Below are 72,089 nucleotides of genomic sequence, written 5' to 3' on the forward strand. Positions count from 1 at the left end.
TCGGGTCTTGAAGTATCCATCCATCTCTTTGTGCCTCGGTGAAGCTTTCCAAAAGATGTCATGGCGCTTCCCCATGCATCCCGGGTCATCCACTGGCTTCTCCATGGTGCCCATCTGAACCATCCTTCACCCAGAGGTATATTTCATCATGAGGTCTTGAAAATCTTGAAGTATTCAGGTCTTGATTATTAAGTTCTGACAACACTCATGAAAAACACTCAACAAAACCCCGTCTACCAGAAGCATAGCAAAATAACGTCCCGACCAAAGTAACAAGGGTTTATGGGTGCCTATCACAAGATACTACTCAAGAACCAAATTTGCAAGTACCTACTTTGCATGCAATGGGTGGAGAGGGTTGAACTAATGCAATAAAGCCATAGATAAAATATGATCAATGTGAACTTTCCTGGCGAGGTTGGTGAAGATAAATATCGCTCACAGGAAATAACTTGATAGAACTATTCGTCACTCTCCGATGAAATCTATATAATCAAACACAGTATTCACATAAAAAATCATACTAGCAATCATCCTAACAATCAATAACAAACGATAATTAAAATTTATGCAATAAAATCAATAATAAAGATAAAATAAGAATCCAAAAGAAACTAAAAAGAAAAATTATGGAGTGTTCTACTACAACAACACAAAATAGTTTTTGTCCTAATGAAACTTAACAACAATGAAAACACTAAAATTGTAAAATAACAGAAACAAAAATATAAAACAACTAAGATAACAAAAATTATTATTCATAAATCTTATTACCAAAAGGAACTAATTGAAAAGCTTTTGTTAAACTCTTCTTATGAACTAAACAAGGTTAACTTGAATCAAATCAAAAACAATTTCAACTTTAATACAAATTGTTTCTAATCTAAACTAAGGTTAACAGAGAAGTAAAACTTACAAGACAATATTATTCGAAAGTATTTTCAAATAGGAAATCAAACTAGCAATGAAATCAATTTGCAAGTTATTATAGAACTAGAATTGATTTCATGCTATCAAATAACAATAAATAAAATAAAATGTGTTGTTGTTGAAAAGCTACTGTTAAATAACATAAAACAAAATATAACTTGTCACAAGTACAAAAGAAAACAAATTAAAACAATTAAAACAAAAGAAATAGAAATAAACCTAAAAAGAACTAAAACAACTAATGTTTTGATTGAAACCATAATTTAAAATTTTCTCAAAATTTCCAAATTCTACATACTAACAAATAAAGTCACTAGTGACCAGAAGCAAAAGAAGAATCAATCAAAAATATATCATAAAACTCAAGATATGATCAGATGAGTGATTTAAACAAAATTAAACAAATACAAAATTAAATTACTCAAATTTGAAATCCAAGTGCACCATCAGGAACTTCATAAAATTATGGAACTACATCAAGAAGAATCACTCAATTTGGATAAGTAGACTAATAGATATAATTTTTCTAAGATTGCTATTTTTCTAAAAAACTGAAATATGAGATTTCGTATATCTCACCGGAGTAGTCGCCCGAGTTGGAGAAGATGATGTAGATGAGCTCGGATCGGGCGATGGGGTGGTCCCTTGCGATGGGAGAGCCAAGGACGGGGAATAACAGGTCACTTCAACCTCCACGAGTGTGGCACCTCGATTCAACGAATCGGATTACCAGTGTTTCCAACCCAGAGATCAAGTCTTCTGGAAACACTCAACAACTTGGAATAGAACTGAACTGACTTTATTGATGGCATAAGGTTACAAATACATATATTACAGTGATAGCGAGGCCAAAGGCACCCATGGTTCGGCATCCGTATCTACATTATTTATGGAACAAACTCGGGCCTCAGAACTACTAAGTACTTCTACAGCGTAGCGGAACATAGCGGCAACTCCATACATAGGGACACTTTGTGGACACATCCTAGTACGAACCATCAGGACATTCGTCCTCGGCTTCTCCTGCATCTGATATGATACGCCAGGTGAGTACTTGGAATGTACTCGCAAGCTCATAATAACCAAGTAATGCAGAAAACAATGGCAATAAATTATAAATAATACCACTAGGCTTTTCCGGTCATCAACTTACTCATGTCCGGGGTTGTCTCACAACCATCGGGATGCCTATCAAGCATCTCCATTCAGTTGAAGGGTTCTTCCATCATTACTAACATCAACATGGTTGACCATCTACTGAGGTCTGGTCGGGCTGTCCATTACCGTGGACTCGGCTTTTCGAATACGTTTTACACTATGCAGAGGTTGCACACTTTACCCACACTATGGAGTACTAGCCTTGTGATCCCATTCGGGTGGACCAGCATTACTCCAACGAAACTTGTGTGACCCGTGACTCTTTCATCGTACCACTAGCGATCATCCTCCCTTCTAGAGTCCTGCCCTGGGTGGCGTTGTGTCCTCATGACACCTGCCACCGTCGTGGCCAAAATGAAATGTCCCACCTAGGGACGGACCCAACTCATCTTAACTGGCTCACAGGGTTATCACCGCCTACCAGGCCAAGGTAGCACGCGTGCATAACCCTCCCTCTCTGGGGGTATCAGTGAAATATCACGCGGACAGCCCAAGTCACGGCCTTCCCATACCGGCAAGATGTGGTTGTACGATTATGCCCGGACAGGTGACTCATGATCAACCACTAAGCCATGATACACATAGAGATTTGTAACAGTAAGCACATATTTCTATATGATTGTTTATTAGACAGTTATTTTCTAGCAAGTTAAGTAATTATAATGCATGAAAATGTAGGTTATGCTATGCAAAACTACTCACATGGATATGATGGCTTGCCTTGATCAGTGGGGTTGTTCAAACACTCCTGGTCTTCAAAGTTTCCCTCTGAAAATATATTTGAAATAGCAAAAGAAAAATAAAAGTCATTCAATACCTTTTTATTAACCAGAAATTCTATGATTGTGGGAAAAATGTCAAACTTCCCAAAAAATAAAGGGGATAAGTACCAACTCAATGGAAAAAGAATCAAGTGATTTGGACTTATAAGTAAAAAGATACAAATGGTCAAAGTTTCTGGTCAAATCTAAATAAAAGAAAAAGGAAAAGAACCTGACAGGGGCCAAGTCGAAGGCTTAAAGTGGAGGGGCGCCTCCACTTACTGCTTCGGCCGCGGGCCTCGGTCACTGGCAGGTGGGGCCGGCTACTTCAAAACAGAGAGAGGGGGAAGGAGACAAGGACGCGGCGGCTCCCTGACGATGGTCGACGGTGCTAGAGACGGCGACGAGGCTTGGGACTAGGGGGAATGGAACGAGGGGTCTACGACGAGCACGCACGTACCCGCAGATCGGCGAGAGGTGGACAAATGGCTTTGTCCCCTTCTTCTCCGACGGCGGTGGCTTCGGGTGGTCGTCGGAGACGGCAATACACGCGAGGATTGGCTCGGGCGAGGGGGCGAGGAGCACCAGGGGGAAACCGTGAGCTCGATGGAGGGGTGTGGGGGGCTCTGGAGAGGGTGGTTGGCGCTAGCGACGGTGGGGCTGCAAGCGGAGGAACTCCAGCGATGATTCGAGGCCGGAGGGCCTCTTGGCCTTCGCTCACTCAATGGGGGCCGATTAGAGGCTGCAGGAGGGGGGATGAAGAGCTCGAATATGTCGGGGCGCCCTTTAAATAGGCCGGCGACGAGCACGGCCGATCTCTCCCGAAGCGGCGAGGATAAGCTCGACCACTGGCGCAGGGGGGTGAGGTGGCCGTTGCTGTGTGACCTGAGGTGACGGAGGAGGGCAAAGGGTCAACGGGACATCTCCTGCGCCATTAATGGCACGCGGACGCCCACATTGGGCAGAGCCGGCTATTTGGTCCATGGAGGGGCTTGGCAGGGAGCAGCGGCGACCCTCTCCGGCGACCCAGGGCCTTCCGGAGGTGCCACGCGGCTGCCAGGGACGCCCTTGACGCTAAGGACACGGAGGGGCAACGATGGTCGGCCGCCACAGGGGCTGCATAGCGCGCGCTGTGGCATGCCAGTGTCGTGGTCACCACGGTTACTGCTGCCACAGAGCCTCGCAAGCCTGGGAACCTTGTCTAGGGTGTTGACCTTACTCTCTCCAGTCCCTCCCTATCATCAGATCGACCAGTCATTCACTCCGGCGAACTGTGGCATCAACAACATATTCTGCCAGCAAACTAGGGGAGGATCTAGAGCTCAAATGGGTTAAGATTAGGGCAAACTAGCATGTCTAGGTTAACCAGCATAGGAAAGACAACAGACTGGCAAAGTTGGACAGGGTTTGAAGATCAAATGGATATGGTTCCTTTGTAAATCACCTTTCTGGTCCAGAACACAAATGTGTTCATGGCACTCTCATCCCAGCCCTGTTAATGGTGAAACTTGGTGAAGGAGTGTCATTTAGTAGTGCACTCATGTCCAAAAATTTGCAAGTCATTTGCGCAACTCTAGCTAGCACTTCCTTCACAAAGGTTCATTTTTAACAGAAATTTAGCAGTCTTACTGCTCAAAAAATTTATTAGACCATTAGATGTTTTTACATATTTGAACTAGTTATGATCCCTTGGAGCTAAGGAAATTTATTGGGAATTTTCTAAAATAGGAAAAATAGGGTTGCTTCACAAAGTGATAGTTCTGGTCAGAAAAAAATAATTTTTCTAGCCAAAATTTTATATTGGGCAATGAAATATTTTTGAAGATTTTGAAATCATATGATACTGAGAACATGTGGAAAAAATTTTGGGGTTAATAGCTTATTCTAACTATAGGTTGCTTCACAACCCATTGTGATGCCATAATTCCCTTTAATAGAAAAATAATTATTTAAAAGAATTGAATATTGCAAATTATTCCAAGAAAGGTCTTGGTAAGAAACAAAAGGTTTTGGGTTGCTTGAGACAAGAAATCAGAGAGTCACAATCCAACTTGCTTGAGAAAAATTGAAAATCCACCAAATGGCAAGTGAAACTCCATAAATATTTAAAAAGGAAAATGTTGAAAAAAAAATCAGGCTGTTACAAACCTACCCCCCTTAGGATGAATCTCGTCCTCGAGATTCGGTTTCTCACGGAACAAGTATGGATATGCGGATCTCAAGAAATCTTCTCTCTCCCATGTAGCTTCTTCCTCAGTATGGTGTTCCCATAGCACCTTATAAAACTTAAGCACCTTACTCCTAGTAGTTCTTTCCATCTCATCCAAGATTCTGACGGGTTTATCCTCATAGGTCAGATCCTTAGCCAATTCTAGCTCACTCATATCTTCCTGCTTAATTGGTGGTGCAATGCACTTTCTTAGTTGTGAGATATGGAAGACATCGTGCACATCTGAGAATTCGGGCGGTAGTTCTAACTGATAGGCGAATCTGCCTCTTATTGAGATCACTGGAAAGGGGCCAATATACCTCGGTGCGAGTTTTCCCCATGTGTGAAACCTTTTCACTCCTCTCATAGGGGTTACTCGGAAGTAAGCTTATTCTCCTGGTTCAAAGGTTACTTCCCGGTGCTTTGGATCATAATAGCTTTTCTGACGGGACTTGGCTGCCTGAAGGTGTTCCTGAATATCCTTGACATGTTTCTCTACCTCCAGCATCAAGTCTGTTCCAAAAATACAACTATCTCCGGTTTGGGACCACTTCAAAGGGGTACGGCACTTCCTTTCGTATAAGGCTTCGATTGGTGACATCTTCAGACTCGTGTGATAGTCGTTGTTGTAAGAGAATTGTGCATAGGGTAGGCTTTCTTCCCATTTGGTTCCATGTGTGAGAGCACATGACTGAAGCATGTCCTCTATTATTTGATTCACTCTTTTTGTTTGCCCATCCGTCTGAGGGTGGTATGATGTGTTGTGTTTTAGCATGGTTCCCAAGGCTTGGTGTAATCGTAGCCAGAATGCTGAGGTGAACAGAGAGCCTCTATCTGAGGTGATCGACTTGGGTACTCCATGTAGGCTTACAATCCGGGACATGTATAACTCTGCCAGTTGGTGGGCATTGAAAGTAGTCTTTACCGGGATGAAATGGGGTACTTTAGTGAGCATATCGACAATGACCCAGATAGCATCATTGCCCCTTGTCAACTTGGGGAGTCCTACAATGAAGTCCATGCATATGTCGTCCCACTTCCATTGGGGAACCGGTAAAGGTTGTAGTAACCCGGCGGGCTTTTGATGTTCCGCCTTAACCTTGTTGCATGTATCACAGCAGGCGACATAATATGATATATCCCTTCGCATCCCTGACCACCGAAATGTCTTTCTCCAATCTTGGTACATCTTTGTACCTCGTGGATGAATAGAATATGCGGAATCGTGCGCTTCTCTGAGTATTTGTTGTCTCGGGCTGTTTTGGTCGGGGACGCATATCCGTTTTTTGAACCATAAAATGCCTTGGTCATCCATTCGGAAGGATTTGTCCTTCCCTTTTGGTAGTGACTCTTTTATCTTCTTGATTCCCTCGTATGATCCTTGAGCTCTCTTGATTTCTTCTGTGAGAGTGGGGGTAATTTCCAGGGTCTCTGGGGTAATTGGACCGCATAGTATCATGTTGAGACTAACGAATTATTCTTGCAGTCTTGGATGCATACTTCCCAATAATGCATTTACCGTGGTTGGCCTTCGACTGAGCGCGTCTGCAACCACATTGGCTTTTCCCTGATGATAGTTGATCCCAAGGTCATAGTCCTTGACTACTTCAAGCCATCGTCATTGCCTGCGATTCAGGTCTGGCTGGGTGAAAATAAGTGTTGTGGTCCATATATATCTCACATCATTGGCCAATAAGGTAATGCCTCCAAATCTTTAAGGCATGAACTACGGCTGCTAGCTCCAAGTCATGCGTGGGGTAGTTCTCCTCATGTGGCCATAGCTGTCGGGATGCGTATGCTACAACATTTCCTTCCTGCATTAGCACACAGCCAATTCCTCGTCGGGAAGCATCACAATAAATGTCAAAACTCTTGTGAATATTCGGAAGGATTAAGACAGGTGTTGTCGTTAGCCTTGTTTTTAATTCCAGGAAACTACTTTCGCATGCTGTCGTCCAGACAAATTTCTCATTTTTCTTGAGCAATTCCATCAGTGGTTTGGCTATCTTGGAGAAGCCTTCTATGAAACGTCGGTAGTAGCTTGCCAATCCCAGAAAGCTACGAATTTGGGTGACCGAGACTGGTGTTCTCCAGTTTAGTACCGATGCTACCTTACTGGGGTCGACGACCACACCTTGTTCTGATAGGATGTGTCCCAAAAATCCTACTTCCTTCAGCCAGAACTCGCATTTACTGAATTTAGCATATAGTTGACGGGATCTCAGTCGTCCTAAAGCAGCACAGAGGTGACGCTTGTGGTTCTCTTCATCCTTAGAATATATCAGGATATCATCAATGAACACTACCACAAATTTGTCCAGGAAATCCATGAAAACCTTGTTCATCATGCTCATGAAATAGGATGGAGGATTCGTCAATCCAAATGACATGACCGTAAACTCATACAGGCCATATCGGATGGTGAACGATGTCTTAGGTATATATTCTTTTCTGATTTTTAACTGATGATACCCAGTCCTTAGGTCAATTTTGGAGAATACTCGTGCTCCACTTAATTGGTCGAATAAGTCATCAATGTGTGGTAGTGGGTACTTATTTTTAATAGTGACCTCATTTAGTTGACGATAGTCTATGCACATTCGCAAACTTCGGTCCTTCTTCTTGACAAACAGTACTGGTGATCCCCATGGTGAGATGCTTTGGCGAATGTATCCTTTTTGTAGTAATTCGTCCAAGTGTTTCTTTAGCTCTGCCAATTCTGGTCCTCACATACGATAGTATTTCTTGTAAATTGGGGCAGTACCGGGAACTAATTCGATTGCGAACTCCAACTCCCGGTCAGGTGGCATTCCTGGCAATTCCTCGGGGAACACATCTAGAAATTCGCATACCACCAGAATCAAGTTCATATCTATGACCTCTGCTTGGTATGCCATTCTGTTCCTTGACTTCATGTTGTTGGCAAGAAACTGGACGGTTTGACCGGCCAGATTAACCAGTGTCACAGTTCTGGTGGCACAATTGATACACACTTGATTGGGTGTCAACCAGTCCATCCCTAGTATTACGTCTAATCCCGAGGATTCGATGGCAATTAGTGCAGCTCGAAAGGTAGCTCCTTGTATCCGTATTTCTAGATCCCGGTATACGAGATTTGTTCTGAGCATAGAGCCAGGGGATTGTACCACCATGATTTTATCCAACAACGAAGGGGAAAATTGGTGTATGGCGGCAAAATTCCTCGAAATAAATGAGTGGGAAGCCCGTGAATCAAATAAAACTATTGCTGGTATGTTGTTAACACGGAACATACCAATAACGACTTCTGGAGCTTCGCACGCTTCTTCGGCGGAGATATGGTAGACGCGTCCTTGATTAAACTTAGGGTTAGGGCGGCGTCCAATAGTGTTGACCTGCGGTTTGATGTCAGAGGATGGTTTTCCGCTATTGGTGGGGCACTGCTTTGCATAGTGTCCACTTTGGCCGCAAGTGAAACAGGTGTTGTTGCGGCGGCAATCCTCTAGCACTGGTTGTTTGCCGAAGGCCTTGTTCTGGCTCACTGTTTTGTTGGTATTGTTACTGTTGTTCCAAGTGGACTTGTAGACAGTGGTGTTTGGTTGCCAGGTACGTGGCTTCTGTGCAATCTGCTCCTTGTTGTCCTTCTTGGGTTGAACCTTCCTCTTGCGGTCATCGTATCCAGTCTTAAGCTCTCGTTCGGCTATGAAGGCTTTGTTTACCAGCGTCAGGAAGTTTGGAAAGTCCAGCATACAAAGCTGACAACAGAGGGTATGGTTTAGACCGCCTAGGAAGCGATCAATCTTCCTTTCCTGAGTTGATACATCATGAGTAGAATATCGTGCCAGATTTTTAAACTTGTTCAGATACTCGGCTATAGTCATGCCTCCTTGTGTAAGAGCAAGGAATTCTCTTTGCTTCACTTTCATAATACATGTAGGAATATGATATTTGCGGAATGCTTCCTTGAATCTTTCCCATGTAATCTCTTCTCCACAGGGCCATGTTGCCTTGGTATTATCCCACCATATAGCTGTTGGCCCTTCTAGGTAGTGAGTGGCAAAAGGAACCTTGTATGCTTCCTCACACCGAGCTATGTCTAGCTTCTTCTCCATAGTCCTTAACCAGTCGTCGGCTTCAATTGGATCCACAGCTTGGCCAAAACTGGGAGGCTTAGTACGTTGAAAATCTGACAACTTGGATCGTGCCCCGTTGTTGTTATTCTGGCCTACCATAGCCTACATGCTTCTCAGGAATTCCATGAGGTCCTGATTCCTCTTTTCCTCAAACATCCTCATGATCTACTCAGTATTTGGTGCCTGGGTGGTGGAGGTGGTAGGTCTTCTGGTGGTTTACTTGCCTATCTGGCGGATCGACGGATAGGAGTTCCATCTCCGCCTTGACTACAACTTCCTTTCATCCTAAATTATTGTTCCCATTTCAAGGTACCGAATCGGTGAGCAACATCCATAAGGAAAAAAGCATGGTCATAAACACCAAAACAAATCATGTAAAAGACGAATAAGAAAATAACATAATTATACAATATGACTCAACATTATTCATGGCAAGCTAATAGGGGTAAATATCATGGCTAGACTGCTCATACGGGAGTTGACATATGCAAACATGCATGCTTCAACAACTCAAACCTCGACTCTAGTGGCGCGGATGGAACCAACACTGGAAGTCCTCTGACTCCTCCTCGTCTGATCCTGAGTCAAAGTCTGAACTGATGATGTTGACCTCAGTCTCCCGAGCAAAGACCATGCAGCGACGCTGACGAGACGGTCCTGCTTCTGAAGGAGCACGTCGCCTCAGCATCAGAGCAGAAGGAGTGGCAAGGAGTGAGGCACACTCAGAAGGAGTCTCACGACGCCTGCCAGATGAAGTTCCTGGCAGTGTTGAAGAACTAACTGGGATCTCAAATCCAGGTGGTGGTGGAACTAATGGTGCATATGAGGATGGAACAGAAGAATGGGGTGGGGGTGGTACTGTAGTTGCAATAACAAGTGTCGCCCGAAGACGGGATAGCTCCTCAACGAGGGATACAATTGTACGATAGTTGGCCCTCACATAGCGAGACAGCACAGCGGTTGCACAGTCACATGCCGGGTCTACAGGAGCAAAAATGACTCGCCCTGTCGAAGGCGATAAGGTGGGGTAGTGGAAGAAACCTAGATGAGTCTGCATCTCAACCTCGTGGTGGCGCAAGTCGGTGAGAGCCTCCACTACAGCAAACTGGATTGCCATCTCTGGAGTAGAAGCCGTTCCGCTCTTAGTAGAGCAAGAGTAGCTGCAAATCTCCAAGCTGGCAACCATTTAAGCCTGAGCATGGAACTCGTACACGGACTCGGCAAGCTGCTCCCGAAACACCTGGTACACTGGTTCCTCGCCATGCGGGTACAGTCGAAACGAGACGTTCCGAAGCAGTGATGGGAAGGAGGATGGTGTAGGCTCATACGGGAAATGATACGGAACTGGTGCCATCTACACTCACAAAGCCAAAGGTTAGTAAAATAATGAGTCATGATATATGGCATGCAACAATCAAATGCAAAATTCAAAAGGAAACAAGCAAATGCATACTCATGACCCTATACTACTTGTTGTGCTAACGTGGCTATTAGGGTGTCCTACAGTCAGCATGGCTCTGATACCAAGCGTTGTGGCCCCCCAATTCAACGAATCGGATTATGAGTGTTTCCAACCCAGAGATCGTGTATTCTGGAAACACTCAACAACTTGGAACAGAACTGAACTGACTTTATTGATGGCATAAGGTTACAAATACATATATTACAGTGATAGTGAGGCCAAAGGCACCCACGGTGCAGCATCCGTATCTACATTATTTATGGAACAAAGTGGGGCCTCGGAACTACTAAGTACTTCTACAGTGTAGCAGAACATAGCGGCAACTCCATACACAGGGACACTGTTGTGGACACATCCTAGTATGAACCATCAGGACATTCGTCCTCGGCTTCTCCTGCATCTGATATGATACGCCAGGTGAGTACTTGAAATGTACTCGCAAGCTCATAATAACCAAGTAATGCAGCAAACAATGGCAATAAATTATGAATAATACCTCTAGGCTTTTCCGGTCATCTACTTACTCATGTCCGGGGTTGTCTCACAACCACCGGGATGCCTATCAAGCATCTCCATTCAGTTGAAGGGTTCTTCCATCATTACTAACATCAACATGGTTGACCATCTACTCAGATCTGGTCGGGTTGTCCATTACCGTGGACTCATCTATTCGAATACGTTTTACACTCTGCAGAGGTTGCACACTTTACCCACACTATGGAGTACTAGCCTCGTGATCCCATTCGGGTGGACCAGCATTACTCCAACGAAACTTGCTTGACCCGTGACTCTTTCATCGTACCACCGGCGATCATCCTCCCTTCCGGAGTCCTGCCCTGGGTGGGCATGTGTCCCCATGACACCTGCCACCGTCGTGGACAAAATGAACTGTTCCACCTAGGGACGGGCCCAACTCAACATAACTGGGCTCACAGGGTTATCACCGCCTACATAGCCAAGGTAGCACGCGTGCATAACCCTCCCTCTCTGGGGGTATCGGTGAAATATCACGCGGACACCCAAAGTCATGGCCTTCCCATACCAGCAAGATGTGGTTGTACGATTATGCCCGGACAGGTGACTCATGATCAACCACTAAGCCATGATACACATAGACATTTCTAACAGTAAGCACATATTTCTATATGATTGTTTATTAGACGGTTATTTTCTAGCAAGTTAAGTAATTGTAATGCATGAGGATGTAGGTTATGCTATGCAAAACTACATCACATGGATACGATGGCTTGCCTTGATCAGTGGGGTCGTTCAAACTATCCTGGTCTTCAAAGTTTCCCTCTGAAAATATATTTGAAATAGCAAAAGAAAAAGAAAAGTCATTCAATACCTTTTTATTAACCAGAAATTCTATTAGTGTGGGAAAAATATCAAACTTTACTAGAAAATAAAGGGGATCAGTACCAACTCAATGCAAAAAAGAATCAAGTGATTTGGACTTATAAATGAAAAGATACAAATGGTAAAAGTTGCTGGTCAAATCTGAAATAAAAGAAAAAGGAAAAGAACCTGACAGGGGCCACGTCGAAGGTGTAAAGTGGAGGGGCGCCTCCACTTACCGCTTCGACCGCGGGCCTTGGTCACTGGCAGGTATGGACGGCTACTTAAAAACAGAGAGAGGGGGAGGGAGACAGGAACGCGGCGGCTCCCCGGCGATGGTCGTCGGTGCTACAGACGGCGACGAGGCTTGGGACTAGGGGGAATGGAACGAGGGGTCTACGACGAGCACGCACGTACCCGTAGATCGGCGAGAGGTGGACAAATGGCGTTGTCCCCTTCTTCTCCGGTAGCGGCGGCTTCGGGTGGTCGTCGAAGACGGCAATGCACGCGGGGATTGGCTCAGGGAGGGGTCGAGGAGCACTAGGGGGAAACCCTGAGCTTGATGGAGGGGTGCAGGGGGCTTCGGAGAGGGTGGTTGGCGCTGGCGATGGTGGGGCTGCAAGCGGAGGAACTCCTACGATGATTCGAGGCCGGAGGGCCTCTTGGCCTCGGCTCACTCAATGGGGGCCGATTGGAGGCTGCAGGAGGGGATGGAGAGCTCGAAGGTGTCGGGGCGCCCTTTAAATAGGTCGGCGACGAGCACGGCCGATCTCTCCCGAAGCGGCGAGGATAAGCTCGGCCACTAGCGCAGGGGGGTGAGGTAGCCGTTGTTGTGTGACATGAGGTGACGGAGGAGGGCAGAGGGTCGACGGGACGTCTCCTGCGCCATTAATGGCGCGCGGACGCCCACAGTGGCCGAAGCCGACTGTTCGGTCCGTGGAGGGGCTTGGCAGGGAGCGGTGGCGACCCTCTCCGGCAACCCAGGGCCTTCCGGAGGTGCCACGCGGCTGCCAGGAACGCCCTCGACGCTAAGGACACGGATGGGCAGCAATGGACGGCTCGAGTGGCTCGGTCGCCATAGGGGCTGCACAGCGCGCGCGCTGTGGCATGCGAGTGTCGTGGTCACCACGGTTCTTGCTGCCATAGAGCCTCACAAGCCTGGGAACTTTGTCCAGCTTGTCGACCTTACTCTCTCCAGTCGCTCCCTATCATCAGATCGACCAGTCATTCACTCCTGCAAAGTGTGGCATCGACAACAGATTCTACCAGGAAACTAGGGAAGGATCTAGAGCTCAAATGGGTTAAGATTAGGGCATACTAGCATGTCTAGGTTAACCAGCATAGGAAAGACTACAGACTGGCAAAGTTGGGCAGGGTTTGAAGATCAAATGGATAGGGTTCCTTTGTAAATCACCTTTCTGGTCCATAACACAAATGAACTCATGGCACTCTCATGCCAGCCCTGTTAATGGTGAAACTTGGTGAAGGAGTGTCATTTAGTAGTGCACTCATGTCCAAAAATTTGCAAGTCATTTGTGCAACTCTAGCTAGAACTTCCATCACAAAGGTACATTTTTAACAGAAACTTAGCACAGTCTTACTGCTCAAAATTTGTACTAGACCATCAGATGTTTTTACATATTTGAACTAGTTATGATCCCTTGGAGCTAAGGAAATTTATTGGGAATTTTCTAAAACAGGAAAAATAGGGTTGCTTCAGAGTGATAATTCTGGTGAGAAGAGAAATAATTTTTCTAGCCAAAATTTTATATTGGGCAATGAAATATTTTTGAATATTTTGAAATCATATGATTCTGAGAACATGTGGAAAAAGTTTTGGGGTCAATAGCTTATTCCAACTATAGGTTGCTTCACAACCCATTGTGATGCCATAATTCCCCAAAATAGAAAAAGAATTATTTAAAAGATTTGAATATTGCAAATTATTCCAAGAAAGGTCTTGGCAAGAAATAAAAGGTTTTGGGTTGCTTGAGACAAGAAATCAGAGACTCACAATCCAACTTGCTTGAGAAAATTTGAAAATCCACCAAATGGCAAGTGAAACTCCATAAATATTTAAAAAGGAAAAGGTTGAAAAAAATCAGGGTGTTACAAGGAGGCTCTTTGAGTGGCGGTTCGAGGCGTGGTCGACGTGGAAAGGCCGCCGGAGTTGACGAACTCCGGCGAGCTATTGCTCTGGATAGGGAGGATGGTTTGGTCTCCCGAGGGGAAAAATTGGTCGAGGTGAATGAGGGGGGCTCGAGGGGGCTTTATATAGGGGCAAGGAGGGTCAAGGGTGCGTCATGGCCGGATTTTTCGCGACAGCGATCTCGGCCATTAAGGCGTCTTAATGATGGGGAGGAGCGGGAAAGGAAGGCTCTGGAGGGGAGGAAGCTTCCGCGGGACGAGAGGAAGTAAGGGGGGCACCAGGGTGCGGGGATCACGAACTGGTCTTCCAGCAACGATCTAGAGCAGTTGAACGAGAGGTGGAAGACGACCTATGCAAGGAGGCCCATGCTCTAGTGGGTTCTGAAGTTCTTTTTTAACAAAGAAAGAAAAGGAATAAATGAAAATAAAAATGAATGGTTTAGCAAACATATTATATAGAAACCTTTTCAGAAGAAAATATCCTAAATCATGAACACATTTTGATGTCCAAAAAAATAATTTAAAAAAATATTTTTGAAAATTCCAAAAATTAGTTTGAATTGGATTTTAAATGTTTTTCAAAATAAGTTTCTATTGGTATCATAATTCATTTTCCATATTTTCTTTACGATATTTGCAGGAGTCATATTTCCTTCCCTCTCTATTTAATTTGAATAAATGGAAATGAATTTGAAAATCAAAATGGAAACTTTCCAAATATGAATTCAAATGGTAAGTGAGAAATGGTTTTACATAACTCCCCACTCTATTTCGTACTTTTAAGAAGTCATATTATCTTCTCTCATGAAAATCCTTGAGTGGGATGAAGTTTTTTGTTTTTTGAATTATTCTCAAATGAAATTCAAATTGTCATCAATGGAAGAATTGGGAAGTCCTTTTATTCCCTCTCATTAAGTTTTTCAAAAGATCCAAATTCCACTCAATTTCAAACAATCAAACAAACACACAGTCAAACATCACAACTATTTATTTAGTTTAACATTCTAAAATTTTGGATGTTACAAACCTACCACACTTGAAATGAATCTTGTCCTCGAGATTCGAAGGGGCTAGAAAGAAAAGGTTAGAGTTTGGGGGACTTCTAGCAAATCCATTGTCTTGCAAAGTGGGGTGCTACCACACTTAAAGTGAGAGTTACCGGTCCCTCAAATTTTTAACAATCCTCTGGGGTCTTGGCGTCTGGCTCTTCACATTATTCATACTAACTCTTTGGTGATGCTCTTCCGTTATATTCATAACGTTTACCTCAAAATCTGGTGTTCTTTCGTTGATATAAGCTTCTTCCGTCAGTGGGTCTTGTTAACTGACAAGTCTCGTGATCATTCTAAATAACCTATCGATGATTCTCATGGTGGTCTACCATTTGTGGTTATCCTGCAGTGAGAAGGGTCTTGGCTTCATCCTCACCGTAAAAATTTCTACGCTTGGCAGCAGCTGCCATGTACAAGGGGTCTTCATCATACCATTCTATGGCTTAAACAAAGGTTTCAACGATCACAGTCACTTTCTTATGGGTAAGTCACTCGTATTTACCATTCCAAATAACAAGAGCGAATGTAAGAGTAAGTCGTCATGGTGATCAATCCATTCCGCACCCAAATAATTACTCTGTATAAGGTTTAGCGAACCTCGTATTCTAACACTTGGGCGTACTCACAAGCATTGTAGAATTTCTCTTGTACATGAACGAAGTTCGTACGAATCCATGGGTTCTACAAGCTGAACAAAACATCTATCGTGTTCTTCACCACTCTCAGGTTTTCGTATGCTCCTAAGAAAACGTTTGCTCACCCGTCATAGATTATTCCTTCATGCTCTTGGGGCAATCTTCATGAAAATTTTGAGATGCATCCTTGGTACAGGTTGTATTCGTTGAATACGTTTTCCCTTCCATTGGTCTGTTTACCATTAAAAGTGTTGGTTCATCGTATTAAATATCTTCTAAAAATTTCAATTCCAAGGTACATTATTTCAACTATTGTCATCCCCGTAGTTTGATATGATCCAACATTTCCTTCAACTCTATTCAGTGGATTTGGCTCCTTGGTATGCATGGTACATTCTAATTCCTTGGATCATATTGGTTTACCAATTACTACCACACTTAAAATAAAATATACTCATGCCTGCATAGACCATATTTTCTCATATCCTCAAAAATAGTTAGAGACCTTTGTTCATAGAGAAACAATTCATACAATTCAACATAGGAAATCATGACACAATAAATTCCATTGATCCATGAAGTTATTACAATCTCAGAGACTTTCGTTACAAAATTTAACTCCATAATCTCATCAAAACAAGAGTGCTTCATCTTACACTTATTGCCATTGTCAAAACTTAACTACTCCATTTTAGCTTTCTTCTCATGTGGACATTTACTAGCATAATGTCCTGCTTCCTTGCAATGAAAGAAAATGACTTCGGATAAGTTTCGGGGCTTCTTGATGATGGTGTTGGCTCCTTGGGTTCTTGGTTCCTTCCCTAGGCATATATCCGCATAGTGACCTAATTCCTTACACTTGAAACATGTGATATAACTTAGGTCCTTCTGTGCAGGGACTTGTCTCTTCCTGATACACTTTCTCTTCTTCTTCCCTAACTCCAGTGTATAACTTATAGATTCTATTTTCTCAGGATCATACTCAAACTCCACTTTCTGGAATTCTTCCAGAATTTCCTTCAAGCAATCCTGGGAGATATGTCCTTCTTCTCCACATGAATAACATGACTTGGTGTAATTCTCCATTGAGGTATAGCCAAATGGTACGTGTTCTGCCATCACTAGTACTTGCATACCTATCACATGGTCTTCTAAATTTTCCATGAGGGCCTCCTTCTGCTGCTTGATAACCTGTTGCACCATGGGGTAAATATGGCACTAAGCTGGGTAGTGGGTGGTTCCTTCACACAAGAAACAAGTCACCTCACTACTTGGGCATTCCTGAGCGGGGTGATTTTTCTTCACAATGAGGGCATCCATCCGTGTGTTCTTCCTGAGTGTGTCCTATCTCTCCACATATCTTGCAAAGTAGAGAACTTCTTCACACCATTGCAACGCGACTTCTGGGTGTTGGTGATTGTTGGAAATATTCCCTAGAGGCAATGATAAAATATTTATTATTATATTTCCTGTTTCAAGATAATCGTTTATTATCCATGCTATAATTGTATTGAATGAAAGCATAGATGCATGTGTGGATATATAGACAAAACAATGTCCCTAGTAAGCCTCTAGTTGACTAGTCAGTTGATCAAGGATGGTTAAGGTTTTCTGACCATATGCAAGTGTTGTCACTTGATGACTGGATCACATCATTAGGAGAATGATGTGATGGACAAGATCCAAACTATAAACGTAGCATGTGATAATGTCATTTTGTTGCCATTGTTTTCTGCGTGTCAAGTATTCATTTCTATGACCATGAGATCATGTAACTCACTGACACCAGAGGAATACTTGTGTGTATAAAACGTTGTAACGTTACTGGGTGACAATAAAGGTGCTCTACAGGTATCTCCGAAGGTGTCCGTTGAGTTAGCATGGATCAAGACTAGGATTTGTCACTCCATGTAACGGAGAGGTATCTCGGGGCCCACTCGGTAATACAACATCACATATAAGCCTTGCAAGCTATGTGACTAAAGTGTTTGTCACGGGATCTTGTATTATGGAACGAGTAAAGAGACTTGCCGGTAACGAGATTGAAATAGGTATAGAGATACCGACGATCAAATCTCGGGCAAGTAACATACCGAAGGACAAAGGGAATGGTATACGGGATTATATGAATCCTTGGCACATAGGTTCAACCAATAAGATCTTTGTAGAATATGTAGGATCCAATATGGACATCCAGGTCCCATTGTTGGATATTGACCGGGGAGTGTCTCAGGTCATGTCTGCATAGTTCTCGAACTCGCAGGGTCTGCACACTTAAGGTTCGGTGACGTTTCGCTATAGTTGAGTTATAGGTGTTGGTGACCGAAGGTTTGTTTGGAGTCCCGGATGAGATCATGGACGTCACGAGGGTTTCCAGAATGGTCGGAAACGAAGATTGATATATAGGATTGTTTCATTTGGCCTCCGGAAAGATTTCGGGCATTACTAGTAGTGTACCGGTAGTGACAAATGGGTTCTGGGTTTTTACCGGGAGGGGCCCACCCACCTGGCAGTGAACCTAATAGCTCAAGGGTGGCGCACCAGCCCTTAGTGGTCTGGTGAGGCCAGCCCAAGTGGGCTATTTCGGCCAAGAGGAAAAATCAAGGAGAAAGAAAAAAAGAGGAGGTGGGAAGGAAGGAAGGGACTCCTCCCTCGAAACCGACTTGGAGGAGGATCCCTCCTCCCTTAGGCCGGCACCCCAAGGGCAAGCCCCACCCCTTGGCTCCTCCTATATATACTTGAAGTTTCGGGTTTTTGAGACACAACTTTACCACGTGCAACCCTAAACCTCTACTTCATAGTTCTTCCTCTAGATCAGTTTTCTGCGGAGCTCGGGCGGAGCCCTGCAGAAATAGATCAGCACCATCACCGGCGCGCCGTCACGCTGCCGGAGAACTGATCTACTTCCCGGTCATCGAGCTGTACGTGTGTTGAACGCGGAGGTGTTGTCGGTTCAGCGCTAGATCGGAACGAATCGTGGGACGACGGTGATTTGAATCACGAAGCTGTTCCACTACATCAACCGCGTTTATTAACGCTTCCCGCTTAGTGATCTACAAGGGTATGTGGATCCGATCTACCTCTCGTAGATGAACATCACCATGATAGGTCTTCGTGTGCGTAGGAAAATTTTTGTTTCCCATGCAACGATCCCGAACAGTGACATCATGAGCTAGGTTCATGTGTAGATGTAATCTCGAGTAGAACACAAAAGTTTTTGTGGGCGTTGATGTTCGATTTGCTGCCCTCAATAGTCTTTTCTCGATTCGGCGGTATTGTTGGATTGAAGCGACCCGAACCAACCTTACTCGTACACTTACGAGAGACTAGTTTCATCGACTAACATGCAACTTGTTGCATAAAGATGACTAGCGGCTGTCTGTTTCTTCAACTTTAATTGAATTGGATTTGACCGAGGCGGTCCTTGGAGAAAGGTTATATAGCAATTTTTACATCACCGTTGTGGTTTTGCGTAAGTAAGATGCGATCATACTAGATACCCATAGCAGCCACGTAAAACATGCAACAACAAATTAGAGGACGTCTAACTTGTTTTTGGAGGGTATGCATGTGATGTGATATGGCCAAAGACATGATGTGATAGGATGTATGAGATGTTCATGTTGTAATAGTTAAATATCGACTTGCACGTCGATGCTACGGCAACCAGCAGGAGCCATGGGGTTGTCTTTAAACTAACGTTTGTGTTTGCAGATGCGTTTACTATATTGCTAGGTTGAAGCTTTAGTAGTAATAGCATAGATAGCATGACAACCTCGATGGCGGTACGATGATGGAGATCATGGTGTGGCGCCGGTGACGGTGAAGATCATGCTGGTGCTTTGGTGATGGAGATAAAGAAGCACAAGATCATGGCCATATCATGTCACTTATGAATTGTATGTGATGTTAATCCTTTTATGCACCTTATCTTTCTTAGAACGACGGTAGCATTATAAGGTGACCCCTCACTAAATTGGGTTCGCCCCGACTATGCACCGTTGCGACAGTTCGTCGTTTCGAGACACCACGTGATTATCGGGTGTGATACACTCCACGTTCGCATACAACGGGTGCAAAACAGTTGCACACGCGGAACACTCTCGTTAAACTTGACGAGCCTAGCATGTGCAGACATGGCCTCGGAACAGAAGAGACCGAAAGGTCGAGCATGAATAGTATAGTTGATATGATTAGCATACAGATGTTTACCACTGAAACTATACTCAACTCACGTGATGATCGGACTTGAGTTAGTGAATTTGGATCATGCCACACTCAAGTAACTAGAGGGATGTCTATTTGAGTGGGAGTTTATTAGTAATTTGATTCGCTGAACTCTAATTGTCTTGAACATAGTCTAAGTCCACTTTGCAATATTTTATGTTGTATATCAATGGCTCACGCAGTAGCAACCCTGAATTTCAATATGTTCCTAGAGAAAGCTAAGCTGAAAGATGATGGTAGCAACTTTGTAGACTCAGCTCGTAATCTAAGGCTCATCCTACAAGCTGGGAAAAATAATTATGTCCTTAATGCAGCGCTAGGAGATGAACCACCCGCTACGTATGATCAAGATGTTTTGAACGCTTGGCAAGCACGTAAGGAGGACTACTCAGTAGTTAAATGTGCAGCCTTATATGGCTTAGAACCGGGACTTCAACGATGCTTTGAATGTCATGGAGCATATGAGATGTTCCAAGAGTTGAAGTTTATCTTTCAGAAGAATGCTCAGATCGAGAGGTATGAGACCTCCGATAAATTTTATGCTTGCAAGATGGAGGAGAATTCGTCTATCAGTGAGCATGTGCTCAAAATGTCTGGGTACTCAAACTGTCTACCTAAGCTGGGGATTGAAGTCCCGCAAGAGGCTATCACTGATAGAATTCTTCAAACACTGCCACCTAGCTACAAGAGCTTTGTGTTGAACTATAACATCCAAGGGATGAATAAGTCACCCGGCGAGTTATTCGCGATGCTGAAATTCGCAGAGTCAGAACTCCGGAAAGAACATCGAGTGTTGATGGTGAATAAGACCACTGGTTTCAAGAAAAGCGGCAAAGGAAAGCAGGGTAACTCCAAGAAGAGCGGCAAAGTTATTTCTCCTCCGACGAAGAAACCCAAGGCTGGACCTAAGCCGGAAACTGAGTGCTATTATTGCAAGGGGATAGGTCACTAGAAGCGCAACTGCCCCAAGTATTTGGCTGATAAGAAGGCGGCCAACGCCCAACCAGGTATATGTGATATACATGGTATTGATGTGTACCTAACCAACTCTCGTAGTAGTGCCTGGGTATTTGATACCGGTTATGTTGCTCATATTTGCAACTCAAAGCAGGAACTGTGGAATAAACGAAGGCTGGCGAAGGATGAAGTGATGATGCACGTGGGAAATGGTTCCAAGGTTGATGCAATCGCCGTCGACACGGTCTCACTTCAGTTAGCATCAGGATTAGTTATGAACTTAAATAATTGTTATTTAGTGCCTGCGTTAAGCATGAACATTATATCTGGATCTTGTTTATTGCGAGACGGTTACTCATTTATGTCAGAGAATAATGGTTGTTCTAATTTTATGAGTAATATCTTGTATGGTCATGCACCCAATGTGAGGGGTTTGTTCATATTGAATCTTGATTGTGATGACACACATATCCATAACATTGAGACCAAAAGATGTAGAGTTAACAATGATAGCGCTACCTTTTTGTAGCACTGCCTCTTAGGCCATATTGGTGTAAAGCGCATGAAGAAACTCCATGCTGATGGACTTTTGGAGTCATTTGATTTCGAATTACTTGACATGTGCAAACCATGCCTCATGGGCAAGATGACTAAGACTCCGTTCTCCGGAACAATGGAGCGTGCAAGTGACTTGTTGGAGATCATACATACTGATGTGTGCGGTCCAATGAGTGTGAAGGCGCGCGGCGGATATTGTTATTTTCTCACCTTCACTGATGATTTGAGTAGGTATGGATATATCTACTTGATGAAGCACAAGGCTGAAACGTTTGAAAAGTTCAAGCAATTTCAGAGTGAAGTTGAAAATCATCGTAACAAGAATATCAAGTTCCTACGATCTGATCGAGGGGGCGAATATCTGAGTTTCGAGTTTGGTGCTCACTTAAGACAATGTGGAATCGTTTCACAGTTGACACCGCGTGGAACACCACAGCGTAATGGTGAGTCCAAACGTTGTAATCGTACTTTGTTAGATATGGTGTGATCTATGATGTCTCTTACCGATTTTCCATTATCGTTTTGGGGTTATGCATTAGAGACAGCTGCATTCACTTTAAATAGGGCACCATCAAAATCCGTTGAGACGACACCATATGAGCTATGGCATGGCAACATGCCAAAGTTGTCGTTTCTTAAAGTTTGGGGATGCGATGCTTATGTCAAAAAGCTTCAGCCTGAAAATCTGGAACCCAAAGCGGAAAAGTGCGTCTTCATAGGTTACCCAAAAGACACAGTTGGGTACACCTTCTATCTCAGATCCGAGGGCAAAGTGTTTGTTGCTAAGAACAGAGCTTTTCTTGAGCAGGAGTTTCTCTTGAAAGAATTGAGTGGGACGAAGATAGAACTTGATGAGGTTTTGGAACCTCTAATCCCTCTAGATAGTGGCGCGGGGCACAGGGAAATCTCTGTCGAGGCAACACCGATTGGGGAGGAAGCTAATGACGATGATCATGAGGCTTCGAATCAAGTTACTATCGGACCACGCAGGTCGACAAGATCACGTACTGCTCCTGGATGGTACGGGAATCATGTCTTATCTATCATGTTGTTAGACAACAATGAGCCTGCGAATTATGAAGAAGCAATGGTGGGCCAGGATTCCAACAAATGGTTAGAGGCCATGAAGTCCGAGATAGGATCTATGTATGAAAACAAAGTGTGCACTTTGGAAGTATTACCTGAAGGTCGCAAGGCTATTCAGAACAAATGGATCTTTAAGAAGAAGACGGACGCGGACGGTATTATGAACGTTTATAAAGCTCGACTTGTGGCAAAGGGTTTTTCACAAGTTCAAGGAGTTGACTATGATGAGACATTCTCACCGGTAGCAATAGCTGCATTTCCGATTATGAAATCTGGCAGATGGATGTCAAAACGGCGTTCCTTAATGGTTTTCTTAAGGAAGAGTTGTATATGATGCAATCCGAAGGTTTTGTCGATCCCAAGAATGCTAACAAAGTATGCAAGCTCCAGCGACCCATTTATGGACTCGTGCAAGCATCTCGGAGTTGGAATAAGCGCTTTGATGACGTGATCAAGGTGTTTGGGTTTATACGGGTTATTGGTGAATCTTGTATATACAAGAAAGTGAGTGGGACCTGTGTAGCGTTTCTAATATTATATGTGGATGACATATTGCTGATTGGAAACAATGTGGAGTTTTTAGAGAGCGTAAAGGATTACTTGAACAAATGTTTTTCAATGAAAGACCTAGGAGAAGCTGCTTACATATTAGGCATTAAGAACTATAGGGATAGATCGAGGCGCCTAAGAGGACTTTCACAAAGCACATACCTTGATAAAGTTTTGAAGAAGTTCAAAATGGAGCAGTCCCAGAAGGGGTTCTTGCCAGTGTTACAAGGTATAAAGTTGAGTAAGACTCAGTGTCTAGTAACTGTGGAAGATAGAGAAAAGATGAGTACCGTCCCCTATGCTTCAACCATAGGGTGTATCATGTATGCAATGCGCTGCACAAGACCAGACGTCAGCCTGGCCATAGGTATGGAAGGCAGATTTCAAAGTGATCCACGAGTGGAACACTGGGCGGCGGTCAAGAATATTCTGAAGTACCTGAAAAGGACTAAGGAAATGTTTCTCGTTTATGGAGGTGTCGAAGAGCTCATCATAAAGGGTTACATCGATGCAAGCTTTGACACTGGTCCGGATGGCTCTAAGTCTCAAACCTGATATGTATTTATTCTTAATGGGGGTGCGGTAAGCTGGTGCAGTTCCAAGCGAAGCGTCGTAGCAGATTCTACATCTGAAGTGGAGTACATGGTGCCTCGGAAGCGGTTAAGGAGGGTGTCTGGATGAAGCGGTTAAGGAGGGTATCAACATGTGCTCTGATACCATATCTGTAGTGGCCTGACTCAAAACGAGTCAAGCCTCTGTGTGTTCTTTGCCATCCCTGGATCAATATGTTGGCACACACAGTACATCAATGTATATATCAAAGTGCAATCACATGTAAATAACGTAAAACTGATATATACCTCAAAATCTCAGTGGAAACAGTCAAAGGGAGTAGAGTCCCAATAAACACCAATGGCAGGTTGAGTGCAGACCGTAACACTGAATCATACTCTTATTCATCGTAGAAAGTATCTGCAATATAAGATGTTGCAACCGTGTAGGTCAGCATATTGAATATGCCGGCAAATCACAAAGGGGAGGGGTGAAATTATCATTTATACTATATGCATATATGGTAGGTGGGGGTGTAGCTTATGTTTTGCGTAAAGCAAATTTTTCCTACAACAAGAGAGAGAGAAAAGCAAAATTTACTACATTGTTGGTTGTTAATGAGAAGGTTCCACCAACCATTTCTCATACCCAAGTTATCAATAACACCCAAATCATTAAATTATTGGTGTTGAGAATTCCTCATAGTTTCAGTTCCTTTGGCTCAAGTTGTCCATGACCGTGGACACAGCTAATCGATTAGGTTTGAGTACTCTGCAGAGTTTTGCACACGTTCCCCACAAGATTTGATCGCCTTCGTTGAAGTCCTCGCACTTCAGGGTGTTTGAGAACTGGATGATCAAAACATGCTCTTCCAAAGGGTTCCTCTGAGACACCGTCGGCTCTCATCCAATCCTACCGTTCTTCTACATCTCGTAGCACCGCCCGTCCAGAGTCACCACGATATCCAACCAAGCTAGAGCCCATGTTGACTTGTGGCTGCGCAGGTAAGCCTCGGTTCTTGAAATATCCATCCATCTCTTTGTGCCTGGGTGAAGCTTTCCGCAAGATGTCATGGCGCTTCCCCATGCATCTCAGGTCATCCACCCGCTTCTCCAGGGTGCCCATCTGAACCATCCTTCACCCAGAGGTATATTGCATCATGAGGTCTTAAAAGTCTGGAAGCATTCAAGTCTTGATTATTAAGTTCTCACAACACTCATGATAAACACTCAACCAAACCCCGTCTACTAGAAACATAGCAAAATAACGTCCTGGTCAAAGTAACAAGGGTTTATGGGTGCCTATCACAAGATACTACTAAAGAACCAAATTTGCAAGTACCTACTTTGCATGCAATGGGTGGAGAGGGTTGAACTAATGCAATAAAACCATAGGTAAAATATGATCAATGTGAACTTACCTGGCGAGGTTGATGAAAATAAATATCGCTCATAGGAAATAACTTGATAAAACTGTTCATCACTCTCTGATGAAATCTATATAATCAAACATAGTATTCACATAAGCAATCATCCTAACAATCAATAACAAACAACAATTAAAATTGATGTAATAAAATCAATAAGAAAGATCAAATAAGAATCCAAAAGAAACTTCAAATAAAAATTATGGAGTGTTCTACTACAACAACACAAAATAGTTTTTGTCCTAATGAAACTTAACAGCAATGAAAACACTAAAATTGTAAAATAACTGGAACAAAAATATAAAAAAACTAAGATAACAAAAAGTATTATTCATAAATCTTATTACCTAAAGGAACTAATTGAAAAGCTTTTGTTAAACTCTTCTTATGAACTAAACAAGGTTAACTTGAATCAAATCAAAAACAATTTTAACTTTAAAACAGATTATTTCTGATCTAAACTAAGGTTAACACAGAAGTAAAACTTACAAGACAATATTATTTGAAAGTATTTTCAAATAGGAAATCAAACTAGCAGTGAAATCAATTTGCAAGTTATTATAGAACTAGAATATATTTCATGCTATCAAATAACAATAAATAAAATAAAATTTTGTTGTTGCTGAATAGCTACTGTTAAATAACATAACACAAAATATAAATTGTCACAAGTACAAAAGAAAACAAATTAAACACAATTAAAACAAAAGAAATAGCAATAAACCTAAAAATAACTAAAACAGATTAAGTTTTGATAGAAACCCTAATTTAAAATATTATCAAAATTCCCAAATTATACATAGTGATAAATAAAGTCACTAGTGACCACAAGCAAAAAAGAATCAATCAAAAATATGCCATAAAACTCAAGATATTGTCCAATTAGTGATTTAAACAAAATTAAACAAATACAGAATTAAAGTATTCAAATTTGAAATCCAAGTGCACCATCAAAATCTTCATAAAATTCTTAAACTACAACAAAAGGAATCACTCAATTTGGAAAAGTAGACTAATAGATATAATTTTTCTAAGATTACTATTTTTCTGAAAAAACTGAAATACGAGATTTCGTGGATCTCACCGGAGTAGTCGTCGGAGTTGGAGAAGATGATGTAGATGAGCGCGGATCCGGCAATGGTGTGGTCCCTTGCGATGGGAGAGTCAGGGACGGGGAATAAGAGGTCACTTCAACCTCGAGGAGGCTGTCTGAGTTGTTGTTCGAGCCGTGGTCGACGTGGAAAGGCCGCCGGAGTTGACGAACTCCGACGAGCTATTGCTCTAGATAGGGAGGATGGTTTGCTCTCCCGAGGGGAAAATTGGTCGAGGGGGATGAGGGGGGCCTCGAGGGGGCTTTATATAGGGGCAAGGAGGGTCGAGGGTGCGGCAACAAGGACGTGCCATTTCGGTCATGGACGGATTTTTCGCAACGGCGATCTTCGCCATTAAGGCATCTTAATGATGGGGAGGAGCGGGAAAGGAAGGCTTTGTAAGGGAGGAAGCTTCCGCGGGGACGAGAGGAAGGAAGGGGGCGCCGGGGCGCGGGGATCGCGAAAGTGGTCTTCCACCAACGATCTGGAGCAGTTGAACGAGAGGTGGAAGACGACTTGTGTAGGGAGGCCCAGGCTCTAGTGGGCTATGAAGTTTTCTTCTAACAAAGAAAGAAAAGGAATAAACAAAAATAAAAATGAATGTTTTAGAAAACATATTATATAGAAGCCTTTTCATAATAATATATCCTAAATCATGAACATATTTTGATGTCCAAAAAAATAATTCAAAAAAATATTTTTGAAAATTCCAAAAATGACTTTGAATTGGATTTTAAATATTTTTCAAAATAAGTTTCTATTGGATTCATAATTCATTTTCCATAATTTCTTTATGATATTTCAAGGAGGCATATTTCCTTCCCTCCCTATTTTATTTGAATAAATGGAAATGAATTTGACACTCAAAATGGAAACTTTCCAAATATGAATTCAACTGGTAAGTGAGAAATGGTTTTACATAACTCCCCACTCTATCTTATACTTTTAAGAAGTCATATTATCTTCTCTCGTGAAAATCCTTGAGTGGCATGAAGTTTTTTGTTTTTTGAATTATTGTCAAATGAAATTCAAATTGTCATCAACGGAAGAATTGGGAAAGTCCTTTTATTCCTTATCATTAAGTTTTTCAAAAGTTCCAAATTCCACTCAATTACAAACAATCAAAGAGTCAAACATCAAAACTATTTATTTAGTTTAACATTCCAAAATTTGGGATGTTACAAATAGATTTATTAAGTGCCACATAAAAGTTTCAAAATTAAAGGAACTAAATTTTATATATCAATTATAATTCCATTTCAAATAATTGTTTAATTAATTCAAAAGTCCATTACAAAAAAATTATGTGTTTTCAAAATATTGGTTAGCAATTTTACCTCATCCCAATATTTTCATAGAATAGTTGGAACATTTTCTTCGATCCATTTGAAGCCGTTTTTATATTGCCTTTTGACAAAAATTTGAATTGTGAGGCTTGATCACTTCCTCATTTCAATTTAACAAAAAAAAGAAACAAAAATGCATGCATGAATGTTTTGCAAGCAAGGGTAACTAGAGCTGTGACAGGGAAGGTCACGACGATGATTTCTGCAACGGCGAGGGGAGCTAACGGCGGGAACAGGCTTGGGAGGGTGCCATCGTTCTGCTCGAGGTCGAAGGGAGGACAGACGTACACGCGTCAGCAACTCGTTGTGGTTCCAAAGAGAGAGAGAGAGAGAGTTAGGTCGGAGCAGCTCCTCACCAAGAGAATCGACGGCGGCCTGAAGCGGCGGTGCAGAGCTCGATTCCATTCACAGAGAGGGGGAAATGGATGCGGAGTGGTGCAGGGGAAATTGGGGCTGTGAGAGAGCGGAGGGGAAGGAGAAAGAGGCACGGGGGCCTTTATATAGAGGTGGACACGGTGCACTGAAGGCTTCGTGCACCGGCGAGCTCGGGGTCGAGGCCAGGGGCACAGGGATGAGCTCGGCAAGTTTGGGGTGTTCATGGGGTTAGTCCAGGGTGAGGGGAGAGAAGAGGAGGAGTTGGGCGGCCTGCGCGCATGAGGCCCATGGTTGGCCGAACTGGGCGGTGCTCGGGTGCGCCAGGGATGGCCATTGGAGAGAGAGGGGACAGGGGGACAGGGGGAGCAAAAATTTCACCGTAGTTGATACCCTCGACTTGGGAGTAGCCTTATGCTACAAATCTTGCCTTGTTGTGAATGACCACACTGTTTACATCTTGCTTGTTCTTAAATATCCATTTGGTTCCAATGACGTTGTGGTTCTCCTTTGGTCTTGGCACCAACCGCCACACTTTGTTGCGCTCGAAGTTGTTGAGTTCATCATGCCTGGATTCAAGCCACTCCATGTCCTCGATCACTTCTTTTACCTTTAGGGGTTCAATACAAGAAACAAATGCATGATGCGCAGTAAAGTTTGTTAATTGTCTACGAGTGGTTACCCCTCTCTTCTAGGTACCATACAAATTCTTCAAGATGTGTTTTTTATGCCTAAGCTTGGCACCATTCTTGGCGGCACGTTTTTCTAGAATCTCCTCCATGGAAAGTTGAGGGGGAACAATTTTTTGACCTTTACTGCTATTGTGAGATTCCTCTTGATCTTGAGCTTGGTCTTGATCATGAGCTTGCTCTTGATCCTTGGCTTGCTCTTGATCTTGAGCTTGCTGGATGTGTGAGCTTGATCAAGGACATCAATTGGTGAACCACCATCATGGGTTTGATCTTGTCCTTGATCTTGATCACAAGGTTGAGGGCCTTCACTTTGTTCTTTGGAAGTGTGTGGCTCTTGCGTCAGTGATGGTTCCACATGTGTGGAACATTGTCCTTCTCCTTCGGCCACAAGGGGTTCCTCAACGGGTAGGAGGTGTCCCACACCCATACTTCTTATGGCTTGGGGAGGAATTTCATCACCTACATCACAAAGACAACTTTGCTCCACTTGGGAGCCATTATTTTCATCAAACACTACATTACACATCTCCTCAATGAGTCCATTGGACTTGCTGAGGACATGGTAAGCACAGAAGTTTGTAGCATAACTAACAGATATGCCCTCTTGAGCTCTAGGTTCAAATTTAGACAATCAAGCACCTTTCTTGAGAATGAAACACTTACAACCGAACACCCGGAAGTACTTGAGCTTGGGCTTGTTACCGGTAAGAATTTCATAAGGATTCTTATTCAAGCCTTTCTGGAGGTAGAGCCGATTAGATACATGACATGCGGTGTTGATGGCTTCGGTCCAAAAATTATACGGAGATTTGTACTCTTCCATCATGGTCGTTCTCGCGTCCATCAACGTCTGGTTCTTCCTTTCCGCCATTCCATTTTTGTGAGCGGTATATGGTGCAGATTATTGGTTCTTGATCCCCTCATCACTAAGAAACTCATTCAAGGTGTAGTTCTTGAATTCGGTGCTATTGTCATTTCTGATCATCAAAATCTTTGCCTCATGTTGACGTTGATCTTCATTGGCAAAGTCATTGACAGTCTGTTGGGTCTTGCTCTTCCTCTTGCAGAAGTATACCCAAATATATCTTGTGTAATCATCCACAATCACCAAGCAATATTTTCTTCCCCCGAGACTATAAAAAGATGGAGGACCAAAGACATCCACGTGAAGGAGTTCCAAGGCCCTTTTTGGGTAGATGGTAGTCGTGGGTCGATGAGTCGTCTCATGTAGCTTTCCTTCAATACAAGAAGTGTAGGCACGATCTTTGGCAAAACTCACATTTGTTAGTACAAGAACATGATACCCTTTGAGGAGACTTTGCAAAGATCTCATACTGACATGGGCAATCCAGTGATGCCAAGGCCACCCCACATCAACTTTAGTCATTAAGCAAGTCGCGTTCTTAGTGGGTTGCTCCGAGAAGTTCACCACATAAAGACCATTCTTGACATGCCCAATAAAGGCTACTTTAAGAGTCTTGCTCCACAAAAGGGCCACGATGTCAACACCAAAGAAAGTACAAAAGCCCATGAGTGCAAGTTGGTGAACGGAAAGTAAGTTGTATGCACAGGCCTCAACAAGCATGACATTCTCAACGGATAGTTCCGGTGAGATTACCACCTTGCCAAGACCCAATACCTTAGAAATTGCATCATCACCAAAGGAGACTTGAGTGGCCAAAAATGGGTCAGGATGAACATCCACCACCAAGTCCTTTCTTCCGGTCATATGATTTGTCGCTCCACTATCAAGCAACCATGACACTCCACTGGAATCAAACTCCTACGTAAGATCAATGCTTGTATTTAGGTACCCATTATTTAATGGGTCCTTTCAAGTTAGTAACAAGAATCTTAGGAACCCAAATAGACCTTCAATTTACTCATAAGGAGAACCAACAAATTTAGCAAAGAAATTTTCATCACTAGCTCGGCATGAAACATAGGAGGGTTTAAAGTCGCTGACATTGTTGGAAGGGAGGGTTTTGCCCTTCTTGGTATTACTACCTTTAGCTTTGTCCTTCTTATTCTCATGAGTACCCTCCTCGGCTTTAATAAAGTTTCCCTTGAGCGAGGGAGGCTGCTTAGTCTTGATCTTCTTGTTCTTCCTGAACTTGGGTGTAAACCCAACTCCTTCCTTTGCAACCACTTCCTTTTGATTGCCCGAAACTTCATTAAGATTCTTTTTGCCTTGGATGCATGTCCCAATGCCTTTCTCAAGTTGCTCCTTCAACTTGGTATTCTCCTCCACAAGATGCACATGCTCACAACAAGGGTTAGAAACATTGACATTATCAATTAGCACGAAAGTAGAACATGTGGCTATTTCCTTTGTAAGTTTTACTTGGAGTTGAGAATGAGACTCTTTTAGAGAAGTATGTGCACTCTTTAAAGCTTTGTGAGACTTGTCAAGTATGAAAAAGTCCTCATTGAGTCTATCATGATCAACCCCAAGTGCAGCCTTTTGGATTTGAGCACACAAGAAAGAGCATACGCATGATCAAGATATTTTTGTAACTTACCAAGGTCATCATTGTGTGACTCCTCAAGAGTCAAACGAAGACCTTGCTCTTCCTCAATAGCAATAGAAATATCAGCTATCTCATCGTCATAGTCACGACTATGTCCTTGTAACATGGAGATAGTTTCTTCATGAGATTAAATGAGGTCACTAGCCTCACCTAGTTGTTCCAAGAGAGCAACAAAATTATTCTTGGTGTTGCTCTTGACCTTTCTCATGAATCTATGAAAGGAGTTTTCCTCAATATTTACCTCCTCTTTTTCATCTCCACTATCCATAAGAGAAGGCGTAGTGGAAATGGTAGTTTTGATGTTGGGGGTTACCTTGTTGGATGCCTTGGCCATACGGCACTTGGCAATATGGTTCTCGTTGGGGGCGTCTAAGAGGGACACCTTGCTTGGAGAAGAGGATGCAATGGCCGCCGTGGCCATTGCCATTACTTCACCACTTGCATCATCATCATCATCCTCATCGGAGAGGTACTCTTCTTTAGGCACCAACACCTTTTGGGGAATCTTCTTGGAGAAGTTGTTCTTATTGGGGAAGGTCTTGGCCTTGCCTTTGCGAATAAGCTTGCCACCATGGTCTTCCCTCTTCTCATAAGGACAATCTGCCACAAAGTGACTCACATTGCCACATTTGTAACATGTCCTCACGTGTTGCTTTCCCTTGGATCCACTTGAGTTTTTCTTGGAGAATTTGGGCCTTGAGTTTCTCTTATTGTCCCAAAAAATTGCCTTGGCGCAAGAGCCATGTGCTCGTGGTAAGCATATTTGGTGTCTTGGGGACAACTTTCCTCTTCTTCTTCTTCATCTTCCTCCGGAACAGCCTTGGCCTTCAAAGAAAGGTTGGAGGAGTCTTCTATTTACTATTGGACACGATCTATAGCGTTGTTGGCGATCTTGTTCAATATGTTCATGGCAATGAACTCATCCAACACATCGCTTGAGGACAAGGAGTGGATGTACGGCCTTTGACAGATGATGGAGGACATGGCCTTGTTTAAAGGCATGATAGCCTTGAGAAACTTCCACTTGATCCAATTCTCATCCACATCCTTGCTTCCATTATCTTGAAGAGCAAAGGTAACGGTTGTCACTCTCTAGTAGAGCTCACGAGGGGCCTCGTCATCAAGCATCACAAATTCATCAGCCACGTCAAGGTCACTTCATAGTTGGACCGTTGAATACCTGAGCTTCCCTTGCACATGGAAATAATGTGTTCCCAACAATCTTTGACACGAGTGAAGGGACGCAAGTGAGAAAGATCTTCAATGGGAATAGCTGCTTGAAGGATGAACAAGGCAGAGTGATTGAGTTGATTGTCGACTTCTTCTCTTGGAGTGAGGTTGCTTTGGTCATGTGGGTAGTACCCTTGCTCAATGATTCCCCAAAGTTGTGTTAAGTTGTGAATAAAATGAGCCTTGATGCGAAAAACACAATTAGCGAAATCATTCTTAACAAGTTTAAGAGGAAGACCAAGGTTAATAATATGCGGTGGGTGAACCGATCCTCCATAGACCCCGGGAGGAGGAACCGAGGCATAGGAATCTGCCCCGCTCGTTATTTGAGGTAAATTATTCTTGTCACTACTAGCCTTCTCCTTCTTGGAGTTGGCATCCGACTCCAATGGAGTGGGGTTCACCACTCGCAACAAATCGGTAGGAAGTCTGAGGCCTTCAAGGAAATCTTTAAGCATGGATTTGACCTCGGTAGCCATTGAGGATCTAAGAGACGAAATAGACTCATTTAAATCCTCTCGGGAGACCATGTTCACACCCACGGACTCGGATAACTCCACGGCCCGATCCCCTTCATCAACCACACTCTTTGGATGGTGAAACCCTTAACAAAGAGACGTAGCTCTAATACCAATTGAAAGGGTTGATACGGTTGACTAGAGGGGGTGAACAGGCAACTACCAATTTTAAGTTTTTATTTTTAACAAATTAAGTTTAGCAAAAAAATAGGTTGTCCAGATATGCAACTAGGTGAGCAACCTATATGATGCTAACAGCAACAACAACAACAAGCACGAAAAAATACAAGTAAAGGTAAGAAATAACCACAAGTGGAACCGATGAAGACGGGGATGTGTTTCCGAAATTCCTTCCCTTTGAGGGGAAGTAAGTCTCCGTTGTAGTGGTGTGGAGGCACAATGCTTCCCAAGATGCCACTAAGGCCATCGTATTCTCCTCACGCCCTCAAACAATGCGAGATGTCGTGATCCCACTAGTGGTACCCTTGAAGGAGATGATCGAACCTTTACAAACAAGATTGGGGCAATCCCCAAAACTGAATTAGAGGATCCCCCCAACGAAAGCACAAAGCTTCACCATAATGGAATATGGCTTCGAGGTGACCTCAGTCGTCTAGGATACTCAAACAACCAAGCATAACAAGATCCATAAGGGATTAGTGGGGGAATCAAATTTCTCTTGGTGGAAGCGTAGATCAAGGCCATCTCAAGCAAACCCTAGAGTATTAACAAGATTTTTTGGCAAGGGAGAGAGATCGGGTAAAATGGAGCTTGGAGCAACAATGGATCTTAGGGTTGGGAAAGCATTGTCATCAATCAACAAAACTACTAGGGAAGAAATATGCCCTTATAATCGAGGACACGGCTAATTTATCAGTTTTACACTCTGCAGAGGTTTGCGCACTTTTCCCCATAAGACTCAACCACATCCTTGATCGAAAGATCGAGAAATGGTCTTTCAGAGAGTTTTCCTTAACCACCGGTAGTGCCCATCACTACTATAACCCACTATATCTCGTAGAACTACCTGGTAGGGGTCACTGCAAAGATGAACCAAGCAAAAACCCATAATGGCTTGTGGTTGCACACTTAAGCTTCTAGTCATGAATTCTTGTTTGATACCTTTGAACATGGGTGGCTTTCCATAAGAATAAGCATTGGGTCCTCCACGATACTCGGGCAAATCCTTGGTCACTCCAGAATAGCTCTCACCATGCAAACATTCCACACACAGGTATATTAAAGTTATTGAAGTTTATACTTAAAAATTATTCTCTTACAACTTGCATGAATCAGGCCACCCCGTCTACAAAAGCATGGCTAAGCAAGTCTAACTTAACAACAACGATTCCCGTGGTGATCAAGTGGTAATAAGTTCCTACCTCATTGAACTAAAAGTATTGCCACAATTCCCAATATACTCATGCAAAGTATAGAAGTGGAACTAATGCATAGTAAAACATAGGTACATGAAGAAAAATACGATCAAGGTAGTGAACTTGTGTTGCTAAAAGTTATTGGAGTCTAACAATTGGTAATATTTTGCCTCACAGTCCAAAAAATCTAGCATATTAAACAACAAGCATACATAAGTGATCAGGATCACAAACAAGCAAACAAGATCATCTCCAAAACAAACATCAAAAGAAGGTCCAAACTCAAAGAATTTGTCAAATCAAGCTTGTGGACAGAAAGAAACTCTAACGTAAGAAAATTTATAAATTCTTTAGTTTGAAATAAAGTATTTGCGGAGAGGTTTAATTATAAAATTGAATCAATTAAAAAGATTCTACAAAACAAAAGATATAGCATATTTAAGATAGATCTTAATTGTGATCAAATTAAAGTTTTAGAGATACAAAAGTATTTTTATTGGTGTACTCGGTAGTGAGGTGTTGTCCGCCAACAAGCAAAACTACTCGCACTATCAGAAGATGTGCTACGGTGTGTTCCTGGCGGCCCGGAAGCTCAAGCCCTACTTCCAGGAGCACACTGTCGCGGTGGTCAGCACCGCTCCCCTTGGGGAGATAATGGGCAACAGGGACGCGGCCGGCCGCATAGCCAAGTGGACGCTAGAGATGGCCGACCACGACATCCGGTACGAGCCCCGTACCGCCGTCAAGTCGCAAGCCTTGGCATACTTCCTCGTCCACTGGGCGGAGACCCGGTACCTGCCGCCACCTCCTGACCCACCCATCGGCACATGTACTTCGACGGCTCGAAGATGCGCACCGGCCTCGGGGCCGGCATTGTCATCTCCTCTCCAAAGGGAGAACGGATGTAGTACATCCTACAGATACACTTTGCCGCATCCAACAATGTGGCGGAGTACGAAGCGCTCCTACACGGCCTCCAGCTGGCCAAGGAGATCGGCGTCCAGCGCATCCTCTGCTTTGGCAACTCCGACCAAGTGGTGTAGCAGGTCATTGGCGAGTGGGATGCCAGAGATGCCAACATGGCCAGCTACCGATTCCTGGTCCAACAGCTGACCGGAGGCTTCGAGGGCTGTGAGTTCCGTCACATCCTCCAAGCTGGCAACGAGGCCGCCAACACACTGGCGAAAATTGGCTCCACTCGGGAGTCCATTCCAGCCGGCGTATCCCTGGAGCATCTACGCAAGCCCTCCGTCACACCTTCTCCACAATCGGAGTCCATCTTCGTCCCGGCGGACCCGGGGGCTGCGCCGCCGGCCCCGGGGACCGCTAAGGCCGGCCCAGGGGCTGCCGGCTCCCAGCCGGCGCGCAGCCTGCAGTTCCCAAGCCGATGACTCCTGATGACTCGGGGGGTTGCCGCCCCTTTCAGGGGTCCCTCCCACCCGACTCAGGGGCTGCAACACCCGGCTAGCCGTCAGCTACCCCCAACCCAGAAGATCCAATCATGGTGGTCGTGCTCACCGTGGCCATAGCACCATCCTGGGGACAGCCCATCCTCGACTTCCTCGAAGGCGGCATTTTGCCAGCCAACAAGGTCGAAGCCTAACGAATCCAAAGACGTGTTTGTGCTTACACCATCATCAACAACGAGCTCATCAAGCGCAGCGTGTCTGGAGTCTTCCAGCACTGCGTCGAGGCAGAAAAGGACTACGAGATCCTCCTCGACATCCATCAGGGCGAGTGCGGCCACCACGCCGCCTCCCGCTCCCTGGTGTCCAAGGCATTCCTCCATGGGTTCTACTCGCCCACTGCCCTCCAGAAGGCCAAGCTGCTGGTCGACAAGTGCAATGGCTGTCAGCGCTTCAAGGCGCGCAGCCACCAGTCGGCTGCAGCCCTGCAGACCCTCCCCCTCACATGGTTGTTCGCCATTTGGGGCCTGGACATGCTGGGCCCATTCAAAACCGCCAGGGGCGACATGACACATCTCTTGGTGGTCGTCGACAAGTTCACAAAGTGGATCGAGGCAAGACCGATCAAAAAGTTGGATGGCCCAACGGCCGTCACATTCATCAAAGACATAGTCGTCTCCTATGGTCTTCCCAACAGCATCATCACCGACAACAGCACAACTTCGCCAAGGGCGCCCTCGCCCGCTACTGCAGTGCACAAGGCATCCGACTGGACCTTGCGTTCGTTCCCCACCCGCAGTCAAAAGGCCAGGCGGAGCGCGCAAACGGCCTCATCCTGGCCGGCCTGAAGCCCAGGCTGGTCGAGCCGCTCGAGCACTCGGTCGGCGCCTGGATCGAGGAGCTGTCGGTTGTGCTATGGAGTCTGCATCCGACGCCGAACCGATCGACAGGCTACAGGCCATTCTTCTTAGTGTATGGGGCCTAGGCGATCATCCCCACCGACGTCGAGTTTGACTCGCCTCGGGTCATCCCTTACACACAGGCAGACGCCAAGGAAGCAAGAGAAGACGGCGTCGACCTCCTCGAGGAGGCACGGGAGCTAGCGCTGTCCAGAATAGCCATCTACCAGCAGGCCCTACGTCGCTACCACAGCCGACGGGTCAGGCCACTCTCATTCAGAGAGGGCGACCTAGTGCTCTGGCTGATCCAACAGATAGTCGGCCAGCACAAGCTATCCGCCCCATGGGAGGGCCCCTTCATCGTCAGCAAGGCCTTGAGAAAAAACGCCTACTATCTGGTCAACGCCCGAAAGGCGAGAAAGAACAAGAAGGACGCCTCCGGCTCCGAGTCGGAGAGGCCATGGAATGCACAGCTTCTCCGTCCATTTTACAGTTGAAGTATGCACATATGTGTATGTACTACTTTCAATAAATAAAGTAGCTGGCACCTTAGAGAAGTTCTCGGGGACTGTCGTTTTATTGCAAGACATGGAGCATTTTTTTCTTCCGTGTCGGCTGCCCCCGGGTCGGCCGAGCCGACCCGAGGACTGTCGGTTCACCCGACCCCCGCCCCAAACTCGACAAAGTACTATACCTCCTTCTCCTGGACGGCCTAACCCTGGCCGGCTAGAAACCACCACGTGGCTGTCGGGTCGGCAAGTGCAAAAGCAAAGGGAGGCGGGGCATATAGGAAATAATCGACTAAGGGGGGACCGTTCGACTGTTCTGCCCAGATGGACTCGGAATCTAACTTGTAAAAATTTCGAAGTGCCACCGCCCCGCCTCCGGCAGCCCCTCCTTGCTCGGCCCCAGTCCGCCAGTCGGCTGGTCGACGGGAAAAAAGGCCAAGGAGCGGGGTGGATGGGAAAAGAACTTTAAACAAGGGATGACGACGAGCCAAAGGGCAGACAGCAGATAGTTAAAACTAAAACATGCAATATATAAGATAAGGGCCCACGGCCAAGAGTATGGATACAATACACCCCCAGTGGGTGGACTTGTTCTTAACAGTTCAAAGTGCAAAAGGAAATAAAGCAAGAAAAGTAAGGCCGGCTATGGCAGCACCGCCTCCCGGTCCAGCCGGCACGAATGGCCGGCTCGTCTAAGCGTCAGGGGCCAGCGGTGCTTCCTGGCGGGCCTCCATCTCGCCAGCCGGTGGCACCCCCACATAGCCAACCGGCGGTGCCTCCGCGTTGGTACCTTCGGGTGGCTGCACCTCCGGGGCAAAGGACGTGGATGCTCCGCTACAAGCCTTTGTGGCAACACGGGCATCGGCTGCAGCGGGCTCGTCCGAGCTGGACCCAACCTCCTCCTCATCGTCGCCGATGGGGATGCCATAGTCGTCTTCAGGGAGGGGCACGCCATTGTTGTTGAGCTCGGGGAAGTAAGTCTCCAACGCCGCCTAGCTGGCAAGCTCGTGGGCGCGGAAACCAATCTCCTCCTCACGCCGTGCCAGATCCGGCTGCGCGATCCTCCGCAGGGTGACCAGCCTGGCCAGGTTGATGCTGAGATACCAGGAGAGCATGAAGGACAGGGCAAGCCGGGCGCTAGCCCGGGCGGCCGAAGCCCTCCACGCATGGGACCAGTCGACGCCTTGCTCCAGCCACGTCCACACTCGATCCTCCGGCACCTCCTCGCCACGATCAGCCCAAGGGGCCCGAACAACTTCCTGGTCGGACGACAGCAGTCGGCACTAGAGAGCTCCACGGTGGATGATCCGAGCTTCACAGGGCGTGCGCCATCTCTTCGGCCGACCAGTCGGCCCCATCACCAGCCTCAGCGTCGGCCCGGTCATGCTCTTCCCGGAAGGCGGTCACCGTGCGATCGGCTCGTGCATGTGTTTTCGGAAAGTAGGTTGCCCCACAGAAGGAAGTAAGACAAGATTCAATAAAGATACAGTCGGCTGAGGAGTAAAAGGAACTTACCAGCGAAGACGGTGTCCACCCCCTTAACAAGGCCGATTGTGTTGTCCGCCCGCCTATCCGCCGTCTGCTTGAGCTCGCCAAGCCGAGCCACCTCGTCCCGGAGCATCGTGGCCGCTTCCTCGCTCTTGGTCGCCACCTGCAGTGTCGTAGCCTTCTCCGCCTCGGCCGCCTGCAGGGCGCCGCCGAGCCGCTCCACCTCGGTCGTCTGAGTCGCCAACTCCTTGACCAGTTGGTCACGCTCACGGGCGATCTCGTCATGTTTGCCCCGGATTGCTGCGAGGGACTCGCGCAGCGATTCCAGCTCGGTGGCAGAAGCAGCCGCTGCTGCACAGCGAACATACAACAGACTCAACAAAGGAAAGAAGAATAAAGATTTGGCCCGGCTGCCGCGAAGCCACGCAACTGGCCCGAATCTCGGGGACTACACCCAGTGGGTGCGCTCGCGCACACCCACCAACAAGGAACGAGAAGGTACCTTTGGTCGTCCGAGTCATAAGCTCCTCCCGAGCCTGGCAGTAGCTAGCCTTGGTGTAACGGCCGACGTCGATCGCATCCCAGAAGATGGCGTCGCGCTGCGGTCGCTCGCGCTGAAACAAAACATGAAGGAGAATAAGATTTGGCCCGGCTGCCACGAAACCGCGTAGTCAGCCCGAATCTCGGGGACTACACCCAGTGGGTACGCTCGCGCGCACCCACCAGCAAACGAGAAAAAAAGGCCCAAACGGAACAACTTACCTCAAGCGCCTGGTCCAGGGCCTTGAGGCTGGACGTCATCGACTTGGCAAAGTCGATCACGTCATTCTCGCATTAGAGGAGCGCGCATGCCACTTGCACGAGTGCCGAGGGGGCCGCTCCGGTCACGGGAGGGGCGCGAAGCAGGTGCGCTCAGGCGGCCGTCATCATTGATAGCGATCGCGCCCGACTACCGACAGCCGGCGTGCTCGACGTTGTCACCATCCCCTAGGGCCTCAGGGGTCACTCCGGCTCGTGGCCCTTGGTCGGACACGGCGCAAGCTGCCTCGTTGGTGGCCGGAACGGTGGTTTCCAAGATGACCGGCTTGACAGCCGGTGGAGTTGATAACGGCGGTGGCCGCTCGACGTGTGCACCAGCCAGCGCAGATGGGGGCCTCGTCGAAGGGGTTGCAGGTGGCACCAACGTCGCAGCATCTTCCACCGCTTTGCCCAAGGGGCCACTAGCCCCAGCTCCCCCACCCGACGCAGCCATCCTCGTGCGGCGCTCTCACTCAAGTCGTGTCGTCTGCGCATGCTCAGAGGCCAAGGAGACCCGCGCGGCGGCTTCGAGGGTTGACTCCTCCACGTCGGGAAGCTCTAGAGCAGCATTGGAGAGAAAAAGAAAAGGGGCCCGAGCTCAGAGGCCACGATGCCACCAGGAATAAAAATATGAAGGCACGAGCCTCGAAGGAGTATTTACTCGTCTGTGAGGGGGAGCGGGCGGCCTCCGTGCTTCAGCCGCCTCTGCGCTGGCGGGTTTGCACCCGGCGACAGGAACGACGACCGCGCCTTCTTCGCCACTGGGCTGTTGATACGTCCCAAACGTATCTATAATTTCTGTTTGTTCCATGCTCTTTTGGGTGACATTGTTATATGTTTTGGTACACTTTCATACCTTTTTACACATATTTGGACTAACCTACTAACTCAGTGCACATAGTGCCAGTTTCTTTCTGTTGATGTCTTTTTTGCAGGGACTTTTCCCCCAATTTACAGAGCCCCAAAAATCCCGAGAAAATATATAAAAATCAGCGTGACGGAATCTTCACTAGGCACCAAGGTGAGCCAAAGGGGTGCCAGGCCCTGCCCAGTACTAGATAGAGATTTACCGATAATAAGAGCATGAGTTCTTCGGACTAATGCGAGTATTCAATTGTTGGCACTTCCACCATCCGTATTTTGCTAGCCTCTTCGGTACCGTGCATTGCCCTTTCTCATCTTGAGAGTTCGTGCAAACTTCGCCGGTGCATCCAAACCCTTGGCATGATACGCTCTGTCATCATAAGCCTCATTATATCCTTCCTCAAAACAGCCACCATACCTACCTATTACGGCATTTCCATAGCCTTTCCAAGATACATTGCCATGCAACATCCACCATCTCATGACTTGATCTTCATGTCATACATGCTTTTGCTTGATCAAGGAGCCGCATGCTAGTTGGGCCTTGCCCTTATTATTGCTCATGACGCGCTAGTTTCATTGCATATTCTGCTACACTGGCAAAGGCATACATTTGCATACATCATGATAGTTTTCATTTGTGTTTATGTTGAGTACTTCTTATAAAGTGTGAAGATCTTTTTTTTATTCTTATAAAATATAGAGTGTTGCCCTTAAGTGAGGAAAAGATCCCAAAGAGGACAAATTGAAAGATCCCAGAGAGGACACATGAAAAGATCCCAAAGAGGACAAATGAGAGATAAATAGAAAGAGCCAAAGAGGCCACAAAAAATAAAAAATAAAAGAAAGAAATAAAAAGATAGAAGGGGGCAACACTACTATTCCTTTTGAAAGATCCACACTCGTACCCCATTGTTATATTTCTACTCCATAGAGATTATCATTCATGCATAACTATGTGGGGACCCTTACACTATAGAACTTGGCTTGCCTATTCCAATGATGAGCCTCCTCAAATGAGCTCTAGGTCTTCATGAGCAAGCAAGTTGGATGCACCCCCACTAGTTCCATTGGAAAGCTTACCTTATCTCATATGTGCATCCGTTGCATGGCAATCCCTACTCCTCACATCATATCTATCATTTGGCTTTCTCTCGCCTATGGTTGTCCCCATTGATGTGAGCCTTTCACACCTTTTTTGTCTTCCTTCCCCATCATTATTCTCTTTTCCATCCTAAGTGCCAACATATCTTGCTTGCGCTCATCCATTGCATGAGTGCTCAAGGTCGAAAGGGAGAGGATCATTTTGACTTGTGCCTGACTAGTGGTCTGGGGATGACTCGAAATAAGATTCCGAAGGAGACCATGTGTGAAGTTTTAGTAGATTGAGTTCTCGATTAAACTATATAATATTTTTATGCTCTAAACCCATCTCCCACTTCTTGCATGCAGATACCATTTCGAGACATTCGAGTCACGGACAGCGAGAGCTCTTGCACCTTTATGTTCTTACTTTGCTAATATCAATACTAAATATAGACTCTTGCTTGTTATTGTCTTGACTTGAGTTGCATATCTTACTTGCTTTACTTTGAAGTTCTTATATGTGTGTTAACATGTCACCACATAAATTATTTGTATTATCATTCACCTACTCGAGGACGAGAAGGAATTAAGCTTGGTGATGTTGATACGTCACAAACGTATCTATAATTTCTGTTTGTTCCATGCTATTTTGGGTGACATTGTTATATGTTTTGCTACACTTTCATACCTTTTTACACATATTTGGACTAACCTACTAACTCAGTGCACCCAGTGCCAGTTTCTGTCTGCTGATGTCTTTTTTGCAGGGACTTTTACCCCAATTTACAAAGCCCCAAAAATCCCGAGAAAAATATATAAAACTTAGCATGACGGAAGCTTCACGAGGGCCCAAGGTGGGCCAGAGGGGAGCCACGCCCTGCCCAGGCGGCCTCCCTGCACAGGCCCCCTCCTGGCCGTGCCACCAGGCCGCCTGGGTGGGTCCCACCCCCTCTGGTGCCCTTTTTCGGCCTATATTTACCTCTCCGATAGAAAACCCTCACATCAGATCTAGAATCACAAATTTCTCCATCGTTCCGCCGTCGTAGCGCTTCTGAGATCGGGAGCGCCATGAGACCTCTTCCCAGCACCCTGTCGGAGGGAGGATTGGCCTCCGGGAGCTTCTCCACCATCATGGACGCTTCTCGGACGTGCCGTGAGTAGTCCTCCTTGGACCATGAGTCCATGACCAGTAGCTATGTGATGTCTTATCTCCAATCTTGTGCTTCAATGATTAGCCCTTGTGAGCTGCCATACATGATCAAGGCATCTATGTGATTTTCCTATTGTTGCTATGCTTGGTTTGCTGGGATCCGATAGATTATGAGATTATGTTCAGATTGTGATGAGTTATATATTTGCTTCTCCTTTTATATTATGTTCTTGAGTAATTCATGCATGTTCTCCGTTGCCTTTTATTGCTTTGGCCAAGTAGTAGATTGTAACTCCAAGAGGGAGTGTTATGCATGATTGTGGGTTCATGCCCCCTAATGTATAGCTTGAGTGACAGAAACATGAGACTAGGGGATGTGTTGTTGCCACCAGGGAGAAAACAATGGTGCTTGTGACCACGGTTGCAAAGATTGTTTACCTTACGCAAAGTTCGTTAATGCAGTTGTCCGTTGCTTTGAGTTTACACTTTGGGTGGGGCTCACAACTTAATACCAGCGAGATGTTCTGGATAGATATCTCAAGGTGGATGATTAGAGAGTAGATGCTGATGGATAAACGGTCTACTTGTCTTGACGTACTGCCCGTTACTTTTGAGTCTCTAACTTTCTTGTAGCATGATTAACATTGCGGTGCGTTTATAATTCTGTCAATTGCACAGCTGTAATTTGTTTACCCAGCATAGTTGTTTATCGTCTTTTGGGAGAGATATGTTACTAGTGAACATCATGTGACTCTGGTCCATATTTCCACCATTGTTTACACCTCCATCATTTACTGCTTTTATTTACTTTTCCGTTGTAATCATTATCACTATTCCCACTTGTGTGTTGATCCTTTGCAAACTACAAGGCCGGAGAGATTGAAAACCTCTCTGAACTTGTTGGGAGCAAAATTATTTGTTGTCTTTGCAGGTCCACGTCTTCTGCTAGCGACAGAGAAGCGGACACCTACTTGTTGATCCTCGGAGTCCTCGTGGTTCAATAAACCTTACAGTCCCCGTGTAAGGGAAATCTGATGCTGACTACATCTCCACCTTCCACTTGGGGTGACCAACGAGGGGCGAGAAGTATATCCATCAACTCGTCATCAGCTGCCGGTCGAGCCGCCAGCCGGTCGCTTGTCTCGGCGGCGTTCCTCTGCCGTGTGGCGGCGGGCCGGCTCGGTAATCGTCAGCCGGCTCCTAGTTGGTGCATCCCCGCCCCTCGTGTGGCGACGGCCCGGGGGAGCCACCATGGAGGGTGGAGCCTCGTCCAGCACCACCAAGTCATTGTCGTTGTCGTTTGTCCAGTCCTTGAGCCCCTCGGGGCTATGGCGAGCCGACTACGCGTCATCAGTGGGGTCGCCAGCCGGCTCCTCCTCGTCGTCCTAGCCTTCGTGGCCCCCCGTGGCCGTCGGCGCTCCTGAGTGCTCGGGGACGACGAGTCCCCCGCTATCCGACTCATAGTCGGTGGTGCGGATTCCGAGCGGTCCGGGCGGAACACCTGCGACAGCGGGCCGTCTAGGGTGTTCTGCCGGGTGAAGAGCTGAGGATAAACAGGGCATCACTTTAGAAGTTGTATGCCAGAGAAGAAAATAGCAGCAGCCGGCCAACGAGCTCACCTTTGGTGCCGGATTGTTGCGGTCGTACGGCACCACACCGAACTGCTAGGTGCCTTCATTCAGCTGGAAGTTGGTGACGTTGTTCACCCGGGCGGCCACCTTGTGCATTGGCAGCACCACCGTCGACAGCCGACACGGGTCTCTATGGCCGTCCGTGTCGCTGATCCGGTGCGCCCGCGCCTTCAAAGGCGCCACCTAGCATGCAATGAAGGCGGCAATCACGTCTGTGCCCATCAAGCCAGCCGCGATGAAGCTATCCAGCCAGCTGATCATCGCCGGCAACTCCTCGAAGTTGGGCTCGATCTTCTAGTTCTGCTCAACGGTCGGCTGATCGGTGAAGGGCTGGAGGCCGACCCAGTCGTGCTTCTCGTCGAGGTTGCGGACGTAAAAAAACGTCCGCTGCCACTTCTTGCAGGAGTCTTTGAAGGTTATCCTCGGGAACGGCGGACCGTTCCGTCGGTAAACCACCACGCCGCCACAGGAGTAGGGTGACTCGTCGTTCTTGTGCTTCTGGGCGCGGAAGTAGAAGAAGTACAGAAAGAAGGAGGAAAAGGGGCGAAAGCCCAAGTACCCCTCGCACAGCGCGATGTAGCAGGAGATGTACACGATGACATTAACCCCCATATGATGCATCTGGAGGCCATAGAATGCAAGGAAGTTGCGGAAGAAGGCACTCACCGGTAGCCCAAAGCCGACGATGAAGTGCGACCCAAAGACCACGTGCTCTCCGTCGCGTGGCTACGGCGAGATCTCGCCCTCTAGTGCACGGGCCTCGACCAAATCTTCCGAGGAAGCCTCCGCGTCTGGCGGAGGTACTCGATGTGGTCCGGGGTGATGAGTGAGCCCTCCCACGATACGGAGGGCAGGTTCGACATCTCCGACGGCGCCTGCGACGGGCCTATAGAGCGGAGGAGGATGAGCGCTGCGGGCACGTGGAGGGAGGTTGGAGACGGATAAATGCTTTGGGCGCGAGGAGGAAGGAGGAGAACTCGAGGGAGACGGGGGAGCGGGTGAGGCAATGGCCACAAATGCCTCCCCCTCACCCCCTTTTAAAGCCCGAGGAAGACCAGGGGCGAGTGGATCGACTGCGCCACGATCTCCTCCACTCCCCCCACAATCCACGCGCAATAACCGTGCACACGGTCCCAACGGACGGAAACGACCGCAATAAATCCGCGCGTGGGCCGAGGCACGTCTGGCTGGGCCTGGGAAGTTGTCCCATCGCGCGGGTAGTGGCAGGCCCGCCGCTCGCCTCAGGCCGCCACATGGCCCGACTAGCCAGCGCAGAAGCCAAGGCATCGGGGTCAGCCATAGCCCGGCCACGGCCCAGTCGGCTGCGGCTCCGGCCGGCAACCTCGCGGGAAAACATCACCCGGGCCAAACGAAGGCCCAAGACCGCCTGCGCGGCGCGCCGACTAGTTGAGAAGTTCCTTCATGTCAGGGGGGTGAAACCGCTAGCCCCCCTCGCATGAAACCTTCGGACCCCAACGGTTTCGGGGGCTACTAATGGGGATACTACCCCAGGGTGTACCAAACACGGAGATTATCCTTCTCCAAGACGATTAGGGGGGGCGCCTGGCCCCCCAAGCCGGCTGGCTATAGCCGGCCCTCCTGCACGGCCGGCTGGCCCCCAGGCCTGCTGGCTATAGCGGGCCCTCCTGCACGGTCGGCTGGCCCCCAGGCCTGCTGGCTATAGCCGACCCTCCTGCATGGCCGGCTGGCGGTAGCCGGCTCCATCGAGCCATGTGCACGTCCGGCTGGTGGTAGCCGGCCCTTCCCTCTAGCGCCTCTTTAACGGTCGGATGTGGTACGGCCGGTCGGCTGGCCGGTCGCGAGCCGGACGGACTGCCCCATCCCATCAGGTCATATAGAAGTACATAGACAAGACAATTCCTGACCCCCGGCATGGCCACAGTGCCCCCTGACGCAGGCTAGGGCCGTAGCAGGATGATGGTGCGGTCAGCATGGCTACAGGGAGCCTAGACGACACCGACGCCGCCTAGACGGTGCGGCCCTGTAGCCCTCGTTCCCCCCGCGCACGTGCCCTGGCAGCCCGGCGCATAAACCGCTGGCTGCCCAGGCTGGCGGGACCCATGACAAGATTCAGCAGCCGGTGTGCCCCCCCCCCCCCCGACCGGCCAGAGGCTGGCAGCTGGGTCCGACCGGCGATCTTATCCCCAATACTGTATAGCATGGGCTGCACTATAAAGCCCCCCTCCATCCCCCGAGAGAGGGGCTGGCTCCCGTCACATTGACACACACATACACCATTCCGATACAGCTCTAGGAGCACCATTGTACTGTGACCTCATATAGTCACTCAGGTAGGATTAGGGGTATTACCTCACCGGAGGGCCCTGAACCTGGATACACCGACGTCATGTGTCTTACGCCCAAACCCGTTCCCAGACGATGTCGGCGCCCATCGGCCCCAATCCATGAGTTAAGCCACCCTATGGCATATGTCCCGTAAATACCACGACAATTTTGAAATTACTACATTCCCCAACAGTGGCATCCGAGCCAGGTTCTATGCGTAGATTCTATGCATGAGTAGAACACAAAAGTTGTGGGCAATTATTTTGTCAATTGCTTGTCGTTACTAGTCTTATCTTGATTTGGCGGCATCGTGGGATGAAGCGGCCCGGACCAACTTTACACGTACTCTTATGTGAGACTAGTTCCACCAACCGACATGCACTTGTTGCATACGGTGGCTAGCGGGTGTTTGTCTCTCCCACTTTAGTCGAATCGGATTCGATGAAGAGGGTCCTTATGAAGGGTAAATAGCTTTGGCATATCAACGTTGTGGCTGTCACGTAGGTAAGAAGCATTCTTGCTAGAAACCCAAATCAGCCACGTAAAACTTGCAACAACAATTAGAGGACGTCTAACTTGTTTTTGCAGGGTATGCTATGTGATGTGATATGGCCAAAAGGATGTGATGTTACATATGTGATGTATGAGATTGATCGTGTTCTTGTAATAGGATTCATGACTTGCATGTCGATGAGTATGACAACCGGCAGAAGCCATAGGAGTTGTCTTAATTTATTGTATGATATGCAACGCCATGTGATTACTTTACTTTATTGCTAACTGTTAGCTATAGTAGTATAAGTAATAGTTGGCGAGACAACTTTGCAAAGACACAATGATGGAGATCATGGTGTGATGCCAGTGACAATGATGATCATGGTGCCTCGAAGATGGAGATCAGAGAAGCAAGATGATATTGTACATATCATGTCACTATATGATTGCATGTGATGTTTATCATGTTTTTCATCTTATTCCTTATAACGATGGTAGCAAAGGTAAGATGATCCCTAATTAAAATTTCGAGATAAGTATTCCCCCAATTGTGCAGCATTGATGGTGAATAAGACCACCAGTTTCAAGAAAGGCAAGGGTAAAAGGAACTTCAAGAAAGACGGCAAAGCAGTTGTCGCGCCCGGTAAACCAGTTGTCGGGAAGAAGCCAAAGAAAGGACCCATGCCTAAGACTGAGTGCTATTACTGCAAGGGAACCGGACACTGGAAGCGGAACTGCCCCAAATACTTAGCGGATAAGAAGGCCGGCAACGTCAAAGGTATATATGATATACATGTTATTGATGTGTACCTTACCAGCGCTCGTAGTAGCTCCTGGGTATTTGATACCGGTGTTCTTGCTCAAATTTGCAACTCAAAATAGGAACTGTGGAACAAGCGCTGGCTGGCAAAGGACGAGGTCACGATGCGCGTCAGGAATGGTTCCAAGGTCGATGTGATCACCGTCGGCACGCTACCTCTACATCAACCTTCGGGATTAGTTTTAAACCTTAATAATTTTTATTTAGTACCAGCTTTGAGCATGAACATTGTATCGGGATCTCGCTTGATGCAAGATGGCTACTCATTTAAATATGAGAATAATGGTTGTTTTATTTATATGAGTGGTATGTTTTATGGTCATGCCCCGCTGGTCAATGGTTTATTCTTGATGAATCTCGAACGTGGTGTTACACATATTCATAGTGTGAGTACCAAAAGATTTAAGGTTGATAATGATAGTCCCACATACTTGTGGCACTGCCGCCTTGGTCATATCGGCGTCAAGCACCTGAAGAAACTCCATACAGATGGACTTTTGGAGTCTCTTGATTTTGAATCATTTGACACATGTGAACCGTGCCTCATGGGCAAGATGACCAAGACTCCATTCTCCGGAACAATGGAGCGAGTAACCAACTTGTTGGAAATAATACATACCAATGTATGCGGTCCAATGGGCGTTGAGGCTTGCGGTGGCTATCATTATGTTCTCACCCTCACTGATGACTTAAGCATATATGGGTATGTCTATTTAATGAAACACAAGTCTGAAACCTTTGAAAGGTTCAAGGAATTTCAGTGTGAGGTAGAGAACCAACATGACAAGAAAATAAAGTTCCTACGATCTGATCATGGAGGAGAATATTTGAGTCACGAGTTTGGCACGCACCTAAGGAAATGTGGAATTGTTTCACAACTAACGCCGCCTCGCACACCGCAGTGTAACTGTGTGTCTGAACGTCGTAATCGAACTTTATTGGATATGGTGCGATCTATGATGTCTCTTAGTGACTTGCCGCTATCATTTTTGGGATATGCATTGGAAACTACCGCATTCACTTTAAATAGGGCACCGTCTAAATCCGTTGAGACGACATCGTATGAATTATGGTTTGGCAAGAAACCTAAGCTGTCATTTCTGAAAGTTTGGGATTGTGATGCTTATGTGAAGAAACTTCGATCAGAGAAGCTCGAACCCAAAGCAGAAAAATGTGTCTTCATAGGATACCCTAAGGAAACTATTGGTTATACCTTCTATCTTAGGTCCGAAGGCAAAATCTTTGTTGCCAAGAACGGACCCTTTCTAGAGAAAGAATTTCTCTCGAAAGAAGTAAGTGGGAGGAAAGTAGAACTTGATGAGGTAATTGTACCTCCTCTCAAACCGGAGAGTAGCGCAACGCAGGAAAATGTTTCTATGGTGCATGCACCGGCTAGAGAGGAAGTTAATGATGATGATCATGAATCTTCGGATCAAGTTGCTACTGAACCTCGAAGGTCCACAAGGACACGTTCCGCACCAGAGTGGTATGGCAATCCTGTCATAGAAATCATGTTGTTGGACAACAGTGAACCTTCAAACTATGAAGAAGCGATGGCGGGCCCGGATTCCAACAAATGGCTTGAAGCCATGAAATCTGAGATAGGATCCATGTATGCTAACAAAGTATGAACTTTGGTGGACTTGCCCGATGATTGGCGAGCCATAGAAAATAAATCGATCTTTAAGACGAAGACTGACGCGGATGGTAATGTGACCATCTATAAGGCTCGACTTGTCGCTAAGGGTTATCGACAAGTTCAAGGGATTGACTACGATGAGACCTTCTCACCCGTAGCGATGCTGAAGACGGTCCGAATGATGTTAGCAGTTGCCGCATTTTATGATTATTAAATCTGGCAAATGGACGTCAAAACAGAATTCCTGAATGGCTTACTTAAAGAAGAATTGTATATGATTCAGCCGGATGGTTTTGTCGATCCTAATAATTCTAACAAGGTATGCAAGCTCCAGCACTGCGTCTTTGGGCTGGTGCAAGAATCTCGGAGTTAGAACATCCACTTTGATGAGGTGATCAAAGCATTTAGGTTTGTACAGACTTATGGAGAAGCATGTATTTACAAGAAAGTGAGTGGGAGCTCTCTAGCATTTCTCATATTATATGTGGATGACATATTGTTGACGGGAAATGATATAGAACTTTTGGAAAGCATAAAGGCCTATTTGAATAAGAGTTTTTCAATGAAGGACCTTGGAGAAGCTGCTTACATATTAGGCATCAAGATCAATAGAGATAGATCAAGACGCCTCATAGGTCTTTCACAAAGCACATACCTTGACAAGATATTGAAGAAGTTCAATATGGATAAGGCTAAGAAGGGGTCCTTGCATGTATTACAAGGTGTGAGGTTGAGTATGACTCAACGCCCGACCACGAAAGAAGATAGAGAAAAGATGAGTATCGTCCCCTATGCTTCAGCCATAGGCTCTATTATGCATGCCATGTTTTGTACCAGACCTGATGTGAACCTTGCCATAAGTTTGATAGGGAGGTACCAAAGTGATCCAGGAGTGGATCACTGGACAACGGTCAAGAACATCCTTAAGTACCTGAAAAGGACTCAAGATATGTTTCTCGTTTATGGAGGTGCCGAAGAGCTTGTCGTAAAGGGTTACGTCGATGCTAGCTTCTACACAGATCCGGATGACTCCAAGTCACAAACCGGATACATGTATATTTTGAATAATGGGGTAGTTAGCTGGTGCAGTTGCAAGCAAAGCGTCGTGGTGACATCTACATGTGAAGCGGAGTACATAGCTGCTTAGGAAGCAGCACAAGGAGTCTGGATGAAGGAGTTCATCACCGACCTAGGAGTGATTCCCAGTGCGTCGGGCCCGATGACTCTCTTTTGTCACAACACTGGTGATATTGCTATTGCCAAGGAGCCCATGTTTCACAAGAATACCAAGCACATCAAGCGCCGCTTCAACTCCATTTGTGGATACATCCAGGATGGAGATGTAGATATTTGTAAAGTACATACGGATCTGAATGTCGCAGATCCGTTGACTAAACCTCTTGCACGAGCGAAACATGGTCAGCACGAGAACTCTATCGGTGTTTGATTCATCACAATGTAACTAGATTATTGACTCTAGTGCAACTGGGAGACTGTTGGAAATATGCCCTAGAGGCAATAATAAAGTGGTTAATATTATATTTCCTAGTTCACAATTATTGTCTATTATTCATGCTATAATTGTATTAACCGGAAACCGTAATACATGTATGAATATATAGATCACAATGTGTCCCTAGTGAGCCTCTAGTTGGCCAGCTCGTTGATCAATAGATGATCATGGTTTCCTGATCATGGACATTGGATGTCATTGATAACGGGATCACATCATTGGGGAATGATGTGATGGACGAGACCCGATCCTAAGCATAGCACTAGATCGTATCGTTCGTCTGCTAAATCTTTTCTAATGTCAAGTATCATTTCCTTAGACCATAAAATTGTGCAACCCTCGGATACCGTAGGAGTGCTTTGGGTGTATCAAACATCACAATGTAACTGGGTGATTATAAAGGTGCACTACACGTATCTCTGAAAGTGTATGTTGGCTTGGTACAAATCGAGACTGAGATTTGTCACTCCGTGTGACGGAGAGGTATCTCTAGGCCCACTCGGTAATCCATCATCATAATGAGCTCAATGTGACTAAAGAGTTAGCCACGGGATGATGTGTTGCGGAACGAGTAAAGAGACTTGCCGGTAACGAGATTGAACAAGATATAGGGATGCCGACGATCGAATCTCGGGCAAGTATCATACCGGTAGACAAAGGGAATTGCATACAGGATTGATTGAATCCCCGACATCATGGTTCATCCTATGAGATTGTCGTGGAACATGTGGGAACCAACATGGATATCCAGACCCCGTTATTGGTTATTGACCGGAGAGGTGTCTCAGTCATCTCTGCATGGTTCCCGAACCCGTAGGGTCTACACACTTAAGGTTCGATGACGTTAGGGTTATTATGGGAATAGCATACATGGTTAACGAAGGTTGTTCGGAGTCCCGGATGAGATCTCGGACGTCACGAGGAGTTCCGGAATGGTCCGGAGGTAAAGATTTATATATAGTAAGTGGAGTTTTGATCGCCAGAAGTGTTTCGGGATTCGTCGGTAATGTACCGAGACCACCGGAAGGGTTCCAGGGGTCCACCGGGAAGGTCCACCAGCCCCAAAAGGCTACATGGGCCAATAGTGGAAGGGAACCAGCCCCTAGATGGGCTGGTGCGACTCCCACCTCAGCCCAAGGCGCAAGAGAGGGCCAAGGGGGGGAAACCCCTAGGTGTGGGGGCTGCCTTGGGTGCCAAGCCCACCCTAGGTGTTAGAGCATATATCTCCATATGTGGTTTTGGTAATTGATGACAATTCCTATGGACTAATGGTTGCCTTAAGTTATATTTATAGGATGTGTCCATAGGCACTTCTTGAAATCCATCTGTTGGGTTCAAGGAGTTTATATGATGACCAAGGTGGTATTCAAGGTATTATCCAAAGAATGGTCATAGAGACACAAGGTTGATCAAGATCGTCGGAACAAGAGTAAATCAAGATGATCAACACATAAAGCGTACAAGATGTACCAAGAGGGATCAAGTGATCCCATGGTATGGTAAGCATTGTCCATTACGTATTTGTGTACTAACCCATGGTCTTCGTGAGAGTTCTATGTGGGGTTAGGTGTGTTTCCATGGGTTTGCGTCAAGAGGAAGATCGACGTCAAGTGGTGGAGGATGGTGGCAATGGACTTGTGAAGATATGCTAAAGAGCGGCTCACCCATAGCGTGTATGGCGGAGCAATCAACTAGTCTTCATCAAGCCAACGCAATCAAGAAAGGTGGTCCATCTTGAGGAAGCCAAGATCATCGTCATCTAGCTCAAGAGGGCGAGGTGCAAGGTATAGGTTTGCCCTTGATAGGTTTTCTATTTTAGGATAGATTGTCGTACTGTCAAGGGGGTTTCTCAAGTGAGTAGCTTGATCGTATCATTTGTTGAGAGCTCAAACCATTTGCATCTATGCATCATACTTCTTGGTTCTTGTTTGGTGTTTCTCTTTGTGAGTTTTAGAGCTTATGGTCATCTTCATGACAAGCTCAAGTTCATTGAAAACGGAGTCCATATGCATCTTCTATGATGTTTTCGATGTTGGGAGTTTTTACCGGTCTTATTCGAAGAAGGGTTCTCACCATTTTCTTATGGGACTTTTCTCACTTGCTTCTTATTGATATTTCTATCAAGATTGTGTTATCCCATGTCGTTAGCTTTCCAACAAACTTGGTTTCGTTGAATTCGGAGTCCGTATACGAAAGTTACAGCACTTTCAGTATCCAGCGGTAGTACCGCTCCTGGTGCCAGCGGTAGTACCGCCCCCGGAGCGGTAGTAATTTTTTACTACCACTCCAGGACCGGTAGTACCGCTCCGTCAAACTGTTTTTTAAATACTTTTTCACCTCAGCATGGTTGGTGAACCTACCGAGCGGTAGTACCGCTCTGTGCGGGCTGTGAGGCTTAACGGTTGGATTTTCCCCACCTATAAAAGGGGGTCTTCTTCCCCATTGAACCTTATCTCTTTAGCTCGTGTTCTTCCCCCATTGTTGACCTTCTTTGAGCTTGCTAACTCTCAACCCCTCCAATGATTCTTGCTTGTTCTTGAGGGAAAAGAGAGAGGAGATCTAGATCCACATCTCCACCAATCACTTTCTCCTCTATGTGAGGGGAACCACTTGGATCTTGATCTTGGAGTTCTTTGTGAGCTCCTTGTTCTTCCTCCCATATTTCTCCATAGATTTTTTTGTTGTGGAGAGATTTGAGTGTGAGGGACTTGTCCACTTCGTGTGTTCTTGCCATTGCATTAGTTGCACCGGTTTGAGTTCTCCACGGTGATTCGTGGAAGTGAAGTTTGAGAAGCTTATTACCTTTGGTACTTAGTACCCTAGATATTGTTCTTCGTGGATGCTTTGGCGTCCTAGAAGCTTGGTGGTGTCTCAGAGCTCAATCATTGTGGTGTAAAGCTCCGGGCAAGCGTCGGGGTCTCCAATTAGGTTGTGGAGATTGCCCCGAGCAATTTGTACGGGTACCGGTGACCGCCCCCAAGGTTTTCCATTTGTACGGGTTCGGTGACCGCCCTCAAGGGTCCCTTCGTGGAATCACGGCATCTTGCATTGTGCGAGGGCGTGAGGTGATTACGGTGGCCTTAGTGGCATCTTGGGGAGCATTGTGCCTCCACACCGCTCCAACGGAGATTAGCATCCGCAAGGGTGTGAACTTCGGGATACATCATTGTCTCCACGTGCCTCGGTTATCTCTTACCCGAACCCTTTACTTATGCACTTTACTTTGTGATAGCCATATTGTTTATTGTCATATATCTTGCTATCACTTAGTTGTTTATCTTGCTTAGCATAAGTTGTTGGTGCACATAGGTGAGCCTAGTTGTTTTAGGTTTTGTGCTTGACAAATTAAACGTTAGTTTTATTACGCATTTGTTCAAGCCTAAACCGTAATTATTTTAAAGCGCCTATTCACCCCCCCCCCCCTCTAGGCGACATCCACGTCCTTTCAATTGGTATCATATCTAGGTCTCTTTTTATTAGGTTTAACCACCTAGAGAGTAAGAATGTCGACTAGGGGTTTAGGATTCACTGACACTCTTAGTTTCGATGGCACAAATTTTGATGTTTGGGTAATTCGCATGCTTAATCACTTTCGGGTCTTGGACCCAAATTTAGAGAGAATTGTAGATATGGGTTTTTCTCCTCCAAAGGATTCTCAAAATATATCTTTAGAGGATGAGAAAAACTCTTATCTCAATGCTCAAGCTTCTAATGTGCTTTTTGATGCTTTGAGCAATGTAGTTATATTTCAACTCATGCCATTCTGGGATGCTCATGAGTTGTGGACAAAGCTTCAAGATAAATATGGTATGTCCAAGATTTGTGGGAATGATTGTTCTCCCTCCACCTCCGATCGTGTGGTCTTCTCAACTTCATCTACTTCACCTACATGTGGATTTCCACAAGGTAATGATATGGTGAGTAGTGGTGATCATTGCAACGATGATAGTGGGTTTATTGTTGTTGATCCTTCATCACTATATTATTGCAATGCTTCATCTTTGGGCATAACACTTCGAGCACTCTAAATGTTTTACATGCTTGTGTTGATAGTCCTTGCATATCATGTAAAAACTGCTTGACTAAATCTCATGATGATATGCTTCCTATATCTTGTTGCCATGATAAAAATGTATATATTTCCTCGAGTTGTTGTGCTAACAATGTAGAGGAAATTCATCACTCCATGGAACAAGATGTGGCCTTGAATGATGCTTCAAGGGATCCTACATCATCATCTATTGTGACTCACTTTTGCCTTATGGCTAAGGCTTCAAAGGTATCTCCTACTTTGAATCCCAATATATCTCATGATGATGATGTTGATGATAATGGGGATGAGAATAATGATGAAGAGAGTGATAATATTGCATCCTTAAAAATTAAGGGTGAAATGATTTTTAAATCTCTTCATAAGAATAAACTTGCTTGTTCCAACTTCTTGGAAATCATGTCTATTGCCACTGAGGGCAAGAAATACATTGAGGAGTTGGAAGCTCATCTCGAGGAGCATGAGGCCACCATTGAGACCATGGAAGGTCATGAGCGTGAATACGCTAACGAGATCGTGGAGCTATCTCAAACTCCTGAAAATGAAGAAACCACCAAGGAATCTCTTGAGGAAACCTTTGCTATAGAATTATCTAGATTAAAGGAATCCCATGATAGGGCTCTCGAGGTGGCTAATGATTTTAGAACTAAAAACGATAAGCTTGAAGTTGCACATGCTAAACTCGTTGAGGACTATGAGCACCTCGAAAATGGCTCAAAGGCTATTAAGAGTTCGCTCATCGAACTCACCGAGTCTCATGCTCAACTTGAAGCTTCATATGCTAAAGAGCTTGCAAAGTTTCCTTCTCCTCTTATTGTTAATAATGATGCTTGTGCTACTAATTCTACTTCTTGTGAATCATCCATTTTAAAGGAGAATGTTGAGCTAAGGGCTCAACTCGAGTTGCTATCTAGCAATTATGGGAAATTGGAAGAAAGTCATGTAATGCTCACAAGCTCTCATGATGATCTTCTAGTATCCCATAATGTGCTAAAATTAGCTCATGAGGCTATTACTACCAAGGTAACATCATGTGAGCCTCATGTGGACATTAGCACTACTTCTAGTCAAAAAGCTATATTGCCATGTGCTAGTCCTCGTAATTCATCTAGTCACAATGTTGCTACATCTTGTGATGAATTACTTTCCATGCCTTGTTGCTCTAACAATGAAGCTTATACTTCCTCTAGTACTTGTTTTGATACTAACCATGTAGAGGAAATCAAAGAGCTCAGGGCCCAAGTCACTTCCTTGAAGAAAGACTTGGAAAAGAGTCATCAAGGAATGTCCACACTCAACAATGTCTTGTGTGGGCAAAAATCCCCAAATGACAAATATGGACTTGTATTCAACTCCAACAAGAAGAATAAGTCCAAAATCTTCAAGAAGAAGGGCCAAGAACAAGTCAAGAATTCGGCCAAGATTATTTCCTTCAAGTGCAAAATTGAAGGGCACCATGTTAGATCTTGCCCACTAAAGAAGAAGCCCCAAAGTCACAAGCAACAAGGGAAGAGGCCACAAGTGCACTCACATACTCAACTACAAGTTGAAGAAAGGCCCCTTCCCAAGAAGACCCAAGCCAACACTCCTCATGTTGAGAAATCAATAGGGAAGAAATTAAAGGGTAGATGTTGCTACTTATGTCGTGAGAAGGGTCACTTCGCTTCTCCTTGCACGAGAGGTAATTTATCCAACCCAATCATTATTGATGATATCTATTCACTTGGGAAGGATAAGGCTGGCAATGTGTTTGCCAAGTTTGTTAGTACTCAAAGTGGTGTCAATAAAAGTACCATTTGGGTTGCCAAGCCTATTGTGACTAACCTCTTAGGACCCAACGTGGTTGGGGACCAACAAGCTCAAACTTGATCAATAGGTGTTTGTGGAGGACATTAGAGACTTGGATACATAATTAAGAATTAAAGGGGTCTTCATCATTCATATTTTCTCAAGCCAAGTCATTTGGATTATCGAGTTTATATCTTATATCCAATGTGCCTCCTTATGGTAACTTGTACTTAAACTGTTTACATTGTTAGTTTCTTGCTCCTTTGCATGTTGTGGTTTTGTACCTAGCATGTGTTTGTACATGTTGTGCTTCCAACTTGCTTATGTTGAGTAATCGAGTATGTGTATGTTGGTTTGCATATCATGTACATGTGAGTCTTGTATTGAGCCTTTTTGCATCTTGTTTGTATCTTTGTTGGCTCTTGTGAGAGATTAATGGATTATCCCATTGTGGGGGAGTGATGTGCTTTGCACACCTCACAATCCTATAAATGTGTGTATACATGGGGAATACCACTTAGGATTGATATTTCAAGGTTACATAGTTTCTATGTGGTATGTCTTACTCATGAGAAATTAAAATTCTGTATGGTCCATTAATTATCTCTTGTTGGTTTTAATTTGACACTTGTTAATATTGTTGGGTTATCACATTATGGGGGAGTAATATGCTATGTGCATATTACAAGCCTAGAGAATGTGTACATTTGAGGTATTGCCACTTAGTGTTGATATTGTAAATTATCTTGTTCCTAGGTGGCATGTTTGCTCTACAAGTGTCATTTGCTTGCGTTTTATGGGTAAAGATGATCTTGGAAATATTTTCGATCTACCAATGAGTATCATTTCCAAAATACTTCTTGTCCTTGACAATTGGTATTCCCATCATGTGGTAGGAATTGCTAATCATCTTTACATTCGATTTTGTGTTTCGTTTGTCTTCCTTGCCTCTTGTGGATCTATTTTAACATGTCTAGTGTTTTTATAGATATAGAGAAAGTGATGATCCCATCTTGTGCATTTTGTATTTAAATGCAAATTCTATATAATGCACGTCCCTTGGGGGAGCTATCCTATTTTATTTAGAACACTCTCTTTATTCACCCATCATACAATCTTTTGATCCCCCTCAAGTGTGTGTTGATGGGAGGCAAGTCTTGCTCTTTATGATGCTTTGTGCCATCATGAAAATTTGTCGAGGGTTTGGTTTGTTGGAACCTAGCTCTCTTTTGGAAATTAGATACCTCGTGTTTGTTTTCCTTCAATTGGTATCTTGTTTCCTTTTATTTGGCATGTGTCAATGGATATCTCATTCCTTGAGGTATCTTTTAATTGATATCCTTCAAGTGATAGTTTTTTTGTTTGGGATCTTATTATCACTTGATACCTTGTATTTTGGTGACTTATCAACTTTGTGTTGAGTTGATTCTTGAGAGTCTTGAGCATGCATATCTACTATATACAACTTCTTTTGCTTGCTTTCTTTCTTTGACCCAATATATAGGGGAAACTCCACCTTGTCATAAATTGGCTAAAGTGTGCATGAAATTCAAATTCATATCTATATGCACATATGTATGTGGAGTTTGTCCTATGTATTGTTGGTTTTCTAACTCTTTGTTCCCAATGAGTTTGGGCACCATTTTGTTTGTTTTGCTGTTCCAGGAACAACTGGAGATGCATTGGATGCTTGGCTCACCTATAAGGAAGGTGTTGAGACCATGTGATTATTGGAGCCAAGTAAGGATGATCAAAGAACAACTATCTACTACATCAATCCAATGTTGTCTCGGTAACAAGTATCCACTTCATGCATTCTTTTCTTGCAAAGGCCCCAACCTATCTTTTCTTTTCCAGGTTGCATCATGGCATGAATCTCTTGATTCGTTATTGTAGTACTTGTTTCCTTTCTCAAAGCATCCGAACGATGATGTCTTAGTACTAGTTGGGAGGTCTTTGATGTTCGTATGTTGGAAGTTCATATTGTACAATAAGAAAATATTAGGCCATGTGCTATGCTTCCAAGCAAAAGATCTTATTGATATATTTATGACTTCCTTTTGGATATCTAGTTTGTTCCTTCTTGTAACCATTTCGTGTGTACATCCTTCTTTGTGGAAATATATCATCATGATTGTCTTCAACTTAGAATCTTTTACACATGAGAGAAGTTACATCTATAATTGATATCCTCTTTTCTTTCACGTCCACCGTTGCATTTCCTTTTTCAGTTTTTGGTGGCTTCGTGAAAGGATTTGTCTTGAGTGCGTATCTTATTTTCCTACATCTTGATGCACTCTTTGGCCGTGAAGATTATTTTTCCTCATGCTTGTCTTTATGAGGGTTTTACCATTTTGATTGGTATCCCTCCTCTTGACAAGGTTCTTACTTCCTATCTTCGCCATGGGTTGTCACAAGCGTTGGTTCTTATTTTTTTTAATATTAAGCTTGTGAGCCCATTTTCTGGTATGTGTGTGTGGGAATGATATGTCTTGCACTTTGTGTCTCATTTCATCAAGACTATGTTGATGAGTAATGCTCATCCTTATCTTAGTCTTCTCAAGTGCTTTGCCATGACTCACACACATTACTTTGGTTGAGCCTATTCTTAAGTTGCTTCTTTTACATGTTGCTCAACCATTTGTTTTGTGCAATTGATATGCTTATTGTCTCATCTATCTTCTTGCACTCGTTGTGTGTTTTTATTAATTTTGGGGGAGCAACGATCCTATTTTGTGCGCTTGTATCAAATACAAAAATCTCTTATTAGTGGACAAATCATGGGGAGCTTCTCTAGTTTTGACAAACACTCCTTTGCTTTTATCATAGTATCTTTTATTCATGTGGTTCGAAGGACCATGTGATTGTTTGTTCCATATGGTATCTTTTGATTGCTTGCTTCTATTTTGTATGTCTTTGTGCCATACGATCCTTCTTTTTGCAATCTTTGGGTCCTCAATATAGTTTGTTTTCCTCCAACTACTTATCATTGTATTTGTGTATTTATTTGCACTCATTTGCTGAGAAGTACACACTTTTTGGAGGACCACCTACTATATTGGCTTTCTAAACTTTTCGTCCATTTTGGCAATCGATGCCAATGGGGGATAAGTTTAGAGAGTTTACTTTGGATATGTTTAGAGGGTTTTGCTTTTATTGCGTAAGCATTTACATCTTACACGCATGCATTATTGCTTTGTATGTGTGCGCTTGGTTATGCTTATTTCCTTATATAAACTCTCTTGAAGTGGTTATCATCAATTACCAAAATGGGGGAGATTGTTAGAGCATATATATCCATATGTGGTTTTGGTAATTGATGACAATTCCTATGGACTAATGGTTGCCTTAAGTTATATTTATAGGATGTGTCCATAGACACTTCTTGAATCCATATGTTGGGTTCAAGGAGTTTATATGATGACCAAGGTGGTATTCAAGGTATTATCCAAAGAATGGTCATAGAGACACAAGGTTGATCAAGATCGTCGGACAAAGAGTAAATCAAGATGATCAACACATAAAGCGTACAAGATGTACCGAGAGGGATCAAGTGATCCCATGGTATGGTAAGCATTGTCCATTACGTATTTGTGTACTAACCCATGGTCTTCGTGATAGTTCTATGTGGGGTTAGGTGTGTTTCCATGGGCTTGCGTCAAGAGGAAGATCGACATCAAGTGGTGGAGGATGGTGGCAATGGACTTGTGAATATATGCTAAAGAGCGGCTCACCCATAGTGTGTATGGGGGAGAAATCAACTAGTCTTCATCAAGCCAATGCAATCAAGAAAGGTGGTCCATCTTGAGGAAGCCAAGATCATCGTCATCTAGCTCAAGAGGACGAGGTACAAGGTATAGGTTTGCCCTTGATAGGTTTTCTATTTTAGGATAGATTCTCGTACTGTCAGGGGGGGCTCTCAAGTGAGTAGCTTGATCGTATCGTTTGTTGAGAGCTCAAACCATTTGCATCTTTGCATCATAATTCTTGGTTCTTGTTTGGTGTTTCTCTTTGTGAGTTTTAGATCTTATGGTCATCTTCATGACAAGATCGAGTTCATCAAAAACGGAGTCCATATGCATCTTCTATGATGTTTTCGATGTTGGGAGTTTTTACCGGTCTTATTCGAAGAAGGGTTCTCACCATTTTCTTATGGTACTTTTCTCACTTGCTTCTTATTGATATTTCTATCAAGATTGTGTTAGCCCATGTCGTTAGCTTTCCAACAAACTTGGTTTCGTTGAATTCGGAGTCCGTATACGAAAGTTACAACACTTTCAGTATCCAGCGGTAGTACCGCTCCTGGTGCCAGCGGTAGTACCGCCCCCGGAGAGGTAGTACCACCCCCGGAGCGGTAGTAATTTTTTTACTACTGCTCCAGGAGTGGTAGTACCGCTCCGTCGGACTGTTTTTTGCATACTTTTTGGCCTCAGCATGGTTGGTGAACCTACCGAGCGGTAGTACCGCTCTGTGCGGGCTGTGAGGCTTAACGGTTGGATTTTTTCCCAACTATAAAAGGGGGTCTTCTTCCCCATTGAACCTTATCTCTTTAGCTCGTGTTCTTCCCCCATTGTTGACCTTCTTCGATCTTGCTAACTCTCAATCCCTCCAATGATTCTTGCTTGTTCTTGAGGGAAAAGAGAGAGGAGATCTAGATCCACATCTCCACCAATCACTTTCTCCTCTATGTGAGGGGAACCACTTGGATCTTGATCTTGGAGTTCTTTGTGAGCTCCTTGTTCTTCCTCCCATATTTCTCCATAGCTTTTGTTGTTGTGGAGAGATTTGAGTGTGAGGGACTTGTCCACTTCGTGTGTTCTTGCCATTGCATTAGTTGCACCGGTTTGAGTTCTCCACGGTGACTCGTGGAAGTGAAGTTTGAGAAGCTTATTACCTTTGGTACTTAGTACCCTAGATATTGTTCTTCGTGGATGCTTTGGCGTCCTAGAAGCTTGGTGGTGTCTCGGAGCTCAATCATTGTGGTGTAAAGCTCCGGGCAAGCGTCGGGGTCTCCAATTAGGTTGTGGAGATTGCCCCGAGCAATTTGTACGGGTACCGGTGACCGCCCCCAAGGTTTTCCATTTGTACGGGTTCGGTGACCGCCATCAAGGGTCCCTTAGTGGAATCACGGCATCTTGCATTGTGCGAGGGCGTGAGGAGATTACGGCGGCCTTAGTGGCATCTTGGGGAGCATTGTGCCTCCACACCGCTCCAACGGAGATTAGCATCCGCAAGGGTGTGAACTTCGGGATACATCATTGTCTCCACGTGCCTCGGTTATCTCTTACCCGAACCCTTTACTTATGCACTTTACTTTGTGATAGCCATATTGTTTATTGTCATATATCATGCTATCACTTAGTTGTTTATCTTGCTTAGCATAAGTTGTTGGTGCACATAGGTGAGCCTAGTTGTTTTAGGTTTTGTGCTTGACAAATTAAACGTTAGTTTTATTCCGCATTTGTTCAAGCCTAAACCGTAATTATTTTAAAGCGCCTATTCATCTCCCCCCTCTAGGCGACATCCACGTCCTTTCACTAGGGCGTCGCCCCTCCTCCACATGGCCGCCGGCCCTCCCCATCTAGGGTTGCAGCACCACCTAGGGTGGAAACCCTAGGGATGGCGCACCCTCCTCCCTCTCCTCCTATATAAACCCAAGGGGTTTTGGGGCTGCACACACAATTCATCTCTCTCTCGGCGCAGCCCTACTCTTCCTCCTCCTCGTCCTCCCTAACGCTTGGCGAAGCCCTACCGGAGTACCACGTGTTGGAAATATGCCCTAGAGGCAATAATAAATTAGTTATTATATTTCTTTGTTCATGATAATCATTTATTATCCATGCTATAATTGTATTGATTGGAAACACAAATACGTGTGTGGATACATAGACAAAACACTGTCCCTAGTAAGCCTCTAGTTGACTAGCTCGTTTATCAAAGATGGTTAAGGTCTCCTAACCATAGACAAGTGTTTTCACTTGATAACGGGATCACATCACTCGGAGAATGATGTGATGGACAAGACCCAAACTATAAACGTAGCATATGATCGTGTCAGTTTATCGCTATTGTTTTCTGCATGTCAATGTATCTGTTCCTATGACCATGAGATCATGCAACTCCCGGACACCGGAGGAATACCTTGTGGGTTATCAAACTTCGCAACGTAACTAGGTGACTATAAAGGTGCTCTACAGATATGTCCAAAGATGTCTGTTGGGTTGGCATGGATCAAGACTGGGATTTGTCACTCCGTGTAACGGAGAGGTATCTCGGGGCCCACTCGGTAATACAACATCACAACAAACCTTGCAAGCAATGTGACTAAGTAGTTAGTTACGGGATCTTGTATTACGGAACGAGTAAAGAGACTTGTCGGTAACAAGATTGAACTAGATATGGAGATACCAACGATCGAATCTCGGGCAAGTAACATACCGAAGGACAAACGGAATAATATACGGGATTATATGAATCCTTCACATAGAGGTTCAACCGATAGAGATCTTCGTAGAATATGTAGGATCCAATATGGACATCCAGGTCCCGCTGTTGGTTATTGACCGGAGAGTGTCTAAGGTCATGTTTGCATAGTTCTCGAACCCGCAGGGTCTGCACACTTAAGGTTCGGTGACGTTTCGGTATAGTTGAGTTATATGTGTTGCTGACTGAAGGTTGTTCGGAGTCCCGGATGAGATCCCAGACATCACGAGGGTTTCCGGAATGGTGCAGAAACAAAGATTGATATATAGGAAGTCCTGTTTTGGTCACTGGAAAAGTTTTGGGCTCATCGATAGTGTACCGGGAGTGCCGGGAGGGGTGCCGGGAACCATCGGGAGGGGTGTCACGCCCCAAGGGGCCTCATGGGCTCTTGAAAGAGATAAACCAGCCCCTAGTGGGCAGGAATAAGTCCCCACTAAGGCCCATAAGGTTTGAGAAGGAAAAAACAAGGTGGAAAGAGTTTCCAAGTGGGAAGGAGGAATCCTACTCCAAATAGGATTGGAGTAGGACTCCTCCTCCTCTCCCTTGCGCAAGGGAAGAGAAGGCTGCCCTAGGGCGCAGCCCTCTCCCTCCTCTCCTCCTATATATACTAAGGGTTTTGAGGGCTTTTGGACAATAGAAAACAGCCACGTGTTGCCCTCGCTCTCTAGATCTATTTCTCCTCTAGTTTTAGTGGTAAGCCTTGCTGGAATAGCACCACCAACACCACCACCACGCCGTCGTGCTGGAGAACTCATCTACCTCTCCGCCTCCTCTTGCTGGATCAACAAGTCGGAGATCGTCATCGAGTTGTACGTGTGCGGAACACGGAGGTGTCGTCCGTTCAGCACTTGATCGGGTCGGATCACGAGACAGTTCGTGGGACGGATCGTGAAGACGTACCACTACATCAACCGCGTTTATTAACGCTTCTGCTTAGCGATCTACAAGGGTATGTGGATCTGATCTCCCTCTCATAGATGATCATCACCATGATAGGTCTTCGTGTGCGTAGGAAATTTTTTGTTTCCCATGCTACGTTCCCCAACAGTGGCATCATGAGCTAGGTTCATGCGCAGATGATATCTCGAGTAGAACACAAAAGTTTTTGTGCGTGTTGATGTTCGATTTGCTGCCTTCCTTAGTCTTTTCTCGATCCGGCGGTATTGTTGGATTGAAGCGGCCCAGACCAACCTTACTCGTACGCTTATGAGAGACCGGTTTCATCAACTAACATGCAACTTGTTGCATAAAGATGACTAGCGGGTGTCTGTTTCTTCAACTTTAGTTGAACCGGATTTGAACCAGGCGGTCCTTGGAGAAAGGTTAAATAGCAATTTTCATATCATCGTTGTGGCTTTGCGTAAGTAAGATGCAATCACACTAGATACCCATCGCAGCCACGTAAAACATGTAACAACAAATTAGAGGACGTCTAACTTGTTTTTGCAGGGTATGCATGTGATGTGATATGGCCAAAGACATGATGTGATATATTGGATGTATCACATGATCATGTTTTAATAGTTAAATATAGACTTGCACGTCGATGCTACGGCAACCGGCAGGAGCCATAGGGTTGTCTTTAAACTAACGTTTGTGCTTGCAGATGTGTTTACTATATTGCTAGGTTGCAGATTTAGTAGTAATACCATAGATAGCACGACAACCTCGATGGCGGCATGATGGAGATCATGGTGTGGCACCGGTGACGATGAAGATCATGTCGGTGCTTTGGTGATGGAGATCAAGAAGCACAAGATCATGGCCATATCATGTCACTTATGAATTGCATGTGATGTTAATCATTTTTATGCACCTTATTTTGCTTAGAACGACGGTAGCATTGTAAGGTGATCCCTCACTAAAATTTCAAGATAAAATCGTGTTCTCCCTGACTGTGCACCGTTGCGACAGTTCGTCGTTTCGAGACACCACGTGATGATCGGGTGTGATAGACTCAACGTTCACATACAACGGGTGCAAAACAGTTGCACACGCGGAACACTTGGGTTAAACTTGACGAGCCTAGCATGTACAGACATGGCCTCGGAACACAAGAGACCGAAAGGTCGAGCATGAATCATATAGTTGATATGATTAACATGGAGATGTTCACCACTAAAACTATACTCAACTCACGTGATGATCGGACTTGAGTTACTGGATTTGGATCATGCGCCACTCAAACGACTAGAGGGATGTCTATTTTGAGTGGGAGTTATTAGTAATATGATTAGCTAAACTCAATTATCATGAACATAGTCAAAAAGGTCTTTGCAAATTATGTTGTAGCTTGCGCTGTAGCTCTACTATTTTTATATGTTCCTCGAGAAAATTTAGTTGAAATATGATAGTAGCAATTTTGCGGACTGAATCTGTAAAATGAGGATTGTCCTCATTGTTGCGCAGAAGGGTTATGTCCTTAATGCACCGCTCGGTGTGCTGAACCTCGAGCGTCGTCTGTGGATGTTGCGAACATCTGACATACACGTTTCTGATGACTACGTGATAGTTCAGTGCGTAATGCTTAACGACTTAGAATTGAGGCGCCGAAGACGTTTTGAAACGTCACGGAACATATGAGATGTTCCAAGAGATGAAATTGGGATTTCATGCTCGCGCCCTTGTTAAGAGGTATGAGACCTCCGACAAGATTCTTTGTCTACAAAGTAAGGAAGAAAAGCTCAATCGTTGAGCATGTGCTCAAATTGTCTGAGTGCTACAATCGCTTGAATCAAGTGGGAGTTGATCTTCCAGATGAGAAAGTGATGGTTCTCCAAAGTCACTGCCACAAAGCTACTAGAGCTTCGTGATGAACTATAACATATCAAGGATACATATGATGATCCTTGAGCTATTCGCAATGTTTGATACTACGAAAGTAGAAATCAAGTAGGAGCATCAATTGTTGATGGTTAGTAAAACCACTAGTTTCAAGAAAGGGCAAGGGTAAGAAGGGATACTTTATGAAACAGCAAAATAGTTGTTGCTCTAGTGAAGAAACCCAGGGTTGAACCCAAACCCGAGACTAAGTGCTTCTGTTATGAGGGAAACGGTCACTGAGGCAGAACTACCCTAGATACTTGGTAGATGAGAAGGCTCGTAAAGTCGACAAAAGTATATTGGATACCTGATATTGATGAGTACCTTACTAGTATTCCTAGTAGCACCAGGGTATTAGATACCGGTTCCGTTGCTAAGTGTTAGTAACTCGAAGTTATAGCTACGGATTAAAAGGATACTAGCAAGGGTGAGGTGACGATGTGTGTTGGAAGTAATTCTAAAGTTGATGTGATCAAACATCGCACGCTCCCTCTATCATCGGGATTGATGTTAAACCTAAATAATTGTTATTTGGTGTTTGCGTTGAGCATGAACATGATTGGATTGTGTTTATTGCAATATGATTATTCATTTAAAGAGAATAATGGTTATTCTATTTGCTTGAATAATTACCTTCAATGGTTTATTGAATCTCGATCGTAGTGCTACACATTTCATAATATTGATGCCAAAAGATACAAAGTAGTAATGATAGTACCACTTACTTGTGGCACTGCCACTTGAGTCATGTTGGTACAAAATGCATGAAGAAGCTCCATGCTGATGGATCTTTGTACTCACTCATTTTTGAAACGTTTGAGACATGCAAACCATGCCTATTGGTATAAAGGCATGAAGAAACTCCATGCAGATGGATCGTGTGGACTCACTTGATTTTCAATCACTTGAGACATACAAATCATACTACATGGGCAAGATGATTGAAGGCCTCGTTTTCCAGTGAGATGGAACAAGAAAGTAACTTGTTGGAAGTAATACATTTTTTATGTGTGCAGTCCAATGAGTGTTGAGGCACACAGTGGATATCGTTATGTTCTTACTTCGCTGACGATTTGAGTAGATACAAGAGTATTTACTTGATGAATCACAAGTCTGAAATATTGAAAATTTCAAAGCTATTTCAGAATGAAGATCGTCGTGACAAGTGGATAAACTGTCAACAATATGATCATAGAGATGAATATCTGAGTTGCGAGTTTTTGTACATAGTTAAGACAATGTGGAAATTGTTTCACAATTCATGCCACCTAGAACACCATAGTGTGATGGTGTGTCCGAACGTCCTAGCCGCGCCCTATTGAATATAGCGCATACTATGATGTCTCTTATCGAAATACCACTATCGTTTTGGGTTAGGCATTAGAGACAACCGCATTCACTTTAAATAGGGCACCACGTAATTCCATTGAGATGACACCGCATGAACTATGGTTTGGAGAAACCTAAGCTGTCGTTTCTTGAAAGTTTGGGGCTACAACGCTTATGTGAAAAAGTTTCAGTCTGATAAGCTCGAACCCAAAGCGGATAAATGCATCTTCATAGGATATCCAAAACAGTTGGGTACATCTCCTATCTCAGATTCGGAAGCAAACTGTTTGTTTCTAGAAACGGGTCCTTTCTTGAGGAAAGGTTTCTCTCGAAAGAATTGAGTGGGAGGGTGGTGGAACTTGATGAGGTTATTGAATCGTCACTTCAACCAGTGTGTAGCAGGGCGCAGGAAGTTGTTCCTGTGGCGCCTACGCCAATTGAAGTGGAAACTGATGATAGTGGTCATTAAGCTTCGGATCAAGTTACTACAAACCTCGTAGGTCGACAAGGTCGCGTACTACTACAGAGTAGTACGGTAACCCTGTCTTGGAGGTCATGTTGTTGAACAACAATGAACCTACGAGCTATGGAGAAGCGATGGTGGGCCCGGATTCCGGCAAATGGCTGGAGGCCATGAAATCCGAGAGAGGTTCCGTGTATAAAAACAAAGTATAGACTTTGGAAGAACTACTTGATGGTTGTAAGACTATTAAGTACATATGGATCTTTAAAAGGAAGACAGACGACGATGGTGAAAAGTCACCATTAAGAAAAGCTCGACTTATCGCAAAGATGTTTCCGACAAGTTCAAAGAGTTGACTACGATGAGACTTTCTCACTCGTAGCGATGCTAAAAGTCTGTTGGAATTATGTTAGTAGTTGTTGCATTATTTATGAAATATTGCACATAGGGTGTCAAATCATTGTTTCCTCAACGGTTTCCTTGAGGAAAGGTTGTATGTGATACAACCAGAAGGTTTTGTCGATCCTAAGGATGCTAACAAGTATGCCAGCTCCGGCGATCCTTATATGGACTGGTGCAAGCATCTCGGAGTTGGAATATACGCTTTAATGAGATGATCAAAGCTTTTGGGTTTATACAAGGTTTATGAGAAACTTGTATTTCCAAAGAAGTGAGTGGGAGCACTATAGAACTTTTGATAAGTATATGTGGTTGACATATTGTTGATCGGAAGTAATGTAGAATTTCTGGAAAGCATAAAGGGTTGTTTGAAAGGAGTTTTTCAAAGGAAAACCTGGATAGAGCTACTTGAATATTGAGCATCAAGATGTGTAGAGATAGACCAAAACGCTAAATAGAACTTTCAATGAAATGCATGCCTTGACAAGTTTTTGAAGGAGATCAAAATAGATCAGCAAAGGAGTTATTGGCTGTGTTGTAAGGTGTGAATTTGAGTAAGACTCAAAGCCCTACCACGACAGAAGAAAGAGAAAGGACGAAGATCGTCCCCTATGCCTTAGCCGTAGGCTCTAAAGTATGCCATGATGTGTACTGCACTTGATGTGTGCCTTGCCATAAGTCTGTAATGGGGTACAAAGAGTGATTCAGGATTGAATCACTGAACAACGGTCAAAGTTATCCTTAGTAACTAATGGACTAAGGATTTTTTTTTTCTCGATTATGGAGGTGATTAAAGAGTTCATCGTAAAGGGTTACGTCGATGCAAGCTTTGACACTAATCCGAGTAACTCTAAGGAGTAAAGCGGATTCGTATAGTGGAGCAGTCATTTGGAATAGTTCCAAATGGCACGTAGTAGGAGCATCTACAGGATAACATAGAGATTTGTAAAGCACACACAGATCTGAAAGGTTCAGACTCATTGACTAAAACATCTCTCACAAGCAAGACGTGATCCAACCCCAGAACTGTATGGGTGTTAGATTCATTAAAATCACATAGTGATGTGAACTAGATTATTGACTCTAGTGCAAGTGGGAGACTGTTGGAAATATGCCCTAGAGGCAATAATAAATTAGTTATTATATTTCTTTGTTCATGATAATCGTTTATTATCCATGCTATAATTGTATTGATTGGAAACACAAATACATGTGTGGATACATACACAAAACACTGTCCCTAGTAAGCCTCTAGTTGACTAGCTCGTTGATCAAAGATGGTTAAGGTTTCCTAACCATAGACAAGTGTTGTCACTTGATAACGGGATCACATCATTGGGAGAATCAAGTGATGGACAAGACCCAAACTATAAACGTAGCATATGATCGTGTCAGTTTATCGCTACTGTTTTCTGCATGTCAATGTATCTGTTCCCATGACCATGAGATCATGCAACTCCCGGACACCAGAGGAATACCTTGTGGGTTATCAAACGTCGCAACGTAACTGGGTGACTATAAAGGTGCTCTACATGTATCTCCAAAGGTGTCTGTTGGGTTGGCATGGATCAAGACTGGGATTTGTCACTCTGTGTAACAGAGAGGTATCTCGGGGCCCACTCGGTAATACAACATCACAACAAGCCTTGCAAGCAATGTGACTAAGTAGTTAGTTACGGGATCTTGTATTAAGGAACGAGTAAAGATACTTGCCGGTAACAAGATTGAACAAGGTACGGAGATACCGACGATCGAATCTCGGGCAAGTAACATACCGAAGGACAAAGGGAATAATATACGGGATTATATGAATCCTTGACATAGAGGTTCAACCGATAGAGATCTTCGTAGAATATGTAGGAGCCAATATGGACATCCAGGTCCCGCTATTGGTTATTGACCGGAGAATGTATCAGGTCATGTCTGCATAGTTCTCGAACCCGCATGGTCTGCACACTTAAGGTTCGGTGACGTTTCGTTATAGTTGAGTTATATGTGTTGGTGACGAAGGTTGTTAGGAGTCCCGGATGAGATCCCGGACGTCGCGAGGGTTTCCGGAATGGTCCAGAAATGAAGATTGATATATAGGAAGTCATGTTTTGGTCACAGGAAAAGTTTCGAGCTCATCGGTAGTGTACCCGGAGTGCCGGGAGGGGTGCCGGGGACCATCGGGAGGGGTGTCACGCCTCAAGGGGCCTCATGGGCTGTGGGAAGAGATAAAGCAGACTCTAGTGGGCTGGAATAAGTTCCCACTAAGTCCCATAAGGTTTGAGAAGGAAAAAAACAAGGTGGAAAAAGTTTCCAAGTGGGAAGGAGGAATCCTGCTCCAAATAGGATTGGAGTAGGACTCCTCCTCCTCTCCCTTGCGCAAGGGAAGAGAAGGCTGCCCTAGGGCGCAGCCCTATCCCTCCTCTCCTCCTATATATACTAAGGGTTTTGAAGGTTTTGGAACAATAGAAAACAGCCACGCGTTGCCCTCTCTCTCTCTCTCTAGATCTATTTCTCCTCTAGTTTCAGCGGTGCTTAGGAGAAGCCCTGCTGGAATAGCACCACCAACACCACCACCACGCCGCCGTGTTGGAGAACTCACCTACCTCTCCGCCCCCTCTTGCTGGATCAACAAGGCGGAGATCGTCATCAAGTTGTACGTGTGCGGAACGCGGAGGTGTCGTCCGTTCAGCACTTGATCGGGACAGATCACGAGACGGATCGTGGGACGGATCATGAAGACGTACCACTACATCAACCGCGTTTATTAATGCTTCCGTTTAGCGATCTACAAGGGTATGTGGATCCGATCTCCCTCTCGTAGATGATCATCACCATGATAGGTATTCGTGTGCGTAGGAATTTTTTTGTTTCCCATGCTACATTCCCCAACACCACGCAGCTCCATCGTCACCACGTCGTCGTGCTGCCGGAACTCTCCCTCAACCTCTCATCTCTCCTTGTTGGATCAAGGCGTGGGAGATCTCACCAGGCTTAGTTTTTTTAAGAAACAATGAGGTAAAGTGTTCAAAAACACATTACAATACAACAACAACAACAACAACAAAGCCTTTAGTCCCAAACAAGTTGGGGTAGGCTAGAGGTGAACTTCCACGCGTCCCTATCCATGGCTAGTTCTTTGGTGATGCTCCAATCCTTTAGATCTCTCTTTACGAACTCTTACCATGTCAAGTTCGGTCTACCATGGCCTTTCTTGACATTATAAGCATGCTTGAGCCGGCCGCTATGCACTCGGGCTTTTGGAGGCATGCGTTGAATATGCCCAAATCATCTCAGACGATGTTGGACAAGCTTCTCTTTAATTGGCACTATCCCAACTCTATCTCGTATATCATTATTCCGGATTCGGTCTTTCCTTGTGTGTCCACACATCCATCTCAACATGCGCATCTCTTCCACACCTAGTTATTGCACATGTCTCCTTTTAGTTGACCAACACTGAGCGCCATACAATATTGTGGGTCGAACCGCCGTCCTATAGAACTTGCCTTTTAGCTTTTGTGGCACCTTCTTGTCAAAGAGAATGCGAGAAGCTTGGCGCCCCTTCATCCATCCAGCTTTAATTCGATGGTTCACACCTTCATTGATATCCCATCCTTCTACAACATTGACCCCAAATATCGAAAGGTGTCCTTTTGAGCCACCACCTGCCCATCAAGGCTAACATCCCCCTCCTCCTCGTGTCTAGTAGTACTAAAAGCACCTCATGTACTCGGTCCTAGTCCTACTAAGTCTAAAACCTTTTGATTCCAAGGTTTGCCGATGTAACTCCAACTTCATGTTGACCCCCGTCCGACTATCATCGACTAGCACCACATCATCC

The sequence above is a fragment of the Hordeum vulgare genome, chromosome 7H (genome assembly GCF_904849725.1).
Source record: "Hordeum vulgare subsp. vulgare chromosome 7H, MorexV3_pseudomolecules_assembly, whole genome shotgun sequence".
NCBI classification, from domain to species: domain Eukaryota; kingdom Viridiplantae; phylum Streptophyta; class Magnoliopsida; order Poales; family Poaceae; genus Hordeum; species Hordeum vulgare.